Genomic DNA, 72,089 nt, shown 5'->3' with positions numbered 1-72,089 from the left:
TGTACTGTGTGAGGTGATACCTCATTGTAGTTTTGATTTAAATTTCGCTAATGGTTAGTCATGTTGAGCATCCTTTCATGTGTTTGTTGGCAATCTGTATACCTTCTTTGAAGAAATGTCTATTTAGGTCTTCTGCCCATTTTTGGATTGGATTGTTTGTTTTCTTGATATTGAGCTGCACGAACTGTTTGTATATTTTGGAAATTAATCCTTTGTCAGTTGCTTCATTTGCAAATATTTTCTCCCATTCTGAGAGTTGTCTTTTTGTCTTGTTTATGGTTTCCTTTGCTGTACAAAAGCTTTTAAGTTTCATTAGGTCCCATTTGTTTATTTTTCTTTTGTTTCCTTTTCTCTAGGAGGTGGGTCAAAAAGGATCTTGCTGTGATTTATGTCATAGAGCGTTCTTCATATATGTCCTAAGAGATTTATAGTGTCTGGCCTTACATTTAGGTCTTTAACCTATTTTCACTTTATGTTTGTGTATGGTGTTAGGGAGTGTTCTAATTTCATTCTTTTCCATGTTGCTGTCCAGTTTTCCCAGCACCACTTATTGAAGAGGCTGTCTATTCTCCATTGTATATTCTTGCATCCTTTATCAAAGATAAGATGACCCCGTGCCTGGGTTTATCTCTGGACTTTGTATCCTGTTCCATTGATCTATATTTCTGGTTTTGTGCCAGTACCATACTGTCTTGATTACTATAGCTTTGCAGTATAGTCTGAAGTCAGGGATCCTGATTCCTCCAGCTCGGTTTTTCTTCCCCAAGTTTGCTTTGGCTATTCGGTGTCTTTTGTGTTTCCACACAATTTGTGAAATTTTTTGTTCTAGTTCTGTGAAAAATGCCATTGGTAGTTTGATAGGGATTACATTGAATCTGTAGATTGCTTTGGGTAGTAGAGTTGTTTTCACAATGTTGATTCTTCCAATCCTAGAACATGGTATATCTCTCCATCTGTTTCTATCACCTTTAATTTCTTTCATCAGTGTCTTATAGCTTTCTGCATACAGGTCTTTTGTCTCCTTAGGTAGGTTTATTCCTAGTTATTTTATTCTTTTTGTTGCAATGGTAAATGGGAGTGTTTCCTTAATTTCTCTTTCAGATTTTTCATCATTAGTGTATAGGAATGCAAGAGATTTCTGTGCATTAATTTTGTATCCTTCTACTTTACCAAATTCATTGATTAGCTCTAGTAGATTTCTGGTTGCATCTTTAGGATTCTCTATGTATAGTACCATGTCATCTGCAAACAGTGACAGTTCTACTTCTTCTTTTCTGATTTGTATTCCTTTTATTTCCTTTTCTTCTCTAATTTCTGTGGCTAAAACTTCCAAAACTATGTTGAATAATAGTGGTGAAGAGTGGGCAACCTTGTCTTGTTCCTGATCTTAGTGGAAATGGTTTCAGTTTTCTACAATTGAGAACAATGTTGGCTGTGGGCTTGTCATATATGGCCTTCATTATGTTCAGGTAAGTTCCCTCTATGCCTACTTTCTAGAAGGTTTTTATCATAAAAGGGTGTTGAAATTTGTCGAAAGCTTTTTCTGCATCTATTGAGATGATCATATGGTTTTTATCCTTCAGTTTGTTAACATGGTGTATCACATTGATTGATTTGTGTATATTGAAGAATCCTTGCATTCCTGGGATAAACCCCACTTGATCGTGGTGGATGATCCTTTTAATGTGCTGCTGAATTCTGTTTGCTAGTATTTTGTTGAGGATTTTTGCATCTATGTTCATCAGTGATATTGGCCTGTAGTTTTCTTTCTTTGTGACATCTTTGTCTGGTGTTGGTATCAGGGTGATCGTGGCCTCATAGAATGAGTTTGGGAGTGTTCCTCCCCCTGCTGTATTTTGGAAGAGTTTGAGAAGGATAGGTGTTAGCTCTTCTCTAAATGTTTGATAGAATTCACCTGTGAAGCCATCTGGTCTTGGGCTTTTGTTTGTTGGAAGGTTTTTAATCACAGTTTCAATTTCAGTGCTTGTGATTGGTCTGTTCATATTTTCTATTTCTTCCTGGTTCAGTCTCGGCAGGTTGTGCATTTCTAAGAATTTGTCCATTTCTTCCAGGTTGTCCATTTTATTGGCATACAGTTGCTTGTAGTAATCTCTCATGATTCTTTGTATTTCTGCAGTGTCAGTTGTTACTTCTCCTTTTACATTTCTAATTTTATTGATTTGAGACCTCTCCCTCTTTTTCTTGATAAGTCTGGCTAATGGTTTATCAATTTTGTTTATCTTCCCAAAGAACCAGCTTTTAGTTTTATTGATCTTTGCTATTGTTTCCTTCATTTCTTTTTCATTTATTTCTGATCTGATCTTTATGATTTCTTTCCTTCTGCTAACTTTGGGGTTTTTTTGTTCTTCTTTCTCTAATTGCTTTAGGTGCAAGGTTAGGTTGTTTATTTGAGATGTTTCCCGTTTCTTGAGGTGGGCTTGTATTACTATAAACTTCCCTCTTAGAACTGCTTTTGCTGCATCCCATAGGTTTTGAGTCGTCGTGTCTCCATCGTCATTTGTTTCTAGGTATTTTTTGATTTCCCCTTTGATTTCTTCAGTGATCACTTCGTTATTAAGTAGTGTATTGTGTAGCCTCCATGTGTTTGTATTTTTTACAGATCTTTTCCTGTAATTGATATCTAGTCTCATAGCGTTGTGGTTGGAAAAGATACTTGATACGATTTCAATTTTCTTAAATTTACCAAGGCTTGATTTGTGACCCAAGATATGGTCTGTCCTGGAGAATGTTCCATGAGCACTTGAGAAAAATGTGTATTCTGTCGTTTTTGGGTGGAATGTCCTATAAATATCAATTAAGTCCATCTTGTTTAATGTATCATTTAAAGCTTGTGTTTCCTTATTTATTTTCATTTTGGATGATCTGTCCATTGGTGAAAGTGGGGTGTTAAAGTCCCCTACTATGATTTTGTTACTGTCCATTTCCCCTTTTATGGCTGTTAGTATTTGCCTTATGTATTGAGGTGATCCTATGTTGGGTGCATAAATATTTACAATTGTTATATCCTCTTCTTGGATTGATCCCTTGATGATTATGTAGTGTCTTTCTTTGTCTCTTGTAATAGTCTTTATTTTAAAGTCTATTTTGTCTGATATGAGAATTGCTACTCCAGCTTTCTTTTGATTTCCATTTGCATGGACTATCTTTTTCCATCCCCTCACTTTCAGTCTGTATGTGTCCCTAGGTCTGAAGTGGGTCTCTTGTAGACAGCATATATATGGGTCTTATTTTTGTATCCATTCAACCAGTCTGTGTCTTTTGGTGGGAGCATTTAATCCATTTACATTTAAGGTAATTATCGATATGTATGTTCCTATTCCCATTTTCTTAAATGTTTTGGGTTTGTTATTGTAGGTGTTTTCCTTCTCTTGTGTTTCTTGCCTAGAGAAGTTCCTTTAGCATTTGTTGTAAAGCTGGTTTGGTGGTGCTGAACTCTCTCAGCTTTTGCTTGTCTGTAAAGGTTTTAATTTCTTTGTCAAATCTGAATGAGATCCTTGCTGGGTAGAGGAATCTTGGTTGTAGGTTTTTCTCCTTCATCACTTTAAATATGTTCTGCCACTCCCTTCTGGCTTGCAGAGTTTCTGCTGAAAGATCAGCTGTTAACCTTATGGGGATTCCCTTGTGTGTTATTTGTCATTTTTCCCTTGCTGCTTTTAATATGTTTTCTTTAATTTTTGATAGTTTGATTAATATGTGTCTTGGCATGTTTCTCCTTGGATTTATCCTGTGTGGGACTCTCTGTGCTTCCAGGACTTGATTAACTATTTCCTTTCCCATATTAGGGAAGTTTTCAACTATAATCTCTTCAAATATTTTCTCAGTCCCTTTCTTTTTCTCTTCTTCTTCTGGGACCCCTATAATTCGAATGTTGGTGCATTTAATATTGTCCCAGAGGTCTCTTGAGACTTTCCTCAGTTCTTTTCATTCTTTTTTCTTTATTCTGCTCTGCAGTAGTTATTTCCACTATTTTATCTTCCAGGTCACTTATCCGTTCTTCTGCTTCAGTTATTCTGCTATTGATCCCATCTAGAGTATTTTTAATTTCATGTATTGTGTTTTTCATCATTGCTTGGTTCCTCTTTAGTTCTTCTAGGTCCTTGTTAAATGTTTCTTGCATTTTGTGTATTCTATTTCCAATATTTTGGATCATCTTTACTATCATTATTCTGAATTCTTTTTCAGGTAGACTGCCTATTTCCTCTTCATTTGTTAGGTCTGGTGTGTTTTTACCTTGCTCCTTCATCTGCTGTGTGTTTTTCTGTCTTCTCATTTTTCTTAACTTACTGTGTTTGGGGTCTCCTTTTTGCAGGCTGCAGGTTCGTAGTTCCCGTTGTTTTTGATATCTGTCCCCAGTGGCTAAGGTTGATTCAGTGGGTTGTGTAGGCTTCCTGGTGGAGGGGACTAGTGCCTGTGTTCTGGTGGATGAGGCTGGATCTTGTCTTTCTGGTGGGCAGGTCCACGTCTGGTGGTGTGTTTTGGGGTGTCTGTGGCCTTACTATGATTTTAGGCAGCCTCTCTGCTAATGGATGGGGCTGTTTTCCTGTCTTGCTAGTTGTTTGGCATAGGGTGTCCAGCACTATAGCTTGCTGGTTGTTGAGTGAAGCTGGGTCTTGGTGTTGAGATGGAGATCTCTGGGAGATTTTTGTCATTTGGTATTACCTGTAGCTGGGAGGTCTCTTGTGGACCAGTGTCCTGAAGTTGGCTCTCCCACCTCAGAGGCACAGCCCTGATGCCTGGCTGGAGCACCAAGAGCCTTTCATCCACACAGCTCAGAATAAAAGGGAGAAAAAATAGAAAGAAAGAAAGAAAGAAGATAAATAAAATAAAATAAAGTAAGATAAAATAAAATAAAGTTATTAAAATAAAAAATAATTATTAAGAAAAAAAGAAAAAAAAATTTTTTTAAGTTAAAAAAAAAAAAAAAAAAAACGGACGGACAGAACCCTAGGAGAAATGGTGAAAGCAAAGCTATACAGACAAAATCTCACATAGAAGCATACACATACACACTCACAAAAAGAGGAAAAGGGGAAAAAATAATATATCTTGCTCCCAAAGTCCACCTCCTCAATTTGGGATGATTTGTTGTCTGTTCAGGTATTCCACAGATGCAGGTACATCAAGCTGTTTGTGGAGCTTTAATCCGCTGCTTCTGAGGCTGCTGGGAGAAATTTCCCTTTCTCTTCTTTGTTCCCACAGCTCCCTGGTTTCAGCTTTGGGTTTGGACCCGCCTCTGCGTGTAGGTCGCCTGAGGGCGTCTGTTCTTTGCTCACACAGGACAGGGTTAAAGGAGCAGCTGCTTCGGGGGCTCTGGCTCACTCAGGCCGGGGGGAGGGAGGGGTACGGAGGAGGCGGGGCGAGCCTGCGTCAGCAGTGGCCGGCGTGACGTTGCAGCAGCCTGAGGCACGCAGTGCGTTCTCCCGGGGATGTTGTCCCCGGATCACGGGACGCTGGCAGTGGTGGGCTGCACAGGCTCCCGAGGGGAGGTGTGGATAGTGACCTGTGCTTGCACACAGGCTTCTTGGTGCCGGCCCCAGCAGCCTTAGCATTTCATGCCCGCCTCTGGGGTCCGCGCTGAGAGCCGTGGCTCGCGCCCGTCTCTGGAGCTCCTTTAAGCGGTGCTCTGAATCCCCTCTCCTCGCGCACCAGGAAACAAAGAGGCAAGAAAAAGTGTCTTGCCTCTTCGGCAGCTCCGGACCTTTTCCCGGACTCCCTCCCGGCTAGCTGTGGTGCGCTAACCCCTTCAGGCTGTGTTCACGCTGCCAACCCCAGTCCTCTCCCTGCGATGCGACCGAAGCCCGAACCTCAGCTCCCAGCCCCGCCCGCCCCAGCAGGTGAGCAGACAAGCCTCTCGGGCTGGTGAGTGCTGGTCAGCGCCGAGCCTCCGTGCGGGAAGTGCGGGAGTCTCTCCGCTTTGCCCTCCGCACCCCTGTGGCTGTGCTCTCCTCCGTGGCTCCGGAGCTTCCCCCCTCTGCCACCCGCAGTCTCCGCCCGCGAAGGGGCTTCCTAGTGTGTGGAAACCTTTCCTCCTTCACGGCTCCCTCTCACTGGTGCAGGTCCCATCCATATTCTTTTGTCTCTGTTGTTTCTTTTTTCTTTTGCCCTACCCAGGTATGTGGGGAGTTTCTTGCCTTTTGGGAGGTCTGACGTCTTCTGCCAGCATTCAGTAGGTGTTCTGTAGGAGCAGTTCCACGTGTAGATGTATTTCTGATGTTTCTGTGGGGAGGAAGGTGATCTCCACGTCTTACTCTTCTGCCATCTTCTCCTAACCCCCCTACTTTAAAAACTTTTAATAATGAAACCCTCTTGCAAACTCTTTTTTTTTTTCCTCTCTTTTTCTTTGTGCTTCCTCTAGTTTCACTTGCTGAAAGGATGCCACACGCAGAGGCCTTGCACCCGGCTGGCCCTGCAGACCACAGTTCCTCCAGTGAAATGGCTGCTCCAGACACCTCAGCTCCTCGGCCGAGTGCAGATTCAAAATGGCGGAGGCAAGCTGCGTGCAGAGACGCTGCATCCACACTGAGGTTTGTAGTTCTTGTTGTTTTTGGTGTCTGCCTCCAGTGAGTAAGGTTGGTTCAGTGGGTTGTGTAGGCTTCATGTTGGAGGGGACTGGTGTCTGTGTTCTGGTGGATGAGGCCGGATCTTGTCTTTCTGGTGGGCAGGACCACATCCGGTGGTGTGCTTTGGCATGTCTGTGAACTTAATATGATTTTAGGCAGCCTCTCTGCTAATGGGTGGTGTTGTGTTCTTGTCTTGCTAGCTGTTTGGCATGGGGTGTCCAACACTGGAGGTTGCTGGTCCTTGAGTGGAGCTGGGTCTTAACGTTGAGATGGAGATCTCTGGGAGAGTTCTCACCCATTGATATTATGAGGGGCCAGGAGGTCTCTGGTGGACCAATGTCCTTAACTCAGCTCTCCCACCTCAGAGGCTCAGGCCTGACACCCAGCCAGAGCACCAAGACCCTGTCAGCCACATGACTTAGGCTTCTAAAAATGCATCAAGCATCCACTGCATAGAAGTCTGATTTTTCTCCTGTTGTAATTCACTCAGGAAAGTCTCTAGAGGTCCAGTGGTATGGGCCTGTCAAGCTCTCCCTTTTATAGCCATGAATAAGTTGCTGTATCTGGCCCTTCCTTTCCAGTCCTTGCAGATTGGCTCTATTAGGTCACTCGTCTGATGCTCAGCAAGGCTGCTCACTGCTCCAGTCAACAGCTCATTTCTCACCTTCTCCTCTGCAGTCAGGATGCCCAGTGCCTCACAGGGCCTATCTAATGTCATTTTTGTGTTCCAGGATCCCATCCAGTCTACCACATTAGAGTTAGTCATACTTAGGCAACTTCTGATTGTGAATGTTTCTCTGACTTGTTTTGTTTTTGATGATTTTGATGGTTTTGAGAAGTACTGACAAAGGCATTAAAGTCTCCAATTATTAGATTTATCTGTTTCTCCTTTCTGTTCATCAGTTTTTCTTCATGTATTTCAACACTCTGTTAGATGCCTACACAGTTATGATTGTTATGTCTTGTTGGAGAATTAACTCATTTGTGTTTACTTAACAACCTTTGTTCTCCCTCATAACTGTCCCCTTCTGCTTTGTCTGAAATCAACATAACTACTCCAGCCTTATTTTGATTAGTGTTATCATGTATTATCTTCTCCCATTTTTTAACTTATGTTGAGTCTTTATATTGAAACTGAGTTTGTGGACACATATAGTTGGGTCTTGATTTTTTATCTACTCTGACAATTTTTGTCTTTTAATTGATGTGTTCACTCAGTTCACATTTAAAATGATAATTAGTATAGTTGGAATAATATTTTCAATTCTTTTGTTATTTATTTAGGAGCAGAATTTCTAGGTCATGTGATAATTATATGTTTAACTTTTTGAGGAACCACCAAACATTTTCCTGAAGTGACTGTGTCATTTTACATTCCCACAAGCAATGAATGGGGTTTCCAGTCTCTCCACGTTTTTGCCAATATTTGTTGTCATTTTAGTCTTTTTGATTATGGTCATTCGAACCGGTGTGAATTGTTGTCTAATTATGGTTTTGACTGGCATTCCCCTAGTAGATAATTAGGTTGAACACATTTTCAGGTGCTTACTGGTTATATACCTTCTATGGAGAAATGCCTAGTTTGCCCACTTTTTAAAAAATTAGGCTGCTTACATTTATATTATGAAGTTGTAAGAGTTCTTCATATATTCTAGATACAAGTTCCTCATCAGATATGTTTTGCAAATAGTACTGTTTTTTAGGCTATCTTTTCACTTTCTTGATGGTGCCCTTTGAAGCACAAAAATTTTCAGTTTGATGAAGTTTAATTTATCTTTTTATTTCTTTTATTGTTTTTGCCTTTGATGTCATATCTAAGAAGGCTTGCCTAATAAATGTCACAGATATTTACTCCTGTGTTTTCTTCTAAGAGTTTTATAGCTCTTGCTCTTATATTTTGCTCTATCATCCATCATTGTAGCTTAGTTTTCATGTATGGTGTAATGGAAGGGTCAACTGTATTCCTTTGCATATTGACATTCCCTTGTCCTAACATTATTTGTCAGGAAACAAAGAATGATTTTTCCCTCATTTGTTGTAGAATCCTTGTCAAAAGCAATTGACTATAAATGTAATGGTGTGTTTCTGGACTCTCAATCCTTTTTCATTGATCTTTATTTCTATCCTATGCCAGTACCACATTATCTTGCTGATTGCATCTTTGTAGTGATTTTGAAATGGGGAAGGGTGAGTCCTTCAACTTTATTGTTCTTTTTCGTGATTGTTTTGACTATTCTTTCATTGTTTCATATATGCAACATTTTTCTTCCTGGTTCAGTCTTAGCATATCATTAAGTGGCTCTTTCAGGAAAACCTGAAAATAGAAGTTTACATCTTATTATCTGAAGACCTCAAAGCTATATGTGTTTCTTTTGAATTCAGGAGCCTCTAGACTTTATGTAACACTCCCAGCAGAGTCTGAATCAACATGCACACTCAAAATGGTAACTTTTTTCAGTAATATGTGTAAATATTCATACTGAGTGAGATGAATAAAGGCTATGAATAGTTTATATCATTTCAGATAAAATTTTGCTGCCAAATGATTTACTTAAAATCTTTGGAATTCATGAACACTCTCATCTAGAGCCCTTCAGCTTCTGAAATTGCATCTGATGTTCCTCATCACTTGTTCCTTCCTCAGACTGTCAGGTACTACCAAACAATATGATCTCTCACAGCACCTAATTATCTTATAAGTGTAATTAAAATACTAATTGTATAATGAATTGTCTAATGTCTGTCACAACCAGTAGATTTCAACTCTGTGAGTTCAGAAGCTAGCCTTTCTTGTCTACTATATTCCTTTCTTGTTCAGGGCCTTGTAGAGTATCCCTCAGACAGTTATTTCTCACCACAGGAACCTTGTACTTACTAGTTCCTCTGTTAGAACAGTCTTGGGCCAGTTCTTGATATGACTAGTTCCTTTTTACCCTAGTGTCTCAGTTTAAGCACTATTTCCTCCAAGAGTATGTGTGTGTGTGTGTGTGTATATATATATTTCATATATATATGATTATTATGAAGTTTCTAAAATATTTAATGCATCTAATTTACCTTCTTAATAAAGTATATTGCAAAAGCAAATAATAAAAACTAAACACTAAATTATTTTCTCTATACATTTCCTCAATAATAATCCTAAACAACCTTATAACAATAGATGCCTCCAACTAGTAAGCACTTAATATCAAGATCAATAAAAAGGTGGTAGGTATCACTGATTAATTCTTTAAGATATTCTACCATCATACATGTTCAAGTAAGCCAATACATTTCTTATTATAAACTGTGAATAAATGAATCATAGAAGCCTCAAATATACAAAAGTTAAATATATCATAATGACAGATATTAATATTGTTAAACCACTTAAAATGTGCTGCCGTCTTTTAAACAGAGCAGTCAGGATCTCTAAAATAATTCCTGCTCAGTATGCAACTGCAAATAATTACAATAATATAGTAAGGAAGAAAATATTTAGGTCACTTTATGTGTCTATGTGGATGCTCTCAGATGTCCTGGAATTTAAAAAATACATTTATGAAATTATAAGAGAAAGTAGGTAACCACATAAACTACATAAAAAACAATGGTCATCGACTTTCAAAAAGTGTCAACCATAAAATTACTTTAAGAAAAATAAAGTTATTAGGCTGCTGATTCCGGCAGGTAACTTAATGTTAATGTTAGAGAGTTTGTGAATGTGAGAATTTGTGACGTATGATATTAGGCTTTTTGTTAAGAAGACAGCTATTAACTTGGAAATAATTCAGTTTATTTGGATGATAGAGACAAAAAATATAAGTTAACAATAAAGTGAGAGCAACTATTTTTTTTTCTACTACTGTGTTCAGAATAAAGATGAATGAGTCATTATTTCAGCCCTCAAAGGGCTTTTGACTTACCGTAGGAAGTAAACGTGTAAAAAATTAACACAGAACGTTGATTACTCTAAAGAGTATGATAGAAATGAGGAGATCTTAGTTTGCTTATGTCTAGAAATAATGAGAATCAAGTTTCCAAAGTTAAATATTAGTATTGTGCCCATGCAGTTTTTTGATGTTGTCAATTTTTGAATGGTGACCTGCTAGGGACAGGTGAGGAGCCTGTACTGTGGGAACCACATATGTGCTAGAAGGAATTCACTTTTAATTCCTATTACAGTGGCATAGTTGATCTTGTTATTTCTCATTGGTCTGTGGATATGCAAGGGGATAGAAGCAGGAACCCTTGAGTTCCCAAAATAACCCTAACTTCCTTGCCAAGGTTGTTATTTATAAGAAATGTGTGTGAAGCTTAATATGGTATAATTTTGGGGGAAAAAAAAGAAGAAGGCTTGAAGATCACAGTGGCCAAATGCTTCCAAAATTTATAAAGACATAAAAAATTAAATGTTCCAAACTCTAGCATGTGGTCTTGATAAAAATAATAATGTGGAACCCTTGGAAGCATTATGAAGGAAAAATTATAATAATAGTTTCTTTGAGAACAAATTATCATGCCTGGTGAGCAGGGAATGTTAAAAACATGGTGTTTAATTTTTCAACACTATCCACGAAGAAATTGCAATATATGGGCTCAATGAAAACAGTCATGCAAATTCTAAAGTTTTAATAGTTGATGACGACTTGTGTGAAGGCATGTCTTTAAAAATATATCACAGAGCACATTATTTGTATTATCAGTATGTTGGAAAAACCTTAGAGGTAATGGTTATCACATTTTCCGATGACAAGATTCTAGAAGGGATGCAAACACAATAATTCAAATGATATCCAGAGATAGAAATGATGAGCTGAATCTATCCATACTGCATATAAAATAAATAAATATTTTTGATAAGGAGAATTTGAACTAACAGTGGGCCAAGTTTGAAATCTAATACAGCTAACACAGTAAAAATTAAACAAAACAAAATTTAATAATATAAAAGTAGTACAGGTACAGATAGAGAGGTTAACTTACTTTGACATTGAAAGGAATTAGAAAGTCCATTTCTTGTTATATTTTAATTTTGTTTATTCCACAACTACAAGAATCTATGAATTGGAGTACTTCATAAAGGAACATCAACTGAGAAACAACTAATAAAACCTATCTTGCTTTTCCTGAATATTTCATTAAATGTAATTTTTGTAGGTAATTTTATTTTATATTTCAGATGCAATAGAGAACTGATTGTGACAAGCCATCTCTCACTGTCATTCACAGCTCAAAATAAAAGTCTACACAACATTAAGATGAGAAAATTAAATGTTCCAGAGAAATATTTGAGGATTTAATTTTAACATTATATAAAAATTTGTTTCTTTCTTACCACTCTATAAAAGAAAAATTCAGTTACAATTTATGGAAGATTTGTATCCTTCTTGAAATGATTGCACAACTATACCTTTTAAGCAGCAAGATCAAAGGGGAGGAGAGGAGTATGTGTTTTCTAGAATGGAAAATCCCAGCCTTCATATTTTTGTCAAAAATTGCAACACCTTTGACTTGAAAACTAAAGAATGATAGAAACCAGGATTTATCCATTTTTTTTGAAGACTATTCTACTATAATACCTCTGAATTATAGTTATAGTAAGAACTAATCTACTAGCCAAATGACATGCAAAACTGTACCTAAACCTTAAAAAAAAAATACATGTTTCACTGAAATCAGAAATGTACATTTTAGCTGTTTCCATCACTGCTAGTTTTTGTGAAAAACATTTATGTACTGTCATTGTATTTTTCTTTCTTTTCATATTTCAATATCTAAACAGTTACTTTTTATTCTGTCAGACTCCTGCTACCATAAATTTTATGATCCCATACTAACCAAACAAAAAGAGAGTTATGAAGATAGTTTGTTTTGTATATTAATATATGGTAAAACTTTATAAATTATTTATATCTATTAATTTTAAATTATATTTTCTATGTAAAATATAATTTGAAATAATTTTATTTTACTGATTCTTTAGTGGAAAAACAGAAGTTTTAGAGTCTTTGCCCCTTACTTCATTTCTGAGCCTTCTAACTCAGTTATTTTGCACTTGATAAAATTGGAGTTCAGAGAGCTTTATATAATTTTTTTTTTCCCCAGAATGTAGCATGGCAGCACTAAAAATGTGCTCACCTACAATTTAGGTAACTATGTAAAAATATTTCCTGAAGGTCCCATCAGAAGTATCAACCCCTATTCCCTGAGTCTGAGCATCCATATATGTGTTTTAGCAATATAAAGATCATATTAGTCAGGGTCCTCATGAGGAACAGAACAAATGTGATATACATTTAAATGGAGAAAGATTTATCTTATGGAATTGGCTTACATGATTGCATGGGCTGGCAGCTTCAAAATCCTCAGAACAAGCTGCTAGGCTGTAGACCCAAGGATAAGTTGATGGTGCAGTCTTGAGTCTAAAAAACAGCCTGGAGGCAGATTTCCTTCTTCCTCCAGGGACCTTAGTCTTTTCTCTTAAGGCCCTCAACTGATCTGATGAGACCCACCCACATTATGGAAGGAAATCTGCTATACTCAAAGTCTACCAATTTAAATGTTAATCTTTTTTTTTTAATCAATTTTATACACATCAGTGTATACATATCAATCCCAATCGCCCAATTCAGCACACCACCATCCCCACCCCACCGCAGTTTTCCCCCCTTGGTGTCCATATGTCCATTCTCTACACCTGTGTCTCAACCTCTGCCCTGCAAAATGGCTCATCTGTACCATTTTTTAGGTCCCACATACATGCATTAATATACGATATTTGTTTTTCTCTTTCTGACTTACTTCACTCTGTATGACAGTCTCTAGATCCATCCACGTCTCAACAAATGACTCAATTTCGTTCCTTTTTATGGCTGAGTAATATTCCATTGTATATATGTACCACATCTTCTTTATCCATTCGTCTGTTGATGGGCATTTAGGTTGCTTCCATGACCTGGCTATTGTAAATAGTGCTGCAATGAACATTCGGGTGCATGTGTCTTTTTGAATTACGGTTTTCTCCGGGTATATGCCCAGTAGTGGGATTGCTGGGTCATATGGTAATTCTATTTTTAGTTTTTTAAGGAACCTCCATATTGTTCTCCATAGTGGCTATATCAATTTACATTCCCACCAACAGTGCAAGAGGGTTCCCTTTTCTCCACACCCTCTCCAGCATTTGTTGTTTGTAGATTTTCTGATGATGCCCATTCTAACAGGAGTGAGGTGATACCTCATTGTAGTTTTGATTTGCATTTCTCTAATAATTAGTGATGTTGAGCATCTTTTCATGTGCTTCGTGGCTGTCTGTATGTCTTCTTTGGAGAAATGTCTATTTAGGTCTTCTGCCCATTTTTGGATTGGGGTGTTGGTTTCTTTAATATTGAGCTGCATGAGCTGTTTATATATTTTGGAGATTAATCCTTTATCCGTTGATTCATTTGCAAATATTTTCTCCCATTCTGAGGGTTGTCTTTTCGTCTTGTTTATGGTTTCCTTTGCTGTGCAAAAGCTTTGAAGTTTCATTAGGTCCCACTTGTTTATTTTTATTTTTATTTCCGTTACTCTAGGAGGTGGATCAAAAAAGATCTTGCTGTGATTTATGTCAAAGAGTGTTCTTCCTATGTTTTCCTCTAAGAGTTTTATAGTGTCCAGTCTTATATTTAGGGCTCTAATCCATTTTGAGTTTATTTTTGTGTATGGTGTTAGGGAGTATTCTAATTTCATTCTTTTACATGTAGCTATCCAGTTTTCCCAGCACCACTTATTGAAGAGACTGTCTTTTCCCCATTGTATATCTTTGCCTCCTTTGTCATAGATTAGTTGACCATAGGTGCGTGGGTTAATCTCTGGGCTTTCTATCTTGTTCCATTGATCTATGTTTCTGTTTTTGTGCCAGTAGCATATTGTCTTGATTACTGTAGCTTTGTAGTATAGTCTGAAGTCAGGGAATCTGATTCCTCCAGCTCCATTTTTTTCCCTCAAGACTGCTTTGGCTATTCGGGGTCTTTTGTGTCTCCATACAAATTTTAAGATGATTTGTTCTAGCTCCGTAAAACATGCCATTGGTAATTTGATAGGGATTGCATTGAATCTGTAGATTGCTTTGGGTAGTATACTCATTTTCACAATGTTGATTCTTCCAATCCAAGAACATCGAATATCTCTCCATCTGTTGGTATCATCTTTAATTTCTTTCATCAGTGTCTTATAGTTTTCTGCATACAGGTCTTTTGTCTCCCTAGGTAGGTTTATTCCTAGGTATTTTATTCTTTTTGTTGCAATGGTAAATGGGAGTGTTTCCTTAATTTCTCTTTCAGATTTTTCATCATTAGTGTATAGGAATGCAAGAGATTTCTGTGCATTAATTTTGTATCCTGCAACTTTACCAAATTCATTAATTAGCTCTAGTAGTTTTCTGGTGGCAGTTTTAGGATTCTCTATGTATAGTATCATGTCATCCGCAAACAGTGACAGTTTTACTTCTTCTTTTCCAATTTGTATTCCTTTTATTTCTTTTTCTTCTCTGATTGCCGTGGCTAGGACTTCCAGAACTATGCTGAATAATAGTGGTGAGAGTGGACATCCTTGTCTCGTTCCTGATCTTAGAGGAAATGCTTTCAGTTTTTCACCATTGAGGATGATGTTTGCTGTGGGTTTGTCATATATGGCCTTTATTATGTTGAGGTAGGTTCCCTCTATGCCCACTTTCTGGAGAGTTTTTATCATAAATTGGTGTTGAATTTTGTCAAAAGCTTTTTCTGCATCTATTGAGATGATCATATGGTTTTTATTCTTCAATTTGTTAATATGGTGTATCACATTGATTGATTTGCGTATATTGAAGAATCCTTGCATCCCTGGGATAAATCCCACTTGATCGTGGTGTATGATCTTTTTAATGTGTTGTTGGATTCTGTTTGCTAGTATTTTGTTGAGGATTTTTGCATCTATATTCATCAGTGATATTGGTCTGTAATTTTCTTTTTTTGTAGTGTCTTTGTCTGGTTTTGGTATCAGGGTGATGGTGGCCTCATAGAATGAGTTTGGGAGTGTTCCTTCCTCTGCAATTTTTTGGAAGAGTTTGAGAAGGATGGGTGTTAGCTCTTCTCTAAATGTTTGATAGAATTCACCTGTGAAGCCATCTGGTCCTGGACTTTTGTTTGTTGGACGATTTTTAATCACAGTTTCAATTTCATTACTTGTGATTGGTCTGTTCATATTTTCTGTTTCTTCCTGGTTCAGTCTTGGAAGGTTATACCTTTCTAAGAATTTGTCCATTTCTTCCAGGTTGTCCATTTAATTGGCATAAAGTTGCTTGTAGTAGTCTCTTAGGATGCTTTGTATTTCTGCGGTGTCTGTTGTAACTTCTCCTTTTTCATTTCTGATTTTATTGATTTGAGTCCTCTCCCTCTTTTTCTTGATGAGTCTGGCTAATGGCTTATCAATTTTGTTTATCTTCTCAAAGAACCAGCTTTTAGTTTTATTGATCTTTGCTATTGTTTTCTTTGTTTCTATTTCATTTATTTCTGCTCTGATCTTTATGATTTCTTTCCTTCTGCTAACTTTGGGTTTTGTTTGTTCTTCTTTCTCTAGTTTCTTTAGGTGTAAGGTTAGATTGTTTACTTGAGATTTTTCTTGTTTCTTTAGGTAGGCTTGTATAGCTGTAAAATTCCCTCTTAGAACTGCTTTTGCTGCATCCCATAGGTTTTGGGTCGTCGTGTTTTCATTGTCATTTGTCTCTAGGTATGTTTTTTATTTCCTCTTTGATTTCTTCAGTGATCTCTTGGTTATTTAGTAACGTATTGTTTAGCCTCCTTGTGTTTGTGTTTATTACGTTTTTTCCCCTGTAATTCATTTCTAATCTCATAGCGTTGTGATCAGAAAAGATGCTTGATATGATTTCAATTTTCTTAAATTTACTGAGGCTTGATTTGTGACCCAAGATGTGATCTATCCTGGAGAATGTTCCGTGTGCACTTGAGAAGAACGTGTAATCTGCTGTTTTTGGATGGAATGTCCTATATGTATCAATTAAATCTATCTGGTCTATTGTGTCATTTAAAGCTTCTGTTTCCTTATTTATTTTCATTTTGGATGATCTGTCCATTGGTGTAAGTGAGGTGTTAAAGTCCCCCACTATGATTGTGTTACTGTCGATTTCCTCTTTTAGAGCTGTTAGCAGTTGCCTTATGTATTGAGGTGCTCCTATGTTGGGTGCATATATATTTATAATTGTTATATCTTCTTCTTGGATTGATCCCTGGATCATTATGTAGTGTCCTTCCTTGTCTCTTGTAACATTCTTTATTTTAAAGTCCATTTTATCTGATATGAGTATAGCTACTCCAGCTTTCTTTTGATTTCCATTTGCATGGAATATCTTTTTCCATCCCCTCACTTTCAGTCTGTATGTGTCCCTAGGTCTAAAGTGGGTCTCTTGTAGACAGCATATATATGGGTCTTGTTTTTGTATCCATTCAGCCAGTCTATGTCTTTTGGTTGGGGCATTTAATCCATTCACGTTTAAGGTAATTATCGATATGGATGTTCCTATGACCATTTTCTTAATTGTTTTGGGTTTGTTTTTGTAGGTCCTTTTCTTCTCTTGTGTTTCCCACTTAGAGAAGTTCCTTTAGCATTTGTTGTAGAGCTGGTTTGGTGGTGCTGAATTCTCTTAGCTTTTGCTTGTCTCTAAAGCTTTTGATTTCTCCATCAAATCTAAATGAGATCCTTGCCGGGTAGAGTAATCTTGGTTGTAGGTCCTTCCCTTTCATCACTTTAAGTATATCATGCCACTCCCTTCTGGCTTGCAGAGTTTCTGCTGAGAAATCAGCTGTTAACCTTATGGGAGTTCCCTTGTATGTTATGTGTCGTTTTTCCCTCGCTGCTTTCAATAATTTTTCTTTGTCTTTAATTTTTGCCACTTTGATTACTATGTGTCTCGGCGTGTTTCTCCTTGGGTTTATCCTGTATGGGACTCTCTGCGCTTCCTGGACTTGGGTGGCTATTTCCTTTCCCATGTTAGGGAAGTTTTCGACTATAATCTCTTCAAATATTTTCTCTGGTCCTTTCTCTCTCTCTTCTCCTTCTGGGACCCCTATAATGCGAATGTTGTTGCGTTTAATGTTGTCCCAGAGGTCTCTTAGGCTGTCTTCATTTCTTTTCATTCTTTCTTCTTTAGTCTGTTCCGCAGCAGTGAATTCCACCATTCTGTCTTCCAGGTCACTTATCCGTTCTTCTGCCTCAGTTATTCTGCTATTGATTCCTTCTAGTGTAGTTTTCATTTCAGTTATTGTATTGGTCATCTCTGTTTGTTTGTTCTTTAATTCTTCTAGGTCTTTGTTAATCATTTCTTGCATCTTCTCCATCTTTGCCTCCATTCTTATTCCGAGGTCCTGGATCATCTTCACTCTCATTATTCTGAATTCTTTCTCTGGAAGGTTGCCTATCTCCACTTCATTTAGTTGTTTTTCTGGGGTTTTTTCTTGTTCCTTCATCTGGTACATAGCCCTCTGCCTTTTCATCTTTTCTATCTTTCTGTAACTGTGGTTTTTGGTCCACAGGCTGCAGGATTGTAGTTTTTCTTGCTTCTGCTGTCTGCCCTCTGGTGGTTGAGGCTATCTAAGAGGCTTGATGGGAGGCTCTGGTGGTGGGTAGAGCTCTCATTTACCAGTTTTATTTTACATAGGATGCCTCATTTACTAAAACCATAGATTCCAAGTTGCTCCATGAAAAATGTGATATTCTTAGCTGTCAACATTAGGGAATTTCCCCAATCACATTTTTAAATTGAGTTAATGTGTTATTTTTGAAAACATAAGTTGGGATATCACAAAATGGACTTAGCCTGCAGAGGCTTACTTTCAACCAGAGAGCTCCATTTCCATGTTCCGCTTAACAGAACCCAAAATGATCTTCCTTCCCAAACCTCTTCCTTTTCCTGCACTATCTAAGAAAAAGTAACCACACTCTACATAGTTCCCTAAGCCAGAACCCTAGCAGCCATTTTTGCTTCTCTTTTCCCCTTCCCGCTCCATATCTAGTCACTGAGCACTTCTATTCTACCTCCCAAATGACCTCAGATCCTTTCCCTCCACTCCAATCTCTGCCACTGCCTTTAGTTTGAACCCTCACTCCTCGCTTAGATGAATATAAAGTCTCTTAATGGGTTTTGTTGCTTCCATCAGTCCTACTTATTCTCAAGCGTGACCTCACTACAAACCACCTGATAGTGACTCCTTAACTTCACAACATTCAATGGCTCTCATGTTTCTGGGAAGAAAACCAAGCTCTTTACCCCAGCATCTACTTGGGGTTAATAGACCTAGGTTTGAATTTCAGGTTTCAGTACTTTGCAGCAGTGTGACCTCAGACTATTGGGCTCTCTAAGCCTTTGTTTTCTCACCGTGCCTGAGGTCACTGAGGGCAGGACTATTTTTCACACACGGGTGCCTGGCATGTAGGAGGGACTAATCAATGTTGAATGAAGGGCAAGTATTTTAAAATCCACATCAAAAAATTGTTCCTCCTTAAAAAAAGAAAATCCTGATACACTATGCCACTTCCAACCAAATTTGACTTCTACCTTTATTTTCTGATGATCACAATAAGGTGCCTTTGGGGATCCACACAATCAGGGATCAAATCCTGGCCACACCCCTGAGCAATCATGTGACCTTGGGAACGTTACTTAGCTTCTGTAAAATCTGTAAAATGAAGGTTTCTGAGGATTTTGTTCCCGAGGGTTAAATGAGTACCTCACTTGGAACGGGGGCGGGCGCATAGTGTTTGCCAAATGTTAACTATCGTTATCATCTTCATCAAATCAAGACCGTGGTACTTCACTTTGTGACTCTCAAGTTTGTATGAGAAAATCGTACTTTATGCGTTGTTGTTGGCTAAAGTAGGGAAACCTGGAAACTCCTGCTGTGGAAGAGAGAAACAGGCGAGAAAAGCGAGTTGCTGAATCCCAGCGCCTCAGAGGTGGGAGGGAGGAGTTCGGTACCTAATTTACTGATGAGGAAGTGGAGGGGTGACGTGTCCTCGAGTCTCATTCAAGACACAGCCACAGCTCTTTATTGAGAGTAGGACCAGGGCCCCGGGGGTTGCTATGGTTAAACTGTAGGCGGAAACTAACACTCTTTGGAAGGCAAGACAGGAGGAGCATTCAGTTATAAAAAACGGTCAAAACTTGGGGTGAAACTAAGTTCGTTGAGCAATACATCAAATGAGTCAACTGTCGACCCGGTGAAACCGAGTTGCTAACTGAACTGGCATTTTACGAACAGGGGCTTTCTACAGAGCCCACTGACTCAGGACGGCTTCCATTAACAAACTCCCGCGGCGCTTCCCGCAGGACCGGAAAGCTCGGAGCGCGAGAGATGAATGGAAACCAGAGTCCTGGGCGCGCCGCTCGGGGGGCGGGGCAGCTGCGGGCGGGGGCGGGGCATTGTGAGTTACATGCCTGCGCTCTGAGGGCGCGTGGAGGGAACTCTGGTCGTGATTGGTCCGTCGTAACCAGGTTACCGAAGGACACGTTCCGGTAGGCAAGGGCCGGCCGGGCTAGCTACTTTCAGTCAGGAGGCGGCGGCGGAAGGAGGAGGAGGTCCGGCTGCGCTCTCTCCCTGCAGTGGCTGCGCGTCTCAGCGCTTGTCTGGTTCCCACCCCTTTTAACTAAGCCGGTCTGGTCACCGCCCTCACAGACTAGTTGGTTCCGGGGAGGCGGCGGCGGCGGCGGCGGCTGGGGTGCGGCCGGGGCCGGGCCCCTGCCCGGGGCCCGGCGGCTGGGCGGACAGGAGAGCGGCGGGCGAAGTCGCGTCTGCATGTGCGGCACAGCCCCGGCATAGCCCGGGGCTGCCAGTGCCCGCCGCGCCATTGTTGGGGGAGGGGGCGGCTTCTGAGCTCGGCGGAGCCGGGGGACGAGCGGAGGCGGCGGCGGCGGCAGCGGCGAGGAGTGAAGGCGCCCCATGGGGAACTCGCTGTCTTGTTGCCTGTCCCGCAATGCCTGCCCCAAGTTGGGCCGGCGCAGGGGGTCAGCGGAGCCGGACTGCGAGTCTGAGGTCTACAAGGCGGCGGCCGGGAACGCGGTGGCAGTAGCTCCGGCGGCGGCTACCGTGGAACCCGCCGAGTTGGATTTCGCAGGTGGCGAAGGCCACCACCTGCAGCACATCAGCGACCGGGAGATGCCTGAAGGTAAGAAGCGGCGGGCGCGCCTCGCCCCTCGCGGGGTCGGCGCCGTCTGCTCTCGGGCTTACCTCTGGCCTCCGCCGCCCCCAGGGTCCCCCGGGAGGGAGACGCCGCCTAGGGCTCCTTCTTGCCCGGAGTTGGCTCTCCCAGGGCTGGGCACCGGGGACGAAGGCTGGCTCTGCTTGGCGTCCCCACCCCTTATTCTTTACCAGTCGCGTCCGGCCAGTCTCCTTCCCTCTTCCCTACCCGAATGCCCAATTCTTTCCCCCGTTCCCATTTCCCAGCCCGGCCTGAGACCCTCCAATCCGCGGCCCTTCCTGTTCGTGGTTCTATTTAACATCTCGTGGGACTTAGCAGAGACTTTCTGGTGTATTCTCTCTTTTCTTAATGAAAACTTAAATACTCTAACTTCGGCGTATCCATCCCGTCTCCCTATCCAGATGGTACCTAAGCGAAGGAACTAGGTAAGGGCCTGATGATAGACTTCTATTCGTTAAGGTAGTTGATACTCGAGACAATTAAGACAAACATTAGAGGATTTGTCATTTAAATTCAAAATAGAGATGGACAGAGTCAGTGTGGTGTTCTTAACTAAAATTCTTTGGATTTTAATGTTTTCAGTCGCCCTGATAGAAGCTACTTTATCCCTTCTAACTGTAATTTGAACACGATAGGAAAGAAAATGGTGGGAGAGGGGCTTAAAATAACTGTGAACGGTGTGAAACGTTACTGCCACGGCTGCAGAGAATAGTTGTTGGGTTTTTTTTCTTTACCAAAGGAGACCCCATGGAGTTCTGATTACTTTTAAATTCCCACTTTGACACAAGTATGTCTTCAGCTGCACGGCCTTAACCGACTTCTTTTGCACGTTGCCTGTTCTAAGGGAGGGGTGAGGTGGTTCCTGAGACTGCTGGACAGAAGTTTCAAAGGAGAAAAAACAAATTCAGATTGTAATTTGTAATATAAAGGTTTGGGAGTTAACATACCACATCCATCCTGCAGAAAAATGTCTCCATGGCTCCCTCCTCCGCCCCCCCTCCCCCCCCCCAGTAGAATACTATTTAACTTTAAGAATGTTCAGGTAAAAGTTCTGAAGACTAAGCGGCTGGGGGTGGGTGTTGTCGGGGAGGAGAGGAGAGAGAGAAGAGAGGAAATGTTTGATTTTTGCCTCTAGAATTTTGGAAAGGGATGGCTCTAGGTTAAAAAAAAAAATTTCTGGGTAGCATAGTGGCACTTTAATAAAGACTGTTCTTTGAAGTATAAAACATTGTATCATAAAGATGTTAAAGCCCCACTGGCCCATTTGTTTCATTGAAATGCCAGAGATTATTTCATTATTTCATAGACGAAATGTCTTACAGCTCTTCTATTTAAATTTTAGTTGGGTTTATTTAATTTCTTTAAAAGTTAGAATAATTAAGCCTGTGGATTCACCCTTATGAAGGACGTGGCTTTGTAAGTGGAAAGTACTCCCTTTTCAGAATAGTTAGATATTGTGAAAGAATGAACAAATTATGTGAATTAATTGTAGCTTTAAACACAAAGCATGTAAGTACTTGTGAAAACTGCTCTGCTTGTTGCTATAAGGTAAGCCTCTAAATGATTTTTAAAAACAGTTAGTAGTTGGCTAGTGTAGGATGAGAGACGAAAATTGGACCTTTATAGAATTCTTTTAAGATTTACAATGCATTTTCTTGTGTATTTCACTTGGCCCTTCCATCTACAAATAAGGCCCGTATATGTTCTCCCTCTGTTGCCGATGAAGAAGCCAAGACTTAGAGATCTGAAATGACTGTGTAACACAGCTACTGAACAAAAGAGACAGACTTGGGAGGTGGTAGATATGCCAAATTCAGTTCTTGGGATGCTTAAGAAACTGTTTAGAGTGCACCTTATATTTTATAATTTATCCATAAGTTAGGCCTATCTCAGCATACTCCAGTTTTGATTATTGCCATTCCAGTTGATTGTACACAACTCAGAAGCAACATTTACCTCTCCATTCTCTGTCTGTACATACATTGCAATGGATATGAATAAAAGTAGAAGTCATGAAATAGCCTAAATTTATCAGTCAGGTAAACACGTTGATATAATTTAAAGAGTTTGTTCTGGTGAAATCCAATTGAAGCCGAGAATGCCCTGGACAGAGGGACACTAGGGGAAGCTGGTAAGCGGGCAGGTAAGGTACTAAGCATTTAGCATACGACTATGTATGATAAGGAAGGAGTGCTAAATCAGGAACTGGAAAAATAGAGTTCATGAGTACAGAATTTACCTTTTTATGTTTAACATGATTGTTAAAATTTCATTTCAATTTGTCTTTTTTGGGGGGGCATTCAATAAAGTGATAAGAGAAACCTCAATTTCAGCATTTGCCTATTAATGAAGTTTCCATAGAAACAAGGTCAGAACACCAAATATAAAGCACAGGCACATTGGAAGTTTGCTCTTTATGTCTTTATTTCAGACAATTTTGTATCAGTTTCCCTGGAAACTGAGAAATACCTACTCAGATATAAAACATTTGGGCTTTTCTACAGTGAATAATTATTTGGTTACTTAGAGAAAATCGTACATAAATGATGCTCTGTCTTGTTCTTCAGAAACATTGGAGAAGAACATGATTTCTTGAAGCCATCTCAAAAAAGTAACTCCTAAGAACGTAGTATAGATTTCAGATAGACTCAAAAGAATTTTTTACTACTTTGTCTTTAACAGTATATCTAATATAACTGATGGTAGTGTCATAATAGAAGATAAGATGCTACGGTCCTATTATCTGATTTTATTTTTATTCATCAACTTTTCCTACAGCCTTTATGTTCTGACCTTAGGAGCTTTGCTAATTTTCTGGTGAAAGGTGCTCTCTCAAGTGACCCCTACCTCCCATCCCCCTGAAGAGTGGGTAGGGAAGGAATTGGCAATATGATGTGGAAAAACCTCTGAGCAACAGATCTTTCCTTTTTTTGGTGACAGTATTAATAAACATTTGATGTAAAAGATTTAGAAAACACAGAAAAGTCCTTCACTCACACTCAGAATATCCAGAATTTTTATGAATATTTTGGTGTTGATTCTTCCTGAACCTTTTGTATGCATATAAACATAACATTGTGTTTATTTTACAAAGATGGGATTGTTCTTTATGTGCCACTTTGTAACTTTTTGTTATAAAGAAAAGTAACGACATGAAGCTCCGGGAACTGTGCTGGCACCTAGAGAGTGCTCCAGGGTGATGTATTTCCATGCAACTGCGCATGGCTCTACAGCCTGCCTTTTACCAACTGTTTACTGTGCCATCGAATGGTTGGAGCATAATTCATTTACCCAGCCTTTATAGTTGAGCATCTTTTATAATCCCATTATAATGCTTTATTCAGGGGACACAGGTAAAAACTGATGCATTGTATTGATACTTCCCTATAGCATTCTGATTGTACACTTTGTCTTACGACTTCATTAAATTCATAGGGTGAGTCATTTTGTAGTAAAGGTATTTTAACATTAAATGTTCTTTTCCCAAATTAAAGTTACCATTGATTTTTCACTGAACATTAGATTTCCTCTTTTAGGTTTTCGTGGTTCTTGGTAACCTGTCTTGTGTCTTTGATTCTGAGTAACTAAACTACTACTCTAAGAGATCTGAAATTAACTCTGGTCTTAGATGACAGACACATCAAAAGACAGCATTAGAAGAAATCTTAGATGATGTGGGAAAACTGGGAGAAACTTAACTGGTTTTGGGTACACTGAAACATGATTATTAGGCACCATTCCAGAGGCAGGACAAACAGTGGTTAGACAAGACAAAACCCGTAGCCTAACTCAGGTCCTTACTTTCTAGAGGTGCCTGGGGGCTGACGACACAAGAATAACATCAGGTAGTGAGAACACTAAGAAAGAAAATGAAGGTAATGGGCTGGGGAGGAGGACAGTTTTACAAGGGGTGGTTAAAGACAGCTTCTCTCCTTTAGCGACCCATGAGCAGTCCTAAGAGAGCCATGTGAGGCTGTGGGAGAAGAGGCTTCTGTGCAGTTCCTAAGAAGGGAATATGCTTGATGCGTGCCAAGGACAGAAAGATGGGTGGCTGCAGCTGAGTGAATGAATGCCAGGAGGAATATGGGGGATTAAGACCTTGTATGCCTAGTGGGCCTTGACACAAAAATATGAATTTTAGTCTAATTGTAATGGGAAACCATTGAAGGATTATATGCAGGGGAATGATGTTAATTCTTAGAAAAAGGGAAGGGGGGTAGAGAGGGTGGAGGGAGATCAGACCAGCTACTGTGTGAGAATAGACTGTAAGGGTGGAAGGAAGCAGAGAGGGAGACCAGTTAGGAGGCTGGTGCGGTAGCTCAGGTGAGAGCCAACAGTGGCTTGAACAAAAAAGCGATATTAATAAGGGTCTAAAATAGGCTGTAGTATATAGATTGCTCTTGCATTTCATTTGATTCTCACCATGTTCTGAGTTAGGTAGTGTAGGAATTCTTCTCTTAGGTATAAATTGAGTTGTCCAAGGTTTTAAAAATGAGTATTGATAGAGAGTAGGACTGTAAATTCCAAATGCATGGCATATAGGAACAGAATTTATTGTTGACATTATGTGAGCTTCTTTGGAATACTACCTTTTTTCTCACCCTTTTTTGTTGTTGTTGGTTTAGTGTATTAAAGTAATAAAACTTAAGAGTTAAAACAGTAACACTGCGTAATGTGAAATGAAATGAAGGTAACTTGCAACCCACAAAGGTTCTTAAAAGTCCAAGAAACTGAGTAGAGTACTCTTTAGAAATATATAAAGCCAGGTGTACTTACCTATGTATCACCTCTCAGTCATGATCACTGTAACACTGATTGAGGATTAAAATAAGGCAAAACTGAGAACCAGGGTAGAGGCAGGTACAGAAGCAGTTGGAAACCAGAGCTGGGAAGTTGGGAAGCCAGGATGGTCAGAAGCTAGGGAAGCAGGGTCAAGGTGTGGGTGAGCCGTAGCCTGGCAGGTGCAGGAGCCTGCTGTGTCCCCGCTGGTGAGGCAGCCCAGCTCAGGGCCGGCTGGCGGGAACTCCCTGACTGCGGTGGCAAGTGTGGACTCAGAGAGATGAAGTCATCAGTTTCCATGGTAATTGTAAGGGTTGTAATGTTTGTCTTATGAGCCATAAAACTAATACACTGTGCAGTACAGGGACGCTAGGGCAGTTCAGTAAACGCAGTGGTTACCGTTAAGTGAACTGGTGCTCAGCAGTTGGCCCAGAAACTGCTGACATCTCCTGTTTATTTGGAATATGTTGAAATCAATATGTTGATATTAATCGCTTTCTGAAATATGCTGCTTCTGTCAGATGCTTTCTTGGTCACTTCCCTCTCCCTCTAATATTTTAACAAGGAAAAATCATTTATCGACAGTTTGATAGCATAGTTTTAACACTTTTAGCCTTCAGTAATGCATTTCATTTGTTCTAAGTTGCCTATGTTTTCACACTTCTAACAACTGCAATCGAGATGGATCTTAACAACTGGTAGAATCTTAGATTGGAGGAAAAACAGTATTCAGTGTCGGTGGTGTTTTACAGGTTTCCTCTGAGGAATGTTTACATTAAGACCGAGTTGAATTTTTTTTTAATCATACTTTTTCTACATCGACCTATCGTGCTGTCAAATAAGTTGCAATTTAAATTGATAATACAAAAATGATGGGTCTTAAAATACAGTTTTAATCATAACCCCTAATCATGAGCTCAAGAATATTTCTCCTGGGTAAAACATTCTTAGAGGTTTCTAAAGAAATAACTTTCGGAAGAATCCATGTAATTTCCTGAATGCACAGTAATTTCCTGAAGTCTCTAAATTACTGTGTGTGCATGTGGTGGGGAGAGGGATGAGAGGGATGGTGGGTGGTAAAGCTTTGCTTAATAGTTGGCAGTCTTACCTTTGTGATAGTGAAGAGTGTGGTAGGTTTTATCATAGTCTCCTTAGGCTCTTGGGAAGATAGTTAATGGGAAGTGCAGAAATATTGTGTGTATGTATGAGTTTACTGTCTAATGGCTCACATGTCCATTCTATAAGATAGTGATGTGGTATTTTTCATTAGCAAAAAGTGCAAGTTATATAGAAAATTGTTAGTTATATAGGCTATAAACAAAAGATTAATATTTTCTGAAAACCTCATGCAAACTGACAGCAGTAGGGCCCTGGTGTTTACAGTACATTCAAATGATAGGCCAACTCACCAAAGTGGAAATAACACTGATAACTGTGGGAAAATGGTCAAACTGTGTAATCAAAAGAAATACAAATTAGATCTACAGTGAGGTTCCTCATTCATATCAGTAGGAATTTTTTTTTTTTTTCAAGTATCCAAAGCAAGGGTAGGAACTCAAAATGTCATGATTGGTAGCATTATACCCTAATGTGCCCCCCACCTTCTTTAGGAAGCAATTTAGCATTGTACATGGAGCCGTGAAAGTGATCTAACCTTTTGGCTTAGTCATTCCACTTCCGAAGATCTTTGCTAAGGAGATAAGACCATTATTTTAAAAAACTATGTACATGAAGATTTTCCTCATAATATTTTAAGAATAGAACTTTGTAAGCACCAATCCCCAGCAATAGGGGATTGGCTAAGTCCAGTATAGAAATAACACTTGATGGGCCAGTGTGTATTCATTAGACAATAAATATGCAACAGTGGGGTGGAGAGCGCTTGTTAGTAACAAGAAGACATAAATTGTACACTAATTAGAGCTTTTTTTAATGTATAAGAAAAGCAACTAAAAGTAACGGTTGTGAATCATTGTGTGTTAATGATTGTGAATGGTTGTGTGTAATTTTTAAACAGAGCATCGTTTTGTCTCATGCAGATTTTTGTTCATGATATTTGTTAAAGGAATGAGCAAGTGACTTTTACCTTTCCCCACCTTTAGTGTGATCATCAGTACTGCTGATTAACCAGGTCTCCTTCAGTTGCAAGTTAAAAGAACATCACAGAGTTAAGCACTACTTGACCCAGGAGTTAAATGATCTCCTCAGTTCTGCTCTCCTCTGTTGATGTCTCCTGAAAAGCCTTTCCCCTCATGATAGCAAGGGGAGTGTCCAGCAGCTCAAGACTAGCTAAGGATCCTAGAGTACAGTTCTGCCTTTCTCTTTTCTTGGGAAGTCCCAGGACAGCTGTGATTGATTGGCCGGTCCTGGGTCCTGTGCCTACCTTTGAACCCCCTAGGATAGAGTAGGGAGAGTGCCAGCTTTTTTCTGGTCACTTGGGCTAAGTTTACTTTTTTTTTTTGCATGTTGTCATTTCTTTAATCCCAGCCTTCTTGATTTTTGTATTTAGATCTGTAGTAGCACATCTTGGTTTGGCGGGTGTGTGTGTGTGTGTGTGTGTGTGTGTGTGTGTGTGTGTTAAAGCTTGCTTCTCTTTGATTCTGGCACTTAATTTTCCTGGACTTCCATTGAAAATTGTTAAGTTTTACCATGCCATAGACACTGATAAATAATACAGCTACTTTGCAAACATTTCTGCTTATTTTTTAGATTCAAATGTAGTCTATTTACTTTCTTTTTGGTATAGGTAAGTAGTCATGAATTCTTTCGGAAGCTATAGGTTAGAGGCAGCTGTGAAAGTCTCTGCCTGCCATTTTGTGTACAGCTGAAATAATTTATTTTCCCATTGTCTTAGTTTTTCAAATATGTAGGAGAAAAAAACTTTAAAATAATTATATGGGTCTTTTACATAAAAATGTTGAATAGAATATTTTCTCCAAAAGCAGCTTGATAAACTTCAAATTCAGTGAAGGAATTTTCATGAAGAACAAAGCAGTTGGTTTAGCTCTGTAAATTACTAGTGCTGGCAATGACATTAAAATGGATGGCTCAGATTCCTGTTAAAACGGGAAGTCCCAAATTACTGTTCGTGCAAAATTCTTTCTGGGTGGGAAAAGGGGATTCTAGGTAGATACATTTGTGGAATGCTGGGTTAGACAGAATTCACTACTAGACTAATTCGTTTTTAATATATCAATGTGTGTATTCTTTGGATTCTCTAAGAGGCAGGGATATATTTGTATTTCACTTTGACCATCAAAGCCATCTTTCAAAAACAGATCAGTTATTATGTGGTTTGGGAAATAATTGCCTTAACCATTACTCTTTATCTGAATCTTGGTCCAGTTTCTTAAAAGATTGGTTAAATGGTTTGAGATGGACTTTGCTGAGGAAGTGTCATAGGGCTTTTATGTTTGTTTGTTTGTTTTAAACAACAACCTTACTATCCTGTGTGGTAGCTTGTGCTTGTTTTGTATTTCTGCCTAAATAGAAGACGCTATCCCACCTTGGTGCAAGGTGGGCTACAGGCAGACCCACCTTTTCGTGTAGGTATGGCCAAAATGTTTTTCTAGTAGCCCTATGATCTGCTCCAGAAAGTACTCTTATTGAAGCCCCAAATTAATCATGCAGCGTGGAATGAAGAAGTGAGTTTAGCTTTGGAAATAGAGGGCAAAGTTAAAAATCACTATCATGGAAGTGTTCCTCTAGATTAGAACATTGAACTTTTATGTAGTCCTCTTAAATCTGCCATGATGAATAGCCCCCAGATAAACCACAGCCAATTAAATGAGTTCATTTGTTGAATGGAGTTAGAATTAGCCATTTGATTGTCTGAAGAACATTTGCCAAAAGCAACTCACTTCGTTTTGGCATATTTGATATATTGAGCTGGTATCTGACAGTAGTTGGCCACAGCATAACTTGCTTCTTGAGACTGTTCCTGGAATGTGCTAGTAATATCAGCTTTAAAAGAGGGTGACTGAATTTTTAATTGATAAATAGGAGGGGAGTCACATATATGATTCATCTAAAAATGGCATAGATTATTTAGGTGCAAGTTAAAGAAGTCTAAGACATAGCCATGGTTTTATTCCACATGTATGGAGAGTTTCTACAATTTTGCTGTTTCCCAATAGAATTTTTATATTGTGCCTTTACTAAAATTGCCTTTTTGTCATTACTAAAAGCTCTTCTCAAGACTATTAAAAGTGGTTTCAATCAATGTGTAGCTATCTTTAAAATCATGTATTTTTCTACTCAACTAAATCACCACACCTTTTTCTCTTCTTCCTATACAGACTTAGCTTTGGAACCAAACCCTTCTGACCACCCAAGGGCAAGCACAATTTTTCTGAGCAAACCTCAAACAGATGGTAAGGCAATGCTTTTTTTTCCCTGAGAAAAAGAGTGAAAACTGTTTTTGTTTTGTGTATTATAGGAGGTATTTAGAAAAACTCTTACAGTGGTTTAAATGTTTCACTTTTTTTATGTATTCACTTGTCTTATTTTAATATGTTGATGATACAGTTTCCTTTAGTTGTCAGTGTTTTAGGGAGGAGAACACTTAGACTATCTGTTTATACATTTTGCCACCTCTTTATCAACATAGTCAGCTGGCCACATGATTTAGATGTGGTCTATTTCTCCATGCTACTTTGTCCTTTTCCCCTTGCTCCGAAGAGCACATATGTTAAAGACAAATGATAGGGTTTAGGTCACAGTTAGGTTTTCATTTGATCAAATCAGAAAAATCAGTTGTTATATATGGGAATTGAGCCTTGTGATTTTGGCCCTGTTTTACACAGTGTTCAACCAGACGAGCCTATCTCACATCCAGATTTATGCTACTCAGAACTTTTAAGCTATTCAAAACTTTCTCATCCTAATGTAGTGCTGTGCCAGGGTAATAAGAGCAACATGCCATATGGGGTTTTCCAGAAGATTATCCTCAGCATGTGAAACTCATATAAATTTCCTGTGTCCTCCTTGTTTTAAAATGAGAATCAGAACCGTAGAATTTTTTGCACTCCTGCTTGCCTGCTTGTCTTCCTTAATGTTATGTTAAATCCTAGTTTATTTGCTAAAAAGCCATATGTGACCAAGTTTTTCAGTTGATTACGAGAGCAGGAATACAAGAAGTGAACATTCCATAATATTTAAAGTGAAGCAGCACAATAAAAAACGGAGGTTTGGTTTTTTGTTGTTGTTGTTTTGCTTTTTGTTTTTTTCCGTTAGATCACTGGTTTTTATAAAAGGATATAACTCAGGAACAGCCAGATGGAAGAGATGCATAGGGCCAGGCATGGGGACAGGGCACAGAGCTTTGATGCCCTCTGCAAGGGTACTACGTGTTCACCAACCTGGAAGCTCCTGGGGTTTCTAACTTGCATTTTTCTAGTGTGTGTACTTGAGCCACTCATTTCTGGTTAGGATTGCTCTATTTCTCAGTTTCTTCCAGAGCCATGAGCTGCTCACATGTAGAGGGGCTCTGGAGACAGTAAAAGAAAAGCTGTCCCATGCCTGTCTCTCTCTTCAGCCTTAAGGAATCCGTGCCTGTGATGCCCGTCTGGAGTTAAAGGAGGCAATGTGAGCAAGAGTGTGGCCTAAGACCCTCTTCAGGCTTTTATTCTTCTGGCCTTTGTTGGAGCAAAACAGTTTTGTGTGCTGTAGATATGTTCATTTAGGTCAGCACACTCATTTTAAAATTTACGTTTAACGTAGGTTACTTTCCAGTTGTGTATTTTTTCAGTAAGGTATTTGAGTAGGTTACCATTAAGTGGTTCAGGATGCTTCCAGAGATACTGGTGCGTTCGGAGATGAGTGCCTGGCCAGGAACTGGTTCTTAGAGTTGTCATCTGTAGATTGTGGTAATTAAAGTAAGCTGTGTGTAAATGAAGAATTAGAAAATACTCCTGGCTAGTAGTTCAGCTATGCAGCAGGTAAATTTTTTTATTAGCTAAGTTTCTCACCTGGCCTAATTTGCTTTGTCCTTTTCTTTTGTAAATGGGGAGTCTTTCATTTGTACCTAATACAGAATATCTATTAGGTCAAAAAAGTGAAACTAAGTTTTTAGATTTTATTTATAGGACTCATCTTGCTGGGTGATTTAAATTATATATTTTGTTGGAAATTATTTTAAAAAATAGAATGGAATTTTATCTCATTGTGTTATTGGTAATCCATCAAATAATTAGTGACTACTTTTATTTTTCTATGGCATTTGTATCAGAATTCATCAGTTAATTTTTTTTATTCTTAGTGCGGGAAGAGAGGAAGAGCAACCATTTAAACCATGTAAGTAAACAGTTGAAAAGTTAAGAAATTAATAGTTTGAATTAAAAATATGTCTGCCATGATTCCTAAAAATATGATGGATCCAATACTGTTAGCATGGACCTCTTTTTGGTAGATTTTCTAAATCTCTGTTTTCCTAATTATCAAATGTATTCAGGAAAGTCTTTGACTTAGTAGTGCCCATTTTTTAAGGGTTCTGACATTTAAGTTAAATTTCACTAATATGGTTGTAGTATAAAGATCTGCCTTAAATTCTTTTGCCTTATTTTTTTGATCTTATTTTTTAACCAAAGTAATAAAAGTATAACAGGTAAGTTAATTTTTAGCACTGTCCATTGACTTCTTGTCATAGCAGGTGACAGCTTAGCTTCTTCGGTCCACCATGACGTTATTTCCCTCCCTGTGTTCCCTCAACATGTATCAGTTTTTATTAAATCAGAATCAATGTTTACATTACTACGACTCTGCAAATATTGTGCATTGCTGAGCCATATAGTTCTCTGACTGTGCCTCCTCCTTGTACACCCTTCATTCTTTTTCTTAAATATTAATGAAATTGGAGCACTTCTGCACTTCTCTAGGATAACCCAACCCCCCTTTTCCTAGCCAACGTGATCTCACACAGCCAAATGCAGTAAGTAGCTCCCTGCCCGGTCTCCCTGCTTTCACATTCTTCATTTTTTCTGTGGAATTAATTTCCTGACTCTATTCACTTGCCTGTTTTCTAACAGCTATTTTTTTCCCCAAATGTTTTAACATTTGTCACATGCCTATCAAAAATATTTTCCGTCTACTAAGCCACATCTGTTCCATTTTTTTCTTGGAGACACTTTTCCCCAATCTTTTGTCTTCCTATTCCCATATAGACTAGTGTTCCCCTAGGCCTGCTCTATGCCTCTTTTCCTGGGATATCTGTGTGAAGTCATCTGGGATCTCACATAACTCTGCTCTCTTATGTTGGATCCCCTATGTCCTAGATTCTGTTTCCCTCTTGTCTTGTTATACTTCCTTGTTTTACTGGAGCACATTTTCCTGGGAAAAGGGCACATGGGCAGAAAGTTTATAGAGATCTAGCCTCTCTGAAACTCTTTCTATTTGATAAAGTATAGAATTCTCAGTTGAAACTAATTTTTGCCGTTCTAAAGACACTTCCCTCTCATCTTCTCATTTACACTGTTGCTCTTAAACCTGTTGACATTGTATGGTACATTGTACATTACCGATTTTAGTCATTTCCCCCCACCCCTTCCTTCTCGGGAACCTTTTAGTACCTTCCCTCTCCCTGGGATTTTGAAATTTCATAATTTGGTTTGGTATAGACCTTTTTTGTGTGTTTCTTTGATATTCTGTTTTTTTCTTCCAGGTTCCTATTATTCGGATGTTGGAAGTCTTAGACTTACCAGATGGCTAACTTTTTTCCCCTCCTGCTTTGCATTTTGTCTTTTTGTCCTGCTTCCTGGAGATTTCCTTGACTGTGCTCTAATCCTTCTATTGAATATATTGTTTTGTCTACCTTATTTTCAATTTATAGAGTTCTCTTATATCCTGTCATTCTTTTTTTCACTGATGCAATTTCAAGTTTTCATTTGCTCCTGAGTTTTTATCACTCCCATCAATTCCTTCTTCCTGTTTGGTTTTGTTTTTTTTTAAAGCATCCTTATATTTTATTTTATTTATTTATTTTTTGGCTGCATTGGGTCTTGGTTTCTGCACATGGGCTTTCTCTGGTTGCGGTGAGCTGGGCCTACTCTTTGTTGGGTGCGTGGGCTTCTCATTGCAGTGGCTTCTCTTGTTGCGGAGCACAGGCTCTAGGGCGTGTGGGCTTCAGTAGTTGTGGCTCATGGGCTCTAGAGCGCAGGCTCAGTAGTTGTGGCGCATGGGCTCAGTTGCTCTGTGGTATGTGGGATCTTTCTGGGCCAGGGCTCGAACCCGTGTCCCCTGCATTGGCAGGCGGATTCTTAACCACTGCGCCACCAGGGAAGTCCCATTCCTTCTTCCTGTTTTGATCTCTTACTTGTTGGGGGCTTCCCTCAAACGTGTGATGGTCCTTGGCTGTCTGTTAAGATCTAATTGGAAGCATCACTTGGACAACTCGTTAACTGATGGGCCTCACTGCAAGGATTTGGGGACCACGCTTCTGAACTCTGAGCCTGCCTTGGGTTCTGTAAGACAAACTGGTTTTCTTGTTCCTGTCCTAGTCACTCTCTGTAGGTACCAAGGTTGTGCTTCCTCTGTTCTGCCATGTCAGTTACCACTCCTTTATCTAGTCTTTTCACCTTTCAAACATTAAAAATCATCTGCTGTTTATCCTGTCTTATGTATAGCTTTTTTAAAAAATGCCTTTAATTCTAATGAGATGATATCTGAAAGAAGGGGGAGAGGAAATAGATTTGTGGTCAGTCTACTCAAACTTAGATTTATTCTTTGAATATAGGTTCTGAGTTTGAAGTTTAATTCAATCTAATTAACGATATTAATTCAGACAATATTTTTGATTATACCTATAATTAGAATATTATACTTTTCTACTAAGGCCTTGAGTATGAATTCTATTCAAACCACTCACCCTACCATATTGTCCATTAATGTGCAACATAGATGGAGTATTACAGACTTTTCAGTTAAAGTCATTGATTCTTAATAAACGTATCCAAAACTTGTGAAAAGGGGGAAGAAAAAAGTGAACTTCAGCTTTATTCTCTTTTTTTTTTTTTTTCATTTATATACTTTTATTTGGGAATGTTTAAATCAATACAGAGAAAACTAAATTTCAGAGACACTGAATATCATTAGTTTGGATATCATTACTTTATTTTAAAAGAAACACAGAAATTATTTACAGGATGAAAGATTTCAGAACTTCAGTGGCAGCTTCACGTGATGCCATTGGGGGAACGGGCAGCTTCACGTGATGCCATTTCAATAGTGACTTATTTTAGTCGACATATTTTCCAAGAATGTCACCATCTCTAAATAAGAAATAATCCTTGTCATCTAGAACTACTTTGGTGCCTCCATATTCTGGGAGAAGAACTTTATCTCCAACTTTCACACTAACTGGTTGAATCTCTCCACCCTTTCCTTTAGAGCCTGATCCAACAGCTACTACCATTGCTTGCAATACTTTTCCTTGCGATTTTTCTGGAAGCATAATGCCTCCTTTGGTTACAACTTCGGGTGCACTTCTTTCAACTAATACTCGGTCAAAGAGGGGAAGAAACTTTCTAAATGCCTGTCCTGCCATGACTCGGGTTGCCGCCCTTCGTACTCTCGCTCTCTCCAGCTTTATTCTTTTAATGGGTTAAAATCAGAGGCAGTAGGCACAATGGGAAGAGTCATTGGGTGGGGGCAGGATTTCAACAGGCACTTGACCTTTAATGATAAGCTTTGAGGGTTGTTACTTACTAGCCTCCTAGGTATGATTATTTTCTAGTCTTCACCATTAAACCTGAAGTCTACTAAGCAACCTTTCCCCTTATAAAGATTGTAAAAGTCCATGTATTTTGTCCTTAGTGCTGAATGAAGATAAATACTCTTCTTCAGTGACCAATTGAAATAATACCTATGAACATTAAACTGTCAGTAGTGTTTTTTGCTACTTGTTTTTTTTTTTTTGTATTTGCATTTTATACCCTTATGTGTGTCAGTGCAGTTTATTGAGGTTGTGAGCCAGCAATGGTAAGGCTTTAATCATAAAGGACAGTTATCTTAAATTTTCGAGCAAGATGAGAGGAAAGTAATCTGCTGGCAGCTAACATATCTAGGCTTTGCTCAGAGGCTTCAATTCTGCCATCCTTTAGTGAACACTAGATGCTAGAAAGTTTGAATAGTTTCAGGAGTAGGCCTGTGGAAGTGTTTCTTTTGTAGGATCGAGCCAGTAGACTGTAAGTTGCTGATACATTAAATGAGCCCCCATAGGACTATAGACCACATCTAATTAAAAATTTTAAATGTTTTAGCAGTAATATTTCGAAAGACAAATCAATATACATTCATAATAGAAAAAAAAGTTTTTAATAGAGGAAAACAGGATAAATAGCACCCAGAGCTCTACCAACTAGTCTATATTTTGGTACATTTCCTTACTATTTTTATTCCCCTCATATATATAGATTTTTGGTCAGAATTGACTTTTATTACGTGTAGTGTATGCCATATTATACCCTAATAGTAGTGACCTTAAAAGATAACCTGCTTCGTTTAGAATCAAAGTATTTGAATGAGTGAATTTTCATTTTTCATGCTGTATCTGTTTTTTGAGATTCTAAAATTACACATTAACCAAATAGCTTAAGGACCATATCAGAGTTTTAGTTTAAAACGTTTCTAGCTTGAAGGAGAAATTAGTCTTCCAAACAGTGATACTTTTCAAATATGTTACATCTAGAACTTTTTGTTAATAAGGAATAAGTGGCTTTGCATAAAGCATCTGAAACAAGCAAAATGGTGTTTTATATATGCCATTTGGATATTTCTGATTATTGGATACTGGCAATTTTTATTTAAATGCTCTGTATTTTAAAAAGCATCAACTAGATTTTCTCCCTGCCTCACCTTTCATGTATTTGTGGAGGACATTGATGGGAGAGTGTGACAGCATGGTGAAAACTATTTTATATTAATAGGAGGAAGGAAGGCTCATCTGAATTAGTAAGCAAACAAAAACCAAAAACAAAACCCAGCTTTAAAATTGTTTGTATTCTGTGGTATTAAAGAATGCTACTCTTCCTTCCAGTGGCTTTCAGTGATTGGGATTTGGTTATTGGCCTTACTTTAAGGAAGAGAGTTGTCCTAACATAGTTTAGGCCATTTTAGTATTTGACTATTGCCATGTTCATGGGCTCTTCACAAATAAATGGATACTTCTAAAGTGTTTTAAAGATAGTTCATTCTCTAGAGGGTCTCAAAAAGTTCTTTGTCACCTATCCAACACCACTGTAGATAAATTCTCACGAATTTGTATCTTTAGTAAGATTTACCTCCAGTTGTAACTGATCTTAAATAATTTCTCAAACACTTGTTGAATCCTAATTTGTCCCAGATTCTGTGCTCAGTAGCTGGAGGTAGGAGAAGAATCTTCCTAACCTGGAGAAGCTTGTTTACTTAAGAGGGTGGTACTATGCAAGCAGCTGAGACCATGGAACAGTTGGTAAATTAGATGTGTGAGTGTGCAGAAAGTGAGAAGTTTTGTGGTGTGCCTGCTGGCAAAGGGATCCTAGAGGAAGATGGGGTCAAGCTTGCTGGGACAGGAGGAAGAAAAAGGCACTGCAGGCAGAGAGCAGCATGGGTGAGGCAGGAGTGTCAAATAACACGTAGAACAGAAGTAGTACAATTTTGAAACGAATGGCAAGTATTCTCTGAGGTTCTCACTTGAGTAATGTAATGGCAGTCTTACTTAAACATGAAGTGAGAAGTTAAATTCTCAGAGTTGTTTTATCCGTTTTTTTTGGATGCGAGAGAATCTTTAAGCAGTACCTTTTTGTCCTCCAGATAAGGAAGTTGAGGCCAGAGAGACTTACGGCCCCCAGCTTGTTAGTGATAGAGCAGCCCTGGCGTGCCCAGCCTCTGATTCGCAAACGCTTGTCTCGTCGCACCGTCTCCTGAACGAGTACATTTGTTACTGGGGTGCATTGACTGCAGTGAGATGCTCCGGCGTCGGTGTTACAGAAGGCATTACCTTTTATTGTAGTAAATGAATAGAAATAGGAAATCTCAGCTGCATGTCATTGCTTAAGGAAAAAACCCTGAAATCTTATTCTAAACTTTTTACATTATTATAAAGGTAATTTATAATAGGCGCTTGCCAGGTTTGATTATAGGTACTATATCAAGGCAGCATTTTATAACCCATTTCTCAAAGCTCGTCTGTGGAAGTCAGAGTATAGAGGTTTCCCATAGAGCTGCACATGATATCACACTCAGGCAGTTCATGGAGTGTAAGAAAAATCTTAATGCTTTATCGTTTGACATTTTAACCAAGGAAAAAAACACACTTTATAGGTTTAACTTACTGTGACATTTTCTTCTATTTCCCTTCCCCTTCAGGTATCTCCAGGGCAGCTTACTAAAAAGTATAGCTCATGCTCAACGATATTTCTAGATGACAGCACAGTCAGCCGTCCTAATCTTAGAACCACAGTAAAATGGTGAGTACAAGTAGGTTGCCAAGGGCTGAGTGACAGACCCCCTTATCGCTAAAAGCATCCTAGCCATACATAATTTCATTCATTTGAATTGTCCTTTTCAGTGATCAGGTTAAAAAACTGGTGTCAACTATACATTGATTTCAAGGACCTAAATATGAATTTTCAGTTTCCATTTTAATCTTAGAGCGCATGATAGAAGGGAAAGCCAGTTAGCAAATAAGAAATCCCAGAAAAAGTATAAATCTTTATTTGACGCATTTCTGTTGTTAAGCCATTGTTGAACATAATGAGAAAGAGAGGTACTTTTTATTGGCTATTTCTAGAAAAAATTATTTCTTTATGAGTTGTAGTCCTCAAACAATGTATACTACTTTGGAAGCTACTCTTAGAAGAAGGAACAGCTTGTCCCCTACTGGCACCAAAGCGAATCTGCATTTAAATTTAATTGGATTTTGTCAGATTTATCCCACTGTGCATTTTTTTTTTTCCTGCACTATTTCTGTATGAAATTTTACTTCTCCTTCCTGTCCCCCAAAGAGGGGGAGAATATATCAAACCAGTCTTAAGAAATACACACTCAAGCTTAATTTCTTTGTAGACGAAATTTGTTCAACTGAGGTTTTAACTTAATAGACACATTTCATTTTTGTTTATATATATAAATATATCTCCAACACACTGTATCAATCACAGCAGAGAACAATAAAAGAGGTGAGGTTTCGGAAACATGGCTGTGGTCAGGCTTATACTTAAGGAGACACGAACAGTGTCATGATGATGGAAACTATTCTTTAATATCTGGGAGCACCTCATAGTCCACAATTGGAGATGCACTTTCAAAACACCCTAATGATGAACCTTTCAAGCTTATTTAAGAGAGAAAAACCAAACGGGATGCAGAGCTTCTTGCCTCCTCCCTCGCGGTTGTCCACGAAACATTAACATCTCCTTAGGATATGAATGTTGATTTTCCAGAACACAGTTTGGGAAATGCTATTTGAAAATATTAATGTCCTTATCCTTAATTTTATTTGTTGTCTTAATTTTATAAGCTAATTATATTTTTAATTGGTTTTTAATGTGCCAGCTTTTTTTTTAGCTCTTTAAATTATCAGTAACTTCTACTTTAATTAAAGACAGCAAGTTCACAGTCATACTAATGTAACTTTCCTCTCTTGCTTACAATAATAGTTGCAGTCAAATCATGTTTCAGCAAAAACTGAGCCCCATCTCTAAAGTCCTGAGTTTGGGCACTTATCACATCATCACTGAATGTTTTTATTCAGCCAAGACACTGAATCTGTGGGTACAAAAACCACTCTACTTTGGCTAGAGTCGCAGCTTCTTTTGAATTCAAAAGAGTCTGATGTCCAGTATATAATTCAAAAGTACCTTTGAAGGTTAACCTTGCTCAGGGACTTCCCTGGTGGTGTAGTGGTTAAGAATCTGCCTGCCAACGCAGGGGACACAGGTTCGAGCCCTGGTCTGGGAAGATCCCACATGCCGCAGAGCAATTAAACCCGTGCGCCACAACTACTGAGCCTGTGCCGTAGAGCCCGCGAGCCACAGCTCCTGAGCCCGTGTGCCACAACTACTGAAGCCCACGCACCTAGAGCCCGTGCTGTGCAACAAGAGAAGCCACCACAGTGAGAAGGCCGCGCACCACGACAAAGAGCAGCCCCCGCTCTTGGCAACTAGAGAAAGCCCGCGCGCAGTAACAAAGACCCCATGCAGCCAAAAATAAGTAAAATTAAATAAAATTTAAAAAAAAAAAAAAGATTAACCTTGCTCAGACAAGTAGGTGTCATCCTTTTTTTTTCCCGACCTAGTCTAATTTTTGGAAGTACAGTAAATTTTAATTTGCTCTCATGAAGTTTTAAAAATGATCATTCATCACATTCATTATTGGTGAAATAAAGGTTTACTGAGAAAATTAATAGGGCCAATTGGCTTTTAGGAATGATTTTGAAAATGTTTATCATGGGGTTAGTTTTCAGTGGGGTAGTTGTTCTCAGTGGGGTAGGTGAGCCTTATTAGAATCTCTTATGCAACTTTTCAAGATATATGTTTCTGGATGCACAAAGTCCACCCGCCTGCCCCCGCCTCCAAGACACAGTGTCTGTGTGTCTGTCTGTCTGTCTGTCTCTCTCTCACCCACGCACACACACCTTTTGACAAGATGGGGAATGATGTGAAGCATGATTATATGGACAAAAGCATCCCGAGTGATTCTCCGATCTTAACCCTAACTCATTCATCCCTAAACTTTGCTGCACGCTGCAGTCATCTGGGGATCTTTAAAAACAGTCCTGATGCCCAAGTCATACCCAGTGCCGGTTAAATCAGAACATCTTGAAGCAGAAGCCAGGCAGTTTTTAAAGCTTCTCAGATGATCCCAGTGTGCAGCTGAGCTTGGGAGCCACTATTTGGTTAGAGGGCAGGAGAAAGAGAACTGCTTCTGATAATTAGTGGGACCTTAGGTAAGTCAGTTTTAAGCCTTGGTTCCCTTATCTGTAAAATGGGTTGTTTAATTAAATGTCATCTACGGTTCAGTGGTCCTTTCCATCATAAAACTTCTAATGCTGTGATTTTAAAATCAATTTGAAGATGAAACTTTGAAGCACTATAGAAGTGTCCATCTTTGATGCTAACGGTGTTACAGGCCTTTATACAAGTGCTAAGATTCTATAGACCTATTATAAAATTCAGATTTGCCTTCCCTCAATTATTTTGAGTTTCATTTTAGACACTGAGAACAAAGGGGAGCATATAGCTTAACCAGAGAACCCCTTTGTTGCCTAATATACAACAGCTGTGAATAACTTAGGAATATAGTAACTTAAAAAAGACTACCTAAGGACTTGTATCTATCTGTTCGTTAATACTTTATTTGAAATAATTTGGAAATACCTGTCATTAATAGTATACTGTGTAGTATTATGGTGTATTATTAGCACTGCTTATTTCAGGATAGCTAGACCTATCATCAGTTTTGTGGCTATAAAATTTTGCTATTAAATTTTCTAATAATTATGTAAAAGTGATTTTAAATCATTTTGGTATAGAGCACTTTTATTATTTACTTTTAGGGAAATAATGGAAAACGGATGGGTAGGTGGATAGCGAACTAAATCAACTGAAATTCAGGGGCTAACAGAAAAACCACACACACACACCCCCACACACACACAAACTACTATATGGCTTAAATTTAAGCATGTGTATAGATAGATATAACTTGTACAGGACAGAAGGTTTTGTGGGTAGAAGGACAAATGACAGGGGAAATATGTAATAATTTATATATTATAATAATCAACCAAAACATGCCTTCTAACAGCATATCTAGCATTTTGGGTCTCCTAATTTTGCTAAAAGCTGAAGAACCTAAAACAAGGGGGAAAGCACCCATGTGGTACTGTTCTGAATTCGAGGATTTCGGGGCCACTGGGCCTCTGGAAGGTCTTCCCTCCTTGCTAACCCCTTTTTAAAAATGTCTTCAGGCCTGATATGATAAAAATCAGTTATTACAATGTATTTTTTTTTCCTCCACAGTATGACCTTAGCAATATATTACCACATAAAGAACAGGTGAGCTCTTGTAAAACCTATCTTGTTATTCCAGCTAATTAATTTACAAGGTATCAAGTTTAGTGTTAGGTAATAACTATAGGTGTTACTGGCATAAGCTTTTATTATTCGAGTGCTTGTATTACAATATAGAAGTGAATCATTTATTTTTATCTTAGGACCCTTAATTCTTAGGTTACTGAGCATCCCAAAGAGTATTTGTTTATATGGGTTATATTGATAATTTACTGTATTAGAAATTGAAATTGAGAATTTAAAAAATTAAATCCATTGTATGTTCAAACAGGGTTTGCCTTAGCACTATTGAAATTTTGAGCTAGATAATGCTTTGTTGTGGGGTGTCGTCCTGTGTGTTATAGGATATATAGCAGCACCCTTGGCCTCTACTCACTAGATGCCAGTAGCACCTTCTTCCCTCCACATTACGACAACCAAAACTGTCTCCAGCCATGGCCAGAAGTCCCCTGGGGGACGAAATCACCCCTGATTGGGAACCCCAGTGTTTAACATAAGTCATTTTTTTTTTAATGAAAAATAACTATTTTCCACAACAAAAAATATTGAGAGAAAAGTATCTCCTTAATAGAAGACAGCTGATTCTCATATCTATTCTGTCTTCAGTCATTTGTTTTGAAGAAACAATATGAAGAAGATCCAGCTGCTTGCAGATATATAGTTGGAAAAAGATGTATTTTTAAAGCCTTCAGATAATTTGGTATATTCTTTGATACTCTACCAAAAGTCTGCATGTGCTAGTTTCTTAAATTAGTTAGAATGGAATTCTAAGTCATATCAATGAACTTGTAATAAATACTATGTTAAATTAATACCCATTGATCTGTCATGCATACTGAGTAGATCTTTTTACCTGTACCTGACTTTATAATATTATACATTGGTCATTTGGAAAGTATTGGTTCACATTTCTTTAGACAGTGTCAAAAACTCACTTTTGTTAGTATCACCACCAGTCTTACCAGAAAAGTCTTTTAAGTGTTGAGAAGTTGTCAAGTTCACAATAGAAGGTAGAAGTTTTCCAAAAATCCTGATATTTTTAGCTTGATGGCTTGAATTTTGTCATTGGCAACAAATAACTTTAGAGTTATTTTCCTTGAAGTGACAGGCTCACTTTGTTCATTTGTGAAAGAATGACTGTGTCAGTTGTACATTCAAATAACGATGGTGTTCGATGAAAAAAGTGTTTCAAATAAAGATGGTGTTCTATGAAAAAAATGACTTACCGCCAAGTCACAAGTGCTTTTCCTTAACACAGCCATATTTCAGTATGTAAAAGTGCTTAATGCATACTTTCCACTTATTCAGAATATTAAAAAGAAGGACCAAGGTTTAAGAACACTATTAATTTTTACTCTTTTATCAAGGATGTTCTTAAAGCAGATTTTTAACTGCAAGTGGCAGTGAATAATTGAATGACTTCTAATTCAGTTTGGTACCACTGCCTTGATTCATGCTCAGAAACCAGCAGTTTTACCCACTTTTGCTTTTATACATCCATAGCAAATGTCACACAATGTGAAGGGCAGGTAGTGTCTTAGTATTCTTATAAAAGCAGTTTTGACCTCTTGGACCTCCTGAAGGAGGGGATAGGGGAGAATCCCAGAGGCCTGCAGACCACATTTAGAGAACCGCTGTTCAAATGAGCGCAGTGTATTAGTGTGGTGAAATTTTAAATTAAAAAGCCTGGTTTCTTTTAAAATAAAAAGACAATTACATTTTTAACTCAAACTATTTAAAAGAGACAAGAAGAAATACACAATAAGAATATAAAGAACTAAAGAGAAAAAAACGGGAAAAAACCATGAATCTCATATTCACATTGATTGAAGTTAGAAGAATTTATTGCCCACCACCACTGCTTTATAAAATGTTCTTGCATATTCCAGTGTGAGGTTAGGGGAGTGAAAATATATTGGTTTACTAGCATTGCCTGTTAGGGAGGGTCAGTGCTTATAGAGGCAACTCTGGCTGGTTGTTGTAGAAAAGATTTCACGGAACTTGATGTGCTGAGTAAAAAGAGGTCAGGAAACCTTTCTAAGGGTGGAATCCAGGAGAAGAATTTATAAAACTGTTTGCTTTGTTGAAGGTTAAGCTTCCTCTACCCCTCTCTCTACTCCTAGCAGATATTTTACTAAGATAGTAACTCCTGAATTAATTTTTTAAATGCACATTCTTATTTTATAGAGATGCAGATAGATCCTTGGATATTTTTGATGAGAGATTACATCCGCTCACAGTGAGTGTCAGTTTTATTGAAGTGGTATTTTTCTCTTATACAGTTGTGTTTATTTCATGCTGATTTGCTTTGAAATTAATTACTAGAAGAAAATTACTTCCTCCAGCTCGAAGTCAAATTCATCTTCCTTTAAGTCTTCTTCCCCACGCCATGTTGTGTCTAGTCATTTTCCCGAAGGCGTGTTGTATAAGGGGTTGATGGATGTGAACCGAGTTGCACTTTGTATGAATAGTGAGCAGGTAAGTAAACATACCCAAGTAACAGAAAATGTATCTTTTTAAAGGATGATTTTCCATAGCATCAAACAATATAAATATTTGTAAATAAACCTAATATGATAAGGCCTCTAAGAAGAAAATTAGAAAACTGTTTAAATTTTAAACGAACTAAAATGACAAAGTTTTAAAATTCACTTCTTCGGGTGCTCTGTAGCCACACGTGGCTGGCGACTGCTGTACAGGACAGCACATTCTTAGAGCCTTATGGTTACAGGACACTGGAAATGTGTTTTCAAAGTTGATTACAGAAAAGTATGACATATGGTGATCAGCAAGACTTTTGAGCCTAAAAATATTGGGTTGGCCAAAAAGTTTGTTTGGTTAGTGAATATATTGTTCAATAAAATGCTTGGTGAAAATGAAAACTGTGTCGTTTATTTTTACTTAAAACCAAATGAACTTTTTGGCCAACCCAATAGTTTACATTTGGTTAGAATTCTGTGGGGAGGAACGTGGAAATACATAAATTTTCTGCGGTTGTGCCTGTATTTTTCTTTAATGAATGGTGGTGAGTACTGGATCACTGTGGTATTTTAGGATCCCATTGTTTATATTTAAAAGACTACAAGACATGTCACCCAACCAAAATTATTTTAAGGGGCACGTGGGCCCAAGTGTGAAGACTGCTATCGTAAGGGTACTTTTAAGTATTTTTCTTCCATGGATACATAAATTGCATTTTTTCTCCTTTCAGCGAGAAAAGCTTCCAGAGGAATACTTCGAGCATGATCCTGAACACAAAGTCATTTACAGATTTGTTCATACTCTTTGTAGTGCCGCACAGCTAACTGCTGAAAGTGCAGTAATAACTTGGGTAAGATATTTTTTCTTTCATAAAGCATCTGTAGAAATTTCTGTCTTGTACACATGGTATGGTCCTGTTTTTCCCAAATGAAAGTAGGTTCCTGAAATGATCATTAGAACTTTATTAAGAGAAACCTATCAAAAGAAAGTAAAGTATACACATTTGAGCTTTAATAATCATTATGATTTAAAATGTTGCCATTGCTTTTCTCATCACAAAACAATTGCTATTAAAGGCAGCAGGAGAGATTTCTGGTTTCTCCTTCCACACCTGAGGGGACACATGCACGCACAGTGCACACACGCACACACAGACGACGCATGTTGTGGTGGTAGGGCGGGGCAATAACTGAACGCTCTGGTCCACAGGCAGAAACAGGTTCCGGGTAGTTTGAAGCTGAGTCCCAGACTGTACTGCCTAGGCAGTTCTGATGTGTGTCCTGATTGAGAACTACTGCCCTCAGTTCTCTGTTCCTTGGATAATGGATAATGGTGTTAACCATCCCTGCTGTCCTCTTATTGCCTGCATGTGAAGTTGCCCAGGACTAGGGTGCCAGTAGGACTTCAGAAGGCTTCACTCTAGTTAGCCTGCTAAGCTACAGCTGTGTAAGGACCTTTCTGTCATCCATTCCTAATTCCTATGGTAAGATTTTATCATTTGAATAATAAATCATATTCAAGTGAGAGGTAGCTGGGATTGTTTTACTCCTCCCTATAGCAAACCTGTAGGGGGGAAAGTCAGCTGTGTGGTCTGCGGGGAAGGAATACTTAGGCCCCTCACTGCCGGCTCCTGTCAAGGCAGAACTGAGGACAGGAGGCTTGTCCTTTTGAAGAGAGACCCCTCAGCGGGTACTGGATCAGACACAGGCCTTTTCTTGGAGCTACAGGCCACTTGGAGTGCTTAGCACATGCTTGAGAGAGGCAGGAATGGTGCTTGCATACGGAGAGCTAGGAACTGCAGGAAGGAGAGTATTTGGGTTGGAAGAGGGGCATTTCTTTGTAGACAAGTTAAGCTTGATGTACCTGCGAGACAGCAGAATGGCAGTGTCTAGTAATCATTTGAATATATGGGATTGGAGCATGAATCTGAGCTAGAGGGAGGGAATTAAGTGTAGCTGTTCAAATGCAGAGAAAGTATGTAAAATAAAAAGTGGGTAGAAGATAGATCTGTAGGGACTGTCAGCACTTAAGGGACAGACCCCCAGAGGAGTGGCTACAGTGGTAGGAAACCCAGCAGAGAACCCTAAGAGACACCAGGAGAGGTTCAAGAAGGAGAGTATGGTCCAAACGCTAAATGCTACCAAGAAGTTGCTCATGTCATAAATACCATGTCACTGAATACCTACTCTGTGTCACTTTTCTACATGTGGGGGGTGGAGGAGAGAACAAGTTGGATAAATAAAGTTCTTGCCTTTATGGAGCAAGTGTGGAAGACGTAAATTTTTTTTTTTTTTTTTTTTTTTTATCGGAGTACAGTTGATTTACAGTGTTGTGTTAGTTTCAGGTGTATAGCAAAGTATAAGTGTTTTTTTTTAATGAGTGTTTTTTAAAAGATGACTATTTCAAGTAGTGGTAAAAACCATGAAGAGAAAGCAAGGTAAAGGGATAAAGTGATTAGAGGGGCTTACTAGAAAGCTCAGGAAGAGCCTCTTTAAAGAGGTAATGTTTGAACCCAGGACCTGGCTGAACTGAGGAAGATCAGGTACGCTGGCATTACGGGCAGAGGGGACAAGTGCAAGGCTCTGAGACAGGAACTTGTTCTGTGTGTTCAAGGGAAAGCAAGGTGGCCATTGTGATCCGAGCAGAGAATGAGGGAAAGAGCATAGGTGATGAGGTCACGGAAGGACAAGGCCATACCGCACAGGGCCTCGTAACTTGCAGGCCACGGGAAGAAGGTATTTGTTTGACGGGAAACCTCTGGCAGATCTGGAGCAGGCGCATAAAGTACTCTTAATTTAAGAGGCTCTCCTGGCTGCTTTGGGGAGAACAGACTGTAGTCTGTTGGGAGGCAGAGAAGTTAGGCAGTGGCAGCGATACAAGGCAGAAGTGACAGACAGAAAAGCGGTCAGGGTACCAGTGAAGGTAGAGATAACAAGAAGTTCTAACAGATTGGAGCAGGATACACTCAAGTGCAGGTGTTTGGTCTCAGCGACTGGGCGTGTGGCAGTGCTCTTTCATTTATGAGGGAAGGCCTGGGGAGTGGAGCTCTGGGACGAAGAGCTCTGGGTGGTTTGTGTGAAGGCACCGGTGACCACGGCAAGAGTAGTCTCTGTAGAGTGGTAGCAGCAGGAGGCTGACTGAAGTGGGTTAAGGAGAGGATGGGAGATGAGGAGCTGGCCTCAGCCCTGAGGACGCCGTCGAGGGGCAGTGGGGGACAGGCTGGGGACATGGAAGCATTCACACTGGAGGAAGCCTCTGACATAGAGGGAGAAGTTGTTCCAAAAGAGACTAACTGTGGGCACAGTGCTCTGCAGAAGTGAGGTGGGATCAACTTCATTCACAGGAGAGTGAGCTTCAGTGAAAAGAAAGAGATCTCGCTTCCTCCGAGACAGGAGGGCAAGTGGGGTAAATGAATAGCGGCACGTGTACCAAGTTTGCCAGTACAAAGGTGAGAGGAAGTTGAGAGATTGCCAGTGTCGTTTCAGTGCCTCTGATTAGTCCCATAAAGTAGAGAGTTGAACCTTGCGGGGAGAGTCGTTCTTAGGGTACTAGAGAGTGCTGAGTTCTTTGGGGAATGGGAGCCGAATTTCACTAAGAACATATAATCTCAATACCCGTGTTTGAAAACACAGTAGAGTTTTGGAGGGCATGGGCGAATCTGAGCTGTCAATCTGATAACCCTTCAAAGAGTAAACAGACTCTTTAAAACTGGACATTTTTCTTTTTGTCAAATGGCATATACACTCTTCTACAGAGGTAACAACAAATCACAGCTTACCTCTCAAATCTTTGCTCAGCTGTTAACTCCATCCAGTTCTTTGTAGGGTAGACATTTGATACATGTAAAAGAAACCATGAAATCATCTCACAAACCGGCAGGTTTAGAGGAGCCCCAGGGATACAGACACAGGCAGGTAGGTCTTCCCACCTTAAAACCAAAAGAATTGACTAAGCTGCAGATTATGTAAGACAGAAATGAATAATGAAATGATAATGGAGATGTGAAAAATTGGGGATATGAAAAGGACTACCCTTTGTATGCATGTGTGTTCCTGAAAAAGGCACCAAAATACGGGAATACTTGACAGCTGTAAAGCCCCTTTGTACTGCCTGTCCCGCTGTGCCACGCAGCAGCCACTGGGAGGCTCTCTTGACCACCAGTTTTTATCTTCAAGTTCATGCCACAAAAGGACTGGTGACTCTGAAGAGAAGGTAAAGATGTGCTCAGTCTTACCAGAATTTTACACACTCAAGCGTTATGTAAAATCGCCATGCAACCACCACCAGTCTTGTAGTTAACATTGCACGTGATAGGCACTCAAGCATTTACTGAACAGTTGAAGTCGACACTGGGCTGTATGTGCTGCCCTTGACAAGTGGGAAGGTAATAATACAATGCGTGTCTTTAGAATGCCCTTTGCTGAGAGGTCCTTTCATTCCTGTGACCAAAATTGGGTTGGAAATTCACACGGGCAGAGTAGAAATATCAGACTAACAGAAATATCTGACTTACAACTGTGACCTGGCCTCTGGCCTTGGCTTGGCTGAGCAAAGTCTTTGTAGAACCTAGGAATAAAAGGGGTGTCAAAAAGAGATGAAATCTGTCATTCCTAACAATTCTTATCACAGCACTTAAACTGAACTAAAATCAAAGATCAGTGCTCTACTTTTGCAGGTTTACTTAGAAAGGCTTTTAACTTATGCTGAGATTGACATTTGCCCCACTAACTGGAAAAGAATTGTTTTGGGAGCCATTCTTCTTGCCTCCGAGCTTTGGGGCGATGACGCTGTACAGAATGTGGACTACAGCCAGATCCTCAAGGACGTTACAGTTGAGGACATGTGAGTTTGTAAGGTTACCGTGAACTTTCTAACCATTTTCCAATACCTCATTTGCTCTCATAAAGTTTACATTTTTAAGAAATGTTACATTTTAAGAAAGGTTACCTTGTGCAGAGAGCTGAAATAGACATAAAATGACAGACTTCTTTCTATCTAGCTGTAGTATAACAATTTGTATTTCCCCTCATTAATTGGTAGGTCTTGATGTGTTATTGTTGTAATATTCTGCTTGATAAATTGAAATTATTTTTCTGGTGGTTTTTGCCAAACATTTTACAAGCTCACTACCAGAACAACATGGTACAGTCAGTAACTTGACAGCTTTCTTAAAGCTGTCTACCAGGTCCAGTCCATTTTTAAGGGGCACATGCCTGGTCTTTGAAGCAAGTGGCCACTGTTAAGGTCTTAGGGCCTCTAGACTACTGACAGGTTATAATTTCAACCTGAGTCACACATTGTGTATTTGCTTTTGCTGGTCTTTTTCTCCTTTTTATCTGAGGTTCTGTTGTTACAGAAACTATGATGTACAGGTAGCCACATATAAAGGTTTCAGATCCCTGTGTTCCTGTCTCCTCCCCTAAAGTCTGCTGAGTTAGGAAACACCTACCTCTCAGGTAGTCCGGGAAGCATCCCTGGGGCCTCACCCAGGGCACTCAGCAAACACAGCGGCACTTTGTGGGGCCTTGAGTTAACTAGGCAGGTTCTCCTCACAGATGGCACGCTCACATTGGCATGAAACGCCAGGCTTCCAGTCTGGCTCTGGTGAAGGGCCCCAAGGGTGGGAAGCAGGATGAGCCAGAGAGGTAATTCCAGCAGACTCTCGAAGTGCCCGCTTGACAGTGAACCTGTCTTTGTGGGTGGCATTCAGGAAAATGGGAAAGGACACCTCTTGATTATATTGGACAGCAGAGGCCGATCAAGATGGCAGGCAGGGGCAAGAGTTTGTTTTTGTTACCTTTGCCCCTTACTCTAGATAATTCACAATTACCAAAGTGCATATTTACAGCTGAAGCGAGGAAAGTTGTGACTAAGAGAAGGGACCAGTGACTGTCAGTAGCTGTCAAAGTGGCTTTTGGTGAAAATGCCCACTTTGGTGATCATGTAAACCAGGTGGTCATGGTGATATTGCTGGTAGCAATCTTAGCAAACAGTGTAACAGCAGATAAGGAATTTGAAATGAATAGAAGTACTTTTGGAAGTTGCAGAAACTAAAGTGACGTTGACCAACACTATCATCAGTCTTTAAACTGGTCCCTTGAAGGAAGGAAAATTTGTAATCGTGAACACCATCCCTGCCATGATGGCAGCTGAAATTTTCTCAGAATCTGCAACTGAGCTGACTGGGGCTCTGGTTCCAGGTACAACATCCGAGAACATGCAGGGAAACGTGTGGGTGTTCATAGACATTGAGCCCAGGAGCATTGGCGGCACTGTCCAGCTACGAAGAAACTAGTTCTAAACAACGCTTTTCTGTGTAGAACGGAGAATCACCAGGAGTTATGTTTATAATAGGCTGCTTTTGTTTATGATCTTTGGGAGTTGGAAAGCATTACAACAAAGTGTTTAATACACATTTGTTTCATCCCTCTGCTGTTGACTACTATTTGTAATGGTCTCATTTTGAGTCTGAATTGAAAAATTGCTGTCTATCAGCTTTTCCTTAAAACTTTCTAACATCTCTGTGTCTTGTTAAATATATATTTCCCTTCAAAAGAGTAAGTTAAACTGAGCAGCTGCTGTTCAGACAGTTTGCTGCGCCTGTAAGTGGTAGGCTCTTCAGCCACCTAGCCATTTAAAAACAGCAAAAAACACAGAAGATGCATATTCTGTAGGCATAATGCTTTTCTTCAGTGATTAAAGCTCTATTAATAGACATGTTAATCCTATGAAGTACTGTATTTCCACACAATTAAAATGTATTAGTGGAGAAAATATAAAAGGGATAGTGAAGTGCATTTATTCCTGTAGTAAATTAAGTCCTGATTAGCTGATTATCAAAACATTATCTGGTTTACATTTCTATAGACTTCTGGCCGTATGAACAGGAAATGAATTTTGGAAGTAGGTTCAGTTAGGTTTAAAGTTCAACAAATGAGAAACCTCATTTCTGCTCATACTCTGCTCTCCATACAGGAGAACATGGAGCATTTGTTGATTTATCCAATGGATAAAATGTTAACACTTTAAAACCAGGAAACCAAATGTATTGTAAAATAAGCCACTTGCATGTTTGTTTGGGTATTTATCATTATTATATAATCAACTCTCTAAAGTGATTGCTGTGGAAAGTGGTAAGATTTACTCTAATTTTATATTTATTTACTTAAACATTTGGCAAGCAAATGGCTGGATGTGGTCGTATAGCAGAAGCCTGCTCCCAGCACTCTACTTTCCCACTTCATTGAATTCGCCCTCTGTGGGCGTGTGCAGTCTGTCCTGGCAAGGGGCGGTAGGTCTGAACATTCTGGGCTGCTCTCCTAACACCGGGGGAAACAACTGCTCTATCAGAGGTTGTATCGTAAAGTGGGTTTAGTCTAGCTGAGACATAATCTTACTGCCTTCCTAAGCTTAAAAAGTGCATCCTGTCCTGTCATGGTGACGACAACTCACCCTAGTAAGGTTTTAAGGTGAACAAAAACTTGCATTATGCCCTTTGACACAGCCCCATGCACGGGGTGGGGGTGGGGGGATTCCCTTTCCCATCGAATGCAGCTTATTTATTTATTTACTTGAGATGAATCCTTGTTGCCTCAAGAGTTTTCCCCCCTCAGAGATAATAGCAGTGGCTCTCGATGGATCCATTTTGTTGCCGTGGTGATGTGCCCACTCCTTTTGTTGGCTCAGCTCTACTTCAGTAAGCCCCTTCCTGTCATCAGCCCGGTGAAAATGTCTGCAAGTTCTTCAGAGCTAATAAACAGCATACATCATTCCTTTCATCTGATCACTATAGCGGGGCCTTGTGAGTGAGTGTGGAGCATGAATCGTACAGCTGCACTAATGGAACTCTGAAGAATGAGCCCCTGAGTCAGCAGCATGAGTGCATAAGAGGGCCATAACCTCTTCCCCCTTGTCCCAGACTCAAAGTGCTGGGACGCAGAAAGGACCACAAATAGCTGTACCTTGTTTGAACATTAGGGTATAATCCAGCTGGGTAGCCATTATTTGTTTCAAAACAGTATTTAGAGCCATCCTAGTAGCTCAGAATGGTATTTTTGAAGATAGCCCAATTGACTAAAATTGTCCTGTGTTGGTTTTGTCTTCTCCTCCTCCCCCAGGAATAAGATGGCAAGGCACTTCCTGGAGCTACTTCAGTTTAATATTAATGTTCCTTTCAGTGTGTATGTCAAATACTACTTTGACCTTCGCTCCTTAGCAGATGACAACAACCTGAATGTTCTATTCACTCCTCTTAGCAAAGAAAGAGCACAGAACTTACAGGTAAGGCTGTGAAATCACTAACTGGGGTTTTCTGTCAGCCACCGAAGCCACATCTGTAGCTAAATTATATTAAGCAGTGATTAGGAAAATGGAAAGCTGTTAACAGTTTGAAGAGCTTATTGACCCGTTGGCATCATATTTCCTGTGTCTTTTATGGTTTATACAGGGATCCCACATTATAAAAAAAAAAATTGTCTCTTCTGTAACCATAATTCAGAATACTTTAAATCATATTTAATCTGTTCTTAATGGTTTTCCATTTGAACCTCTACACTTACATATAACCATACATGAATAATTTCTTAAAATTGTATCCCTAATCATATGTACCTACATAATCTACTTACCACTCTTAACTGTCTTTTTTTTTTTTAATAATTGATGTTTTGGACTATTTCTACTGTCTTGATATTTTTAATAAATAAATAAATGTATTTATTTATTTATGGCTGCATTGGGTCTTCGCTGCTGCACGCGGGCTTTCTCTAGCTGCGGCGGGCGGGGGCTGCTCTTCATTGCGGTGCGCAGGCTTCTCATTGCAGTGGCTGCCCTTGTTGCAGAGCACGGGCTCTAGAGCGCAGGGTCAGTAGTTGTGGCGCACGGGCTTAGTTGCTCCTCGGCATGTGGGATCTTCCCGGACCAGGGCTCAAACCCGTGTCCCCTGCATTGGCAGGCGGATTCTTAACCACTGCGCCACCAGGGAATTCCCTCTTAACTGTTTTTTACTCAGCTTGCAGTTCGTGTGTGTGTGTGTGTGTGTGTGTGTGTGTGTGTGTGTATGTGTATCACAGTTCAGTCCCATGAGTTTATTAGACAAAGCATCCGTGGCTAACCTGAGAGACCTATACTTGGAAGGTATAATGTGGATTCAGATACTGGCTGTAGAAAGTACATGAGTTTTTAATATAAATGGTAACGTACATGGAACAAAGTAATACTTATGGCTTATGATTTTTGGTGGGTATACAGCAAAATTCACAACTGAAATGAACACATTTAAAATTGATACTTTCTGTGGTACCTTGGTGGTACTTTAGAATAAGATGTTTTTCTACCATAATTTATGTGCAAGTGAAATAGCACCTTTCAGCGCTTGTCATTAGACCTCTCCTACCTTCAGCACATACCTACCTGATTAAAATTTTCTTAGAGTATGTAATAACTAATGAAAACTGAATAGAAGTTGAATAGCTGAGTAAACACTGATTTTGCCCAAGTGTATGTCCATTACGTTTAAGGATCACGTGTGTAGGTAACAGATGATATTGCTATTAGGAGCCTATCATTAGGAACCCAATTTTTAAGTAACTCTAAGTTATTAGGGCAAGTTACCCCTTGCCCCAGCAATCTAATCATAGCCCTTAAAGGTTATTACCTTAGGGAATTGTCAGTTAGTGTAGATATCAGCTATCCAAAGTAGCAGTAACTATGAACTATCTAAACGAATGTAGATGTGTGGCTTATCAATCAATGATGCTTTTTTTGTTTTTTTAAGGTCCGAACATTTTTTTTTTCCCCCTAATTATACCTATGTTCTACCTGATTGACTTTCCTAGGCCATTTCCAGATTGTGTGACGACGAATACAAAGACGTGTGTAGAGCTGCTATGAGAAGGTCTTTCAGCGCTGATCATTTCATTGGTATTCGGCGCTCCAATGCCATCCTCTCTTAAGGGAGAAGTGAGGGGTTGTAACATCATAAACCCCTCGAAACAAGGACTGGAGAAATACCACCTCTCCTGCTCAGAAACCAGCAAAGTTAGTATTTTCACCTTAAAGAAAGACATTGAATTCAAGAGACTCATGGACAAGCGAAGATTATGCTCATAGGAAAGAACGGGACCTCGTCAATGTAACACGCTCTTCTGTCCTTTTTATTGTAAACAGAGTTACAAAAACCACTCCAAAGCTAAAAGCTCCCAATCCATGCACAGATATCTGCTCCCAATCCACGCACAGATATCTTATAGCTGTGAACTATGTGAGGTTTTTTAATTAATAGCTTAAATTTTTAGACTTTAAAGACAGTAACTATATAACTTCTAAGTTTTTCTTGCCTCACTGTCCCATAATGCTGCATATTCCTTTAGAATCAGTGCAGTATTACCATCAAAAAATGGGACTCCAAAAAAAAAAAAGAAAAAAAGAAAAAAAAACAAAAAAAAAAAAACAAAAAAAAAAGAAAAAAAAAAAACAAAAAAAGAAAAAAACAAAAAAAACAAAAAAAAAGAAAAAAAACAAAAAAATACAAAAAAACAAAAAAAACAAAAAACAAAAAAAAAAGAAAAAAAAACAAAAAAAAAACAAAAAAAAAACATGGGACTCCTAACAACTCATAAAGCCAAACTTCGGAACAGACTGTCGTAGCATCGTTAGGTTTTGCAGGGTTCTTCCTCCCTACTATATCATTGAAGCTGCTAGTCATTATTGGCAATCAATTTAAACCAAAAAGCTGCTGAATAACACATGTCATCCAAATTCTTTGCAGGCAGTACTTATTAGCATATTAGCATGTTTGCGATCATAAACAGAGAAAGAAAAAAAAAAAAAGAAAAAAAAACAAAAAAAAAACAAAAAAGAAAAAAAAAAAAAAAAAAAACAAAAAAAAAAAACATGGGACTCCTAACAGCTCATAAAGCCAAACTTCGGAACAGACTGTCGTAGCATCGTTAGGTTTTGCAGGGTTCTTCCTCCCTACTATATCATTGAAGCTGCTAGCCATTATTGGCAATCAATTTAAACCAAAAAGCTGCTGAATAACACATGTCATCCAAATTCTTTGCAGGCAGTACTTATTAGCATATTAGCATGTTTGCGATTATAAACAGAGAAAGAAAAAAAAAAACAAAAAAAAAACATGGGACTCCTAACAACTCATAAAGCCAAACTTCGGAACAGACTGTCGTAGCATCGTTAGGTTTTGCAGGGTTCTTCCTCCCTACTATATCATTGAAGCTGCTAGTCATTATTGGCAATCAATTTAAACCAAAAAGCTGCTGAATAGCACATGTCATCCAAATTCTTTGCAGGCAGTACTTATTAGCATATTAGCATGTTTGCGATTATAAACAGAGAAAGAAAAAAAAAAACAAAAAAAAAAACATGGGACTCCTAACAACTCATAAAGCCAAACTTCGGAACAGACTGTCGTAGCATCGTTAGGTTTTGCAGGGTTCTTCCTCCCTACTATATCATTGAAGCTGCTAGTCATTATTGGCAATCAATTTAAACCAAAAAGCTGCTGAATAGCACATGTCATCCAAATTCTTTGCAGGCAGTACTTATTAGCATATTAGCATGTTTGCGATTATAAACAGAGAAAGAAAAAAAAAACAAAAAAAAAAACATGGGACTCCTAACAACTCATAAAGCCAAACTTCGGAACAGACTGTCGTAGCATCGTTAGGTTTTGCAGGGTTCTTCCTCCCTACTATATCATTGAAGCTGCTAGTCATTATTGGCAATCAATTTAAACCAAAAAGCTGCTGAATAACACATGTCATCCAAATTCTTTGCAGGCAGTACTTATTAGCATATTAGCATGTTTGCGATCAAAAACAGAGAAAGTAGGTTATTTCCTTCTGTTGGGTCCGTGCTGCATTTCTTGTTAACTATAATGGTGCTTCTGATTTTGTGATGATTTTCCTCTTTGTTATATACTTGTATTAAAGGATATTTTCATAATTCCAGCCAACATGGTGGTCCAGTAATTAACAAGCCGGTGATGAAATAGAAGGTGTCCGAAAAGTCTTACAACAATTTTAAGCTTTAATATAGTGTGCTTAGATACTCCAGAACGCTGTCGCAGAAGTATAAATGCTAGACTGGCAAAACATCACTTGAAACTTTAATCGAATTTCTTCTAAACTCATTTACTTTTGTACATTTTAAACATTAAGCTTTTATTTTTTTATTTTTTATTTTTTTAAATTAATTAATTTATTTAATGGCGTGTTGGGTCGTTTCTGTGTGAGGGCTTTCTCTAGTTGTGGCAAGCGGGGGCCACTCTTCATCGCGGTGCGCGGGCCTCTCACTGTCGCAGGCTCTCTTGTTGGGGACACAGGTTCGAGCCCTGGCTTGGGAAGGCCCGTGAGCCACAATTACTGAGCCTGCGCGTCTGGAGCCTGTGCTCCGCAACAAGAGAGGCCGCGATAATGAGAGGCCCGCACACCGCGATGAAGAGTGGCCCCCACTTGCCACAACTAGAGAAAGCCCTCGCACAGAAACGAAGACCCAACACAGCCATAAATAAATAAATACATAAATTTTAAAAAATAAAAAATAAAACAATAAACGCTTAACGTTTAAAATTTACAAAACTAAATGAGTTTAGAAGAAATTCGATTAAACTTTCAAATGATGTTTTGTAAGTTTGTGGCATTTATACTTCTACAAGTATCAAAGCTTAAAATTGCACTAAGACTTGAGGGGATACCTCCCCTCCTCTTTTTAAAATAGTCCTTTGCAAGGCTGGGCTGCTTACCTGCTTGATCACCTAAGTTTCTTTTTTCTAGATTTGGTAAAGGAATTATGAACAACAGTGTTAATTCACATGTAATAAATTGAAAGGAACTGGACCCTAATAGTAGGGACAGGAGAGTAAGTGATACGAAACAGCTTTTCTATCCTGTGTGTTAACCTGGCTGTAGGTGTCTCACTTCAAGTTCTATTTAAGAGGAAACATATAAACCTTAGGAACCCTTACCTCAGGCTTTAAAAGGCAGGGAGGTCCAGTAATCAGTCTTTTTGGAGATTGGTAACGATGTCACCTAAACTTGAAATATTAAAAAAAAAAAAAAAAAAAGTGTTCTCAACTATGTGAAATCTTTCTCCTCCTACCTTCTCAAATGTAATCCTAGGAATTTTGCCTGCAAACAAAGCATTTCTGGGCCAGAAGTACTTTCTCTCTTTATAGCAAGGCTTCACGTTATACTGAGTGCTGCAGGTTCCATCATTTTTAAGGGACAGAGACATAAATGATAAATTACGGTATATAAAATACTACAATCTACCACCTCAAAAAATATTGTTTATGGAGTTTGGAGCGTGGAAATTCAAGTACTGATTGCAGTTTTATTTTGAAAAGAATGCTACAACTTATGTGGTTTTTCTTCCTCATGTTTATATTAAAAGAAAAGCTAATAAACTCTGTTTTAATTAAAATATATGGCTACTGTGTTTGTAACACTTCTCACTATTCACATAACATTACAACTCTGCCTAACTCAAATGTTTTCAGTCAGCTCTGATAGTCGGGCCTTAAAGCATTTTCAAACTAACCATTCATAAGTTGTTTTGACCCCTGCCTTTAGTTAAGATGTAGACATTTATTTCTTCAGCTTACGCTCTTTTCAACCTGAAGATAATCTAGTACACTTAAAATCACTGGCTACAGTGCTCAGTGGCATAATGCATTAGATGGCATTTTTGAATTGTTTGTTACGGTGCCAAGATGGAAATGCACATTGAAAGATAAAAGTAGGTAAATACACAGAGAAAGGAATTACAGGAATACTGTAGAATCAGAACTTGTTGTTTGAGGGTTTCAAGCAATTGAACAGGAAAGAAAATGGAAGAACAGGAAGCAGTAGAATTGTGGTTGCTGTTAAGAGGGTGACTTTTAAACAAGCCACGTAATTTGACTTTAACATGCTATTTCACTTAACATTCAGTTGGAAATATACCAGATCTCTAAAGTTTCTTTTAGACCCTAGCCACTGCACTTGAGCAATATTCCATCAGTCCTGATAGTATTGCCGTAGTATTTCATCCACCTTAGTTACCTTCCTGAGGTCACATCTTTAACTTTGTTCTTGTTAAGTTGCTGATGAGGAGAAATGATCTGATTTAGTACAGAAGGGAAAAAAAATCTATCACAAGTCACTGTTTATATCAATAGTTTGCACCGCGTAGTAATATGCCAGTTACTAAGCAGAAATGCTGACATATCTCGAGTGGTCGAAGGTTTAAAAAAAAAAAATTGGGGGTAGGAACATTGGGCATGACTGTAGCTTCAAGAACAAGTTGGTAGAATAAGGGGAATCGCTAAAAATTGCTTTTCCCCTTCAGCTTTAATTCTAGAGGCAATACAGCCATTTTAATAAATGGGAAATTGAGGCAACTTAAGGTAAAAATTTAAACATCACAAAGTAGGTTCTCCAACAAATATGGGGCATGGAAACTAGTTATTAAGAGGGTGGCAACTATGGCATTTTTTTCCAGATTTTTATACCGAGGAAGGGTTTGTTCCCTAAAGTAGTAAGACTATAAAAGAATATCTGACTACCTGAACTCAAATTTTACTTTTTCGCTTTTTAAAAAAAATTATTTTTCTCTATTGGAATACTGACATCTGTGCAATTTTAACTCTGGTATACCGTGAACTGAACTTTATTCTTTACAAGGAAAAGACAAAAGTTTGAAATGTATGTTTGAACCAAATTAAATTGCCATTTTTGTATGTTAAATTCATGTGGTTGACCCTAAGACAACTTCTTAGGGCCCAGTGTTTCTGGTTAAGAGAAATTTTTTCCACCCTGTATCAGATTCCATCATGACCCTATTCTTTCACATTTACTCCTAATGTACCCTGTATGCCCATTATTGAAATTCAACAGCACTAAATCCTAGTTTTACAACAGGTCAAATTTCATTTCTTAGTTTTCCCATTCTATAAAATATACCATTCCTTGATTTTTGAAAAATGCTGAAGCCAGTATTTACTGGAAAACAATTCACTCTGTATTCAGGTTATGCAATGTTTTTGGAAATGTTTACCTATAGCGTGTAGGTTAGCTAAAATCTTTCATCACCCAAGACTTCTCTCTAACCACATGTAAAATGACTACGACTGTTCCCTCACCCAGAAGCCGCATTCTTGAGTATAGAGCTATTTGGTAAAGCACTTGACAGCTGGTAGGGGCTCTCCCAGGGGTAAGTGCTAATTTCTATGCAGAATCTGTAGATTACACCCAGCATCTATCAAGTTAAGGATTAGATCACCTAAAATCTTAACTGTTAGCCACTCACCAGCCTGGCCAGCCTGACACCGTGCCAGCAAGAATACAAAAGATCTAGGAGCTCTTCAGAGACACCTGGTCCCTTGTACACAGGTGCAATCTGTTTGGCTTCTGAGGCAATTTCCACTAGTCCATTTTAAATGGGTTTGGCAGATGAGATAACATGTACTTCATGTGAAAGAAATGTTATGAATACCAGTTTATGGTTTAGGATCTCTAACATGCAGAAAGAACCAGGAAAGTGAAGTAGTATAGAAATTAAGAGAAATCCAGAGTCAAATGAAGAGGTTAATGTTCTTTAAAAAAAAAAAAAAAAGGAACAGGTTAGGTGATTACTTAACTGCTGTGAGGGCAGCTAAATAATTTGAATGTGATTAGAGAAAGTCAGTGACAGCCTCAGGACCTAAGGTCCTCAAGAATATGTCGATCTCTACTTCAAGACCTCAAATTACTCTGCTAGCTTTTTCTTACAACATCTATTCCTTCATCTTACCGTTCTCAATTCTACTGACCTTTACTTCTAGCTCCCCAGATGGTGGCCCTTTATCTCCTCACTGTGGGAACCGACTCTTCCAAACGCAGGGCATCAGTGTTTTGTCCACCTCCCACTGCCCTCTCTCAACAAGGTCATCTCAGCTTCACCCTTTGACTCTCTGCTCGTGTCCAATGTGGCAGTGCTTGATGTTGGTTACTACTATGAGCCATTTCTAAAACACTATCACCAGGTTCCAGGAAATACAGGATTTATATGGCTCACGGGCTAACTGGCCCCTTGTAATCCCCTTTAATCAACTACTTGAGCCCTCCTGTGTTCCCACAAAGTAGTTGTTCCCAATTTGCTGCACTCACTCCCCTGATCTGCCCACAACCCTAGATGTATCTCCTCAGGCTAGGCAGCAACCCCACCTTCCAAACTCCAAAACTCATTTCATCTGGCATTAGGAATAGATGCCTCACTTCTTAAGGTAACCCCTCTCATCTAAGGGAGAGGATTCCATCCCAACTCTTCAAATCAAATTTCTATATCCAACACCCCCACCACCAGGATGGTGGTGAGGATGGGGCAATTTGACCTTCCTCAGCCCTTGACATGTCCTAGTGTTTCTCAAGATGTGGTCTCCAGACCACCTGCCTCTCATGGGCTGAAAGTCCCTGTAAGAAATGAAGCTTCTCTAAATGCAATGTGGAATCCTAGAACAGATAAAGAACATCAGTGGAAAATCTGGTGAAATCCAAATGAAGTCTGGAGTTAACAGTAGTGCGTTAATGTTGACTTCTTAGTTTAACAAATGTGCTATGATAATATGTTAATATTAGGGCAAAATGGATATATCTTTGCAACTTTTCTGTAAACCTAAAATAATTCTAAAAGTTTACTAAAACAGAACAAAAAGACCTAATTCTTGGATCCCAAATTAATCTCAATTCCTGGAGCTGAAGCCTGGGAATCTACATTTCTAATAGGAACCCCAAATGATTCTTATGCAGACACAAATTTGAAAACTGGTCTTTCAATTCCCTTTCCATTCCATGCCTGAATGGCTGCTTCCTCCTTGTTTTACTTACCTTAACCTGATTGAATCTTTTAGATCCTCTCAACCCTAAAATATAAGTACTATCATTATCCCCCTTTCACAGATGAGAAAGTACTAAGATGCAGTACACAAGTGAAGTACTAAGAGCTTAAGTAATTTGTTCAGGATCAACAGCCCATGAATGATGGAGCTGGGAGTTGAATCCCTAATCAGTCTAGCTCCCAAATCTATGCACAGAACCATTCTACTTCCTCTCATTCTGTTGCACGTAAGAGCTCTGTAACTAAATCACTAAAAGAAGCATTATTACCTATTTCTCCAACTTCCTAAGTCCAACAGTGCCCCCCTTTTCCACTGGGGGGAATGAACAATGAGAAAGCATTGGGAAGATGTGCCAACTAGAGACCTGTACGGGTAAGGCACAGTGGCTCTTGCACCAGGATCCAGCTCAACTGCTGTATTTTCTGTTCTCCCAAATGCCCTAACATGTACCAATCTAATAATGCTCATAGTACTCACTTTGATGCTAAATTAATTATCTCAGGTTTACTAAGCATCTGTCCAGATTGTCAGGGAAGTGCCAACTCTAAATCAATTTACAGTTGGCCCTCCGTATCCACAGGTTCTGCATCAGTGGATTCAACCAACCATGGACTGAAAATATTTAGGGAAAAAAATTTCAGAAAGTTACAGAAAGCAAAACTTGAATTTGCTGCACACCACCAACCATTTGCATTATATTTACAACTACTTACTTAGGATTTGTACTTGGTGTTATAAGTAATCTAGACATGACTTAAAGTATAAAGGAGGGTGCGGGGGAAGATGGGAGGATTGTGCGTAGGTTATATGTAAATACTGCACCGTTTTATATAAGGGACTTGAGCATCCATGGATTTTGGTATGGGGTGGCACGGGGGGGAGGGAGACGACTGGAACCAATTACCCACAAATACAGAGGGAGAACCATATATCCTCTTATCTTATCTGGGTTCCCTGACTTGTATTTAGACCTTAATACAAAGCTGTGGATCTAACTGCTGAATGATGAAGTTTTGGGAGTTTCTGACTGCAAACCAGACACACACAACAACAGCAGCACTTCTAGCCAAATTGCTTCAGTACAGAGTATAGATGGAGGGTTGATAAAATAGAACACAATCTCAGGTAATGTCTCTGTTCTTATGTGTATTTTCCTTCATTTCTTCAAGTGAATCATGAAACAATCACAGGATCAGCAGGAGAAACCTAGGAAGTATATTCAGGTAAAACATGTTTTCATTAGTTCTCCTTCTGGTGATTGGAATTTCTTTGATTTTATTATCAATAAAAACGTTGCCACTTATATTCAAAGTACATCCGAGAAATCTGATCATGAAGTTAGAATGCACATACCTCCTTCAGATACTCTTAGAAAACAGTGTCTCTCCATGAAAGCATGAGAAAAATACTTGTACAGCATCTTATTTGCTTTACCATTGCTTTAATGCACTTTAAAATTTATCTACAGTAATTGGGAACAAAGAAACAAAAATAGACATTTCTTTGTTTTTCATAAATAACTACTCTCCATATTTGATAAAAATCTCAAAGCATTATTTTAACTTCCCACAAATATAATACATACAATTTTTTTTTTCTGAAATAATAAGGTCAGCAAATTAAGTATCTTGACACTAATATAACCACATATAACTGCTATTCTACTGACTTCCAGGAACAAAACAAAAACAGAAAACTTCTTATCAAGGTGCTCTGGGTTTCCTTTTGCTAGTGTTAGGGATCTGGAATTATAATCATCTGCCAGTAATAATTTTATAGATTCTAGTTGATTGTCTACAAAGAAAATATCGCTGGCTCTGCTTTGTGAGTTCTGGATTTGACATGACACTGACAATACCGCATGGGACAGGCACTATACACACATGGAAATCAGAAAAAGTACTGAATGCCCTGGACTCGCACTACTGACTCAGGATGTGCCTCACTTGGCTCAGTAATAAATTCACCTGCACCAAACCCATATCAAAAGTCACTAAATCTCTCGTATATATAATATATATTATTTATATACACACCCACAACACATACACACTATACATACAGTTTGTAACAACATGAAGTAATATTGTCTTCAAATGATGTACCACAGACTGAAATAAATCCTGTAATTGTCATCAAGCTGCTAGAAGCTTTTGAGAGTTCTGAGCCAGGTTACTTAGTTACTTTCATCCTGCCTACCCTTCATTCACCCTGCTTTAATGTCTTGGTAGCTTTTTCTTTCAAAACCACCCTCCTCAACCCAGGCGTATTTCTTTCCCAGGATCACTTGATCGGACTTTGGAGGCAAGAAAGGGCATGCAGGGGGAGCAGGAAATCCTCAGCCACTGTACCTCACACCTGCCTAGATTTGTGATGTTCTCTGTCCTGTTGGCCACATTCGGTGTTAGAAAGCAGTTATTCAAAGCTTTGTCCCTCCTACCCCCCTTGGTCTTTCTGTAGAGCACAAAAGTGAAAGAAGCCTCTTTAGCAGGGGTAGCAGTTCATTAAAATATACAACTACATTTCCTAGCTCTGGGGTTCCCATTCTGTACTTGAGACTGCAGGTCACGGATGCTGTTATTAAGGTGCGGTGTGGGATCCATGAGGTTTTCTCCTGGCAGCCGGTGTCAGGATTAGTGCAGCCCTAGCCCAGGAGGCAACGGCCTAATGAATACCAACTTGGAAACAGTGGTGTCTGTCAGCACGTTACTTAAGCTTGTACATTGCTCACAATTACACACAACACACACACAGGCTTATCACTGGAAATGACTACGAGAAAACAAGACAAAGGTTTGCAAGGATAAACCAATAAGGCACCAAGAATACTTATTTTCAGCCAATTTAGACAACTTCAAAGTGTGAGGTTAATAATAGAAATTAAAATGACTTCCTAAGTCTTATCAACTGATTTACTGAGAGGTCACATATTAGTTCCTTCTAAATCTTTACCCCCTAATCTGTGATGGGAGACGTTGCTTACAATTGAACCATGAAAGGGACAGCCCAAAAGCTGTACATGTGAAACTAAACTGGGCCTTAAATCCTCACTAAAATCACAGAGCTGGCTGTGAAGAAGCTGCTAAACCACCCCACAACCTTCCATTTTATAATTGTTTTCATGAGTGTGGATTGTTTGCCTAATAAAAATAAAAATCAGAAGAAAACAGCATATGAGATGGAAATAGGGGGCGACCATAAATAGATGGGCTTCTCTGCCCTGGGTAGCGGGAGGGGTGGCTGAGGTAAGACTTGAGGGAAGCAGGTGGGCTTCATCTTTGAGGGAAGGGAGGGGGAGAGCAGCGGTGAGAACAGAGGCTGAAAACAGAGGCAGCTCTGAGAGTTGGCCTGGACCTAGACCTCCAAATGCATTACCTGTATTGCCTCTCCTTGGCTTAGTATCCTTTGTCTTAACTGTCTTCTTTTTTTTTTTTAAAGTAAATTGGTTGTTCTTTTTAGGTTTGGTATGTTGCCAAAATGAAAAATAGTTGTTTTAACAGGAAGAATTAAATCACTTCAACCACATCATCCCACGACTTTTAGATACATTCTGCATCATCTTTACACTCCTCCACAAAAAAAAAAAAAGGAAGAGAAAAAACCCAAATTAGGCACAATGACCTAAGGCAGCAGAATAATCTATGTACTTTCTGGGAAGACATGTTAACTGAGGGAAGAGGTCAAGGTGATCAGAAAAGTTCCTCATTTGAAAAACAAGAGAGGAACTGGCCCTCAGGCAGGGGATCTATTTCAAGGTTCTAAGAAGCTTCTGAACAAGTAGAGGAATTAGATGTGCAAAAAGTTCTGTAGCTCTGTGTACAAGGTTTTGTCGAATATACTGAAATTTTGATTCAGAGGATGAGTGTGTAAGAGCAGTGCATTTTTATAAACGTGAATAGCTTCTGAAAGTCCATGAAAACTATAACACCAGGCTTCTTTCCACCAGCAAAGTGCTTAAATACACTATGGAAACTATACACTTGTTTACTTAATATCCATAATGTAAAAACTGACCTGGGCTTAAATCTGACTTTTCCAACTTTGGTATAAATGAAGCGCAAATCCCTACACTTGCTGTTTTTCTAGGGAGACATCCTCAAATTTTAATTGTTTTTGCCATTTTAGCTTCTTAAATTTAGTCCCCACTCAGTCCTGGTCACTGGTATTCTGCTGGCCAATGCACTGTCACCCCCTTCCCCAGTAATGGCCTCACACTCTTCTTGAATGAATGGTTAAATAGATTAGGAAAGCAAACGGAATTTTTAACAGTAAAGTATGTATGCGTGGTGTGTGTACGTGTGTATTCATCAATACATAGGCTTTCATATATAAATGAGGGAATGGTTCAACAGATTAGAAAAGCAAACAGAATTCTCTAACAGTAAAGTGTGTGCTCATCACTATATAGGCTTTCTCAGAAGAGGAGGAAGAGAAAAATATATTGAGGTGGGGGGGGGGGGAACAGCTTTCCTTTTGCTACACTGATCCATGTTTTAAAAGCTTATGCAAGGGTGTTGTGGGTCTCATTTGTTTTCAGAGGCCGCAGAGAGCAGTGTCTCGATGCTTTTGGAATATCTGGCTGTAATCTAGTCCAAAGTCCAGGGACACTTATTTTCCCCCATCGCTGCCAGTGTTTGTTCACAGGACTGCATGGTGCGCGCCCGCCGCCGCGTCCCGCCCGCCGCTCTTCTCCTCCCCTGCAGGGGGATCCGCGCTCCAGCGGACTCCTGGGGGCGGTGGCGGTTCTCCCGGGACGCGCCGGGCTCCGCTCCTCCCCCGCGCTCTAGCACCCTTTGGCCCACCTCCGGCGGGTATTGAACTGCGCGTGGCGGCGGCGGCGGCGGCGGCGGCGGCGGCGGCGGCCGCGCTGGCCGCAGTGGAGTCACGGCCTTGGACTGACTGGCCTCTCCCGCCCAGCCTGGGTCACCTGCTTCTAATGCCCGCCGGCAGGCTCCGCCCCGGCCCCGCCCCTTCGCGCTGGGGCTCGGTTGGTGGGCCGCCCCGCCACGCTCTCCGCGCGTCCCCGCCCACTGCCCCGCGGGCTCAGCCTCTCCCCAGGCGCCCTCCGGCCCCGCCTGGAGCTGGCAGCCGAGGAGCGTGGGCCAATCGCCGGCCGGGAAGCTATGGGGGGCGGGGCGAATGCTAATCACGCCTTCTTGAGATCCGGAGCGGGAAACCCTAGCTAGAAGTCCCTCCTGAGTTCTCTGCTGGCGTCCACTGGTGCGGGGCTCACTTTCCCGTAATGTTCTAGCTTATGAACCCTAGCTTCCAGGGCACCTACCAGCTCTCCTATCTGCAGCTAAGCATCCTTAGAGTCCAGCGCTTGTTTAAAAGAACTGCTCAAAGAATCATTCTTAACCGTGGCACCTGTCTCCTCTCTGCGCTGCCCTCACCAGGTGAGCTCAAATTGAGAGAAGTACAAATGCTTACTGAGCCCCTACTGTGTGTCAGACGGCGCGTTAATCGTTCTCATCTTAATACAGGATGTCTCAGATCCTTACAACAATTCTTATAGGTGAAGAAACAGAGTTTAGAAGCATACCAAGGGAACCGAGCTAATGATAGTTCCCCCAAGAAAGCCACAACCTAGATAATCTTGTTCAGCGCGGTATTCCGACCGCCCAGCACAGAGTAGGCTCTCAAATGGCAAACCCGGGATTCGAACCGAGATAGTTGGGACGCGACAGCCACAGTTTTTACCACCTCCTCCCCCCTCCCCCCATATGCGACCGGTTATCTCCCAGGCTTTAACCTTTACTTTTGCATTTCGTAACAAAATCTTACTGTTGCGACAAGAAAGTGATTTTCTTTCTGTCTTTGGAAGACTCCAGACATGTTAGTCCTTTATCAGTTTATCGGGTTAAAAATCCAGGCAGTTCGAAGTCGCCCGCAGAGAAAAGCAACACTGGCTCCGGGCTCTGTGATGGGCAGGGGCCGCCCCCCCCCCCCCGCCGGGGGCTACTCGCTGCTTAGCTGCGCACCCGCGCGCCGCCGGGGATCCGGAGCGCACGGAGCTGCGGGAGCCCGCGCGAAGACCTGCTGGGCGCCTCGACCACTGGGACGCACTGTGGCGCTCTCCAGATGGGTTATTATGCTGCAAGTTTTAAATGTCCTAAAAATGCCTCTTTTCTACATGTTCTAATTAGGTTGGAAGACTGAGGTGTTTAACATTCTTGAAATTCATTCACACGCTTACAAAGAGGGTTTGAATTGTTTCCCGCTCCCCCCACCCCTTCCTTCTACTGGAAGAAGGCGGGAAAAAGGCAGGAGGGCCTGAGTTCTTGAGGGACTCAGGACTGCACTTTAGGGCTGAGTCGTTCTTGTGTCCTGGATCCCACTTCCACAGACTGGGAGACAAAATTGCAGAATAGCCCTCTTCCTCCTGCTTATCAACAAGACTTTGTGAGAAATAATGAGGAATACGTGTATTAATCCCAGCCTCAAAGTTAAAAGAAATAAATATAAATCTCTTCACAAACATTAACACCGTTAATAAATATGTTTTAAATGTACTTTACCTCTTTCATTCCCTGGGATTCTACAGGTGCTTATATTTTTTTGGTTTTTTTGGAACTACTTGGCACTCAGTGTCGGCAAACATCCCAGGGTTGAAAGTAGTGGGAGTTGAAAAGCTATGGAATAGCAATCAAAAAGAAAGGGAAACCCTCAGTGGAAAGTATGCACAGATTGTGAACGTGCCAAGAGAGGCTGCCTCATTCTGTGGACTGTATGCAACATGTGTATTATTGGGGATGGACAAGTGTTGGCTAATAATAAAAATTATTTGAAGTTGGAGAATGTTAATCACTCATGCTGGAATTTAACCAGGATACATGTGTTATTTCACTTGGTTCTGACTCAAAGGATGTTATCTCCTAGTCTGTAAACCTCTCCCTTCTTAATCAACAGGGAGATGTTATTTTTGCTTGGAGATCTCTAATAAGAGTAGTAATAATAGCGGGAAAACTTGGCCAAAAGAAACGTATTTTGCATTGTATAGCTTTTTGTATCATTTGAATTTTTGCTTTTCTGCATATAGTATTTCACTTTAAAGGCAGTTTAAAATATGCTGTTTAACATGTATTAGGCAGGGTGCTACATAATTCATTTCAGTTAGCTCATTTGATCCTCACAACAATCAGATGGGACTGGCATCATAATGGCTTCCTTGAAGTTACATATTTAGTCCATGGAAAGGACAGAAATCACAATTTTCTTCTGAGTCATAGTTATTGTTTAACAAACTGGAAAACACTGAATTATTTTTAAAGATGCAATTTTTAAGCAACCAGAACATTGCCAGGCATTCTTAGCTATTAATTCACTCATCTATCCTTCCATCTAGCCATCCATCCATCCATCCATCCATCCAAAAACACCAAATTTCTGACTTGAAGACACTACTGTTATATTAAACGTGTTGCTACAAAGTGGAATTCATGAGGTTCAACTTAAATTATTGTCCAAGGTGTACTTATTAATTGATGAAAATACGGAGGATCGTGCCAAACATTCCATCTAGTAAGACTGTGACATTTTGAAAGTTTTGAAGTATTGGTTTTGGATTTTGTAATCAGAGAATAGTTATTGCATTTCGAATCTTACTATACTTGTATTGATTATACATATTGAGACACTTGAGAGTTCAATGCTATAGGAATGACTGGACAGGTAGCCTCTGTATACTCTTCAGTATCTTGATAATCAAGCCTGGAACAGTGTGCTGCCCATAGATGCCTTTGGTAAATATTTGTGAAATAAATGGATGAATAAATGGCAACTGAGATTAACTTTTTAAACTTTAGCAAGTGGCATTGAATCCTTGGATAAAGCTTACCTTATGAGCTATATATATCTCTGAGGTTGACCCTACCCTGTTAAATGCAGCATGAGTCCAAACCTTGGCTCTTCCTTTACTAGCTGCCACTTTGGACAAGTCACACAACAGCTCCAGGTCCTCTTTCCTCATCTGTAAAGTGGAGTTACCCCTCATAGAGTTGTAGTGAGGGGTAAATGAATTTATATGGTGAAGAGCTTAAAACCATGTCTAGCACCTCGTAACTCTATGTAAGTCTGTTATTAGTTTCTACTGGGTTCATGCTATTTTTCTGTTTTCTCACTCTATTTTCTTTTGTGTATCACTTTAATAATGGGAAAAAAGTTACATTTTTTAGATGTACAGGCATACCTCAGAGATATTGTGGGTTTGCTTCCAGACCACTGCAATAAAGGAAATATCACAATAAAGTGAGTCACATGGATTTTTTGGTTTTCCAGTAATGTCTGTAAAACTTATGTTTACACTATTCTTCAGTCTATTAAGTGTGCAAGAGCATTCTGTCTTTAAAAAAAGTACATATTTTAATTTAAAAACACTTTATTTCTAAAAAATGCTAACCATCATCTGACAACTCAGGGTTGTCACAAACCTTCAGTTTGTGAAAAAGCAAAGTCTGCAAAGCGCAATCAAATGAGGTGTGCCTGTACTTTATGTCTGAGCACACTCCCAGCTGTCACCAGCTATCTCTAGCATTTAGATATTAGCTAGATTTTATGCCAAAGCAGGGATCATTTCACTTGCCCTGGATCAAAGTGCGTACACCTGACATCAGCAACCAGCCCGCAAGTGTGCGAGTGTGCACAGGGCTGGCACAGGACAGACACCCACAAGCCAACTTGAAATCCCTCACAGGTATTTCCAGACTAGCTTTTTCCATGTCCTAGAGCATTTCTGATAACTCCTCTTCTCATCAGATCAGACACCTCTAGATGAGAAACCCAGACACTAATCAGAGGATTAACATGATGAGTCATTTATCCAGGTTCATAATAAGAATGCCTTGTTCACATTATAAGTGGAATCATTCAACTGTAATCTTTAGTCCTCTCCCCTCCTCCACTGTGGTGGCGATTATAGAAAAGTAAGAGCTTCTTTCTTCTTTCCCAGAGGCGATGGAAGCGCTAATCTTTCCCACTCTCAGCCATGGCTCTCAGCTGCACATTACAATCACCTGGGGAGCCTTAAGATCTACTGATGCTTGGGCCCTACTGAATCAGAATGTCTGGTTGACGGACCCAGACATTGTTTCTTGGTTTCGTTTTATTTGTTTATTTTTGTTGCCGTTTTGTTTTTAGCTCTCCAGGTGATCCTGATTTTCAGCTAGGGTCGAGAGCCACTGACATAGATGGTTTTGTTATTTCCTCAGCACAGCCCCAAACTTGGGCCTAGCTGGATCTTCTGCAGAAAAGGGTTAATCACATCATGATGTAAAATGGAACACCTCGGGAGAAAGTATAGAGAAGTACGTTCTAGTCTAACTGCATGTGAGTCTGTTTGGGCTGAAGGAAAGTATATGTATATGAAGTAAAAAATATGTAACAGAACTGTGGTACAGGGATGGCACAGTCGACAACAATGGTGGCCGTAACAGTAACTGATGGGGATTGGGCATTTCCCATGTGCGTGCACTGTGCTAAGCATTTTACATATATCATCTCTTTTACCCCCAAGAATCCTGTGAGGTTGATGTTATCAACCCCATTTTATAGATTAAGAATCTGAGGTTCAGAAAGTAACTTGCTACACAACGGCACACACCTTCCAACTTGGGTTTTCCTCGCTCCAAAGACTATGCTGCCATTGACTGCAGGCCTCGTTGTAGGCCCAGCAGTAGAGGGTCCTGAAAACCACCAGATGGTAACTCTTGAGATAAGCAACTTCCCTTGTTCCTTATCATCCTTTTCCTGGGAACCAGGTCAAATTTTCAATTCTGGTGTGGCCTCTTGTGTGGGGGACTAAAGTACGGAAAAGCTGAGGGCTCTGGATTCATCTAGAATCCAGTATAAGTCTAGAGCCACTTGTTCTTTGGGCTTTGCAGACCAGGCATGAGGTGGGGCACCCTTTAGACTAGATTTCAGGACCTGTCTGGTATCTTGGCAGAGGGAGCTTCAGTTCGGTAAATATTGATTGCTGCACATGCTGTGAGCCAAACACTGGTGCCAGGGGTGCAAAGATGAAGAGGCATGGGCTTACCAGGCAGGACGTGGTGGGAGCACAGAGGAAGCACCTGGCCCAACCTGGTGGCTCAGGGAAGACCCAGGCTGTGCCTGGAAGGCTGAATATGAATTAGGTGATCTATGAGTCAGGGTTTAGTACAGGAAGAAACCACTCTAGGTGTTTCAAACAGAGAAATATTTAATACTGAGAACCAAACAGAGGCTTACAAAATTGATGAGCTGGAGGGGCAGAAGTCAGGGGGGTACCCCTGGGCTATTGAGTTCACGGGCCTACCACAGTAGCTATGTTCCAGAAGTTGGGATGGTGCTGCAGCAAGGGCTCTTCACACCCATGAAACTGGTGACTAGACACTGAAACAGGACATTGAGTCCAACAGCATTAAATGCCTCTTAACATTATTGCTCAAACCTTGCTGGCCAACAGCAACAGCAACAGAATGATGCCTTCTCCTTGCATCTGCCTCCAAATCTTACACAAGTGCACCTGATTGACTGAACTTATTTCAGATCAAGACCCTAGCTGCAAGGGAGTCTGAAAAAAGTAGTTTGGCAGTTCGCCATCTCTTCAAGCAAATTACTAGAAGGATAGAATGGACGCTGGAGAGGCAATCACTAGTATCCACTATAGGTAAGGAAACTGAGAAGGACTTCCTAGACAGAGGAATCAGCACAAGTAACGGGCACAAGGCCATGAAAGAGCACGATTCAAGTGGTGAACAGCTGGGCATGGCTATGCTATCAGAAGCATCTGAATCAAGGTTTTTACCTGAAAGTGCACTCACGTCTAATCAACATATTTTTGATTAATTAGATTCGTATGTACACTGTACACATGACACTCTTTCCTGTTGATACAGCGCTTGATTTATTCAACTGACTACTAGTGCAGAGGAGAAAGGAAAGGAGCAAAAAGCATGAAAAAGAATAAATAAAATTGTTAGGTAATAGTCATCCACAAAGAAAACAGAACATTAACCTTCCCCAAGCCTAATGTTGCAAACACTGTTGATTATGTGCCGAGGAGTCATCTCCCCTTTTTCCTTCCTAACAAAACCCCCGTTATTTGTTTTGTTCTGTTTTGTTGGGGAATCCACC

At 39.7% G+C, this 72,089-nt stretch overlaps 2 protein-coding genes across 3 annotated transcripts; one reads left to right on the top strand and one right to left on the bottom strand.

Annotated features, from left to right (window-relative positions):
- Positions 1–20,536: 20,536 nt before the first annotated feature.
- LOC132369076 (cyclin-Y-like protein 1) lies at positions 20,537–54,434 on the top strand. 2 transcript variants are annotated; one of them, XM_059928284.1, is made up of 10 exons: positions 20,537–20,762; positions 29,873–29,947; positions 31,834–31,868; positions 37,914–38,014; positions 41,570–41,605; positions 43,808–43,859; positions 44,832–44,951; positions 48,777–48,943; positions 52,219–52,381; positions 53,938–54,434. In XM_059928284.1, exons 1-10 carry the CDS (start codon positions 20,537–20,539, stop codon positions 54,052–54,054), a joined length of 1,092 nt encoding a protein of 363 aa, XP_059784267.1. In that variant the 3' UTR covers positions 54,055–54,434. The 2 variants fall into 2 exon arrangements, with proteins under 2 accessions (XP_059784267.1, XP_059784268.1); XM_059928285.1 differs by lacking the exons at positions 37,914–38,014; positions 43,808–43,859.
- LOC132368584 (10 kDa heat shock protein, mitochondrial-like) lies at positions 34,770–35,134 on the bottom strand. Its single transcript, XM_059927293.1, has one exon. The coding sequence runs from the start codon at positions 35,110–35,112 to the stop codon at positions 34,804–34,806; it is 309 nt and encodes a 102-aa protein (XP_059783276.1). The 5' UTR covers positions 35,113–35,134; the 3' UTR covers positions 34,770–34,803.
- Positions 54,435–72,089: the final 17,655 nt, after the last annotated feature.

The sequence above is a fragment of the Balaenoptera ricei genome, chromosome 7 (assembly GCF_028023285.1).
Source record: "Balaenoptera ricei isolate mBalRic1 chromosome 7, mBalRic1.hap2, whole genome shotgun sequence".
Classification (NCBI taxonomy): Eukaryota; Metazoa; Chordata; class Mammalia; order Artiodactyla; family Balaenopteridae; genus Balaenoptera; species Balaenoptera ricei.
This window is presented reverse-complemented; position numbering and strand designations above follow the sequence as displayed.

What these genes read in the sequence shown, in the direction of transcription:
- LOC132368584 (XM_059927293.1), bottom strand. Translation starts at nt 35,112, where the DNA reads ATGGCAGGACAGGCATTTAGAAAGTTTCTTCCCCTCTTTGACCGAGTA.
- LOC132369076 (XM_059928284.1), top strand. Translation starts at nt 20,537, where the DNA reads ATGGGGAACTCGCTGTCTTGTTGCCTGTCCCGCAATGCCTGCCCCAAG. An exon ending in AGAGCAACCATTTAAACCAT is followed by an intron (nt 31,869 to 37,913) that starts GTAAGTAAACAG and finishes CTTCCCCTTCAG; the next exon opens with GTATCTCCAGGGCAGCTTAC. An exon ending in AAAGAGCACAGAACTTACAG is followed by an intron (nt 52,382 to 53,937) that starts GTAAGGCTGTGA and finishes TGACTTTCCTAG; the next exon opens with GCCATTTCCAGATTGTGTGA.